The sequence below is a fragment of the Arachis ipaensis genome, chromosome B3 (genome assembly GCF_059453495.1).
Source record: "Arachis ipaensis isolate K30076 ecotype BB chromosome B3, ASM5945349v1, whole genome shotgun sequence".
NCBI lineage: Eukaryota > Viridiplantae > Streptophyta > Magnoliopsida > Fabales > Fabaceae > Arachis > Arachis ipaensis.
In genome coordinates this window covers 56,470,034-56,542,122 of record NC_142438.1, presented here as the reverse complement: position 1 = coordinate 56,542,122, position 72,089 = coordinate 56,470,034, and the positions used below count along the sequence as shown (strand labels likewise).

Genomic DNA, 72,089 nt, shown 5'->3' with positions numbered 1-72,089 from the left:
AACTGTTCATTTCTAATTTCCTTTTTTTTAAAAAAAAATCAAAATCCAATTATGTTTTTAGATAATTGTAATTATAATATCCACGTGTGAAACCCCCCAAGCCATGTCACGCCGTGAAGTGCCACGTAGAGTCTTTACTAATGGAGTCAACGCTGGAATATGGATTGGTTAGTTTCGTTCCACGGATCTCAGGATTGATGGTTACATTTGGTAGTTTCCTTCTCTTGTGGATAGATTTGTCAGCATTTTCAACTTCCATGGGTAGAAATGGTAGTTTACTCAATTTAGATTTAGTGAACTAGTTGCATCAAACTTTAAAACTTGTCAAACTTGTTTCTGACAGAGATGATAGAGTTGTGTGAAAGTTTGATAAACAAGGTGTATTTTTTACTAACTCCTTTGTGCAGGTGATGCAGGCGGAAATGATTTCGGAGGATATAGCGAGCTACAACTTTACTAGGGGGATCTGGAAAGGTCTAGTTCTACCAAGAATAGAACTATTTGTCTGGTTTTTGTTGACTGAAAGCGTCAATACTCAATATGAAGGAGAGGCTGAGTCGGTTTGGGGTGGTCAACCAGGAAGACATTGTTTGTGTGTTATGCAACAAAAATGTTGAATTTGGTCACCATTTGTTTCTTGGCAGGTTTGGCGTGCATGGTTGTCATTTGTTAAAAGGCTATGGTCATGTTCGAGGACGCTAAACGAACATTTTCAAAGCCAGACTGAGCTACTAACTAGTAAGGTGGAGCGCAAGAGGTAGATGGTATGTTTCTGTACAATTATTTAAAATATTTGGCTAGAAAGAAATAGAAGAATCTTCCAGAATAAAGGAAAAGGGGTTGACGAGATCATCCATCTGTCCTTATTGAACTATAAGGAATGGGTAAGTGCGGATCCCTTTGATCGTTGATGGCAATGCCGAAGATGGTAAGGGAATGTCTATAAGTGTTCTTAGCGTTGGTTGCTTTGTTTTAACTATTTCAGTTTGTTTGTTTGTCTTCTTTTTATGCCCCACTTGTTGTGTTGAGCTCCTGCCTTTCAAAAAAAAAGATCATATAATAATTAATTTAATTAATTATTAACAATTACCATTTTTCAATTAAAAAAAACTAGAATTTGGAATTATGGTCAGTTACGGAGAGAGTAAACCCGCCTCCCTCTCCGCATGTGAGTTCTCTTCGTCTCTCCCATTCTCTTCCATTCTCACTGGCGCTGCTTCACTTTCTCGTTCTCCAGTCCGACGCTGCCAAGACTCCAGCACAAGCGCCGTCGCTGTCTAACCACTGCTCCGATGACTGGCCATGATGCCTTGTCCATGTATGCTGGTCTCAAAGAGGATATTTCCATCAAGATTCTTCATGAATTGAGCAGCAAGGACAGACCCTTTGAATTCGTGGTTGAGATGAGGAAGCTCGCATTCAAGGTTTTTACCACCAACTTTTTTGGCTTTCATGATCATGATCACGTTAACCTTGGCATGGTGGACAACTTGTACACAATCTTGAATCTAGGAATAAAGTCCATCGACATCAATCTTCCTGGCTTTGCATTCCATAGGGCACTCAAGGTCTCTCTCTCTATCCCCTTTGTCGCTGCAACCCCCCTCCGCCAGCTGTGCCGACGCCATTCGCAGCCACAACCCTTCCCCTCATGTGCCCATTGATGGATGTTCAGTTCAATAGGTTGATAGATGGTTATTGTGTAATTCTTACGAGGATGGTTAGTTTAAGTATATATAATTAACAAATGTTGGATGTTCATTTTACTAGGTGGCTGGATGGTTATTGCCTGGATGGTTGTTTGTTGGATTTAGATCTATCTCAAATTTTCCAAATGCCACAGAGGTAGGATGGTTAGTGAAGAATGTGCCAGGGGGTTGTCGTTGGGAGAGGGAGAAGAAATTGGGAGAAAACTGTTTTCAATTAGGATTTGGATGGTTGTTTTGATAAAAAAAATCTGAAGTTTTTGAAATTAAGGTAATTTGTGGGGTTGGTTTCATTTTTTATCTCTATTGGGCTAAATAATTAGCCCATTGTACACATTGTAGAGATTTTTCATTGTCTTCCTAGCAGAGTTCCTTCCAATTTTTTGCTCTTATTGTGAAATTAAACATAAAAAATCCTTAATTTAATTGTAATAGATTAATTATTATTTCTTTGATTCTTCATCCAAGCATTTGGTGCGCACGAATCCCCACACCTTCGTACAGCAGTACCAGCAAGTACATTGAGTCATCCAAGTAATACTTGAGTGAGTCAGGGTCGATCCCACGAGGATTGTGGTTTGAAGCAAGCTATGGTTATCTTGCAGGTCTTAGTCAGGCAGAATCAAAAGGTTTATATGTTTTGATGATAAGGGGAAACTATTCAGAAAAGAAATAAAGAAAAAGGTCTAATATAAAAACAGAGATAGGAATAAAGTTAAGGATTGGAGTTGCTTTGTCTTTCTAAATTAACTCCAGTATTACTGCTCTCTTTGCTTGTGAGTGATTTCTTCAATGGCAGGCTATATGTGATTGATACTGGTTTGAGCAGCTGCCAATACTCCTCCAGATTTGAACCCCAGGTTTAGTGCAGATCTATTCTGATTGAGATTGCAGCTCGTACAGTTCATTCTCTTTAATGATCCTACTCAAAACGCTACAGACAAGGTCGGATCTTTCGGATCAGAGAATGCTGCACCTTGGGCTCTAGCCTCTACCATAGAGACCCTAATCTCCCCGTAAATCGGCTGAACTGATGTCTCAAGAAGTCCCCAACGAAGTCGTGGATTAGCCGTCTGAGAGACGTATATTCAAGCTGGAGGTTCATCATTGTCCGATGAAAGACGCACTCTGAACCCATGTAGAATGTGATAACCTTATGCCATTTCAACGCATTCATATTGATGAAGAATGAATATATATCTTAGAATTAATCAAACACATATCGAAGAGAAATAATAATATTTTTATTAATTCATAGGACTCAGCAGGGTTCCTCTCCTCAACCTGGGAGGTTTAGAAACTCATACTGAAGGTAAAATACAAAGTAAAAACTCGAAATAATGGCTGTCCTCTAGTATGTTGTTTGAATGATTATGTAAAATACACTATAAATACTAAACAGATGACTAGTAAGGGTAAAACACCCTATTTAGTGCTAAAATCCACTTTTGGGGCCCACTTAGTGAGTGTTTGGGCTGAACTTTGATGAGATCCATGTGCTATGAGGTCTCTTGGGTGTGGAATGTGATGTGTGAAAAATAATCCAACACAAAACTCACCGGCAAGTGTACCGGGTCGCATCAAGTAATAATAATTCATGTGAGTGAGGTCGATCCCACAGGGATTGAAGGATTAAGCAATTTTAGTTAGGTGGGTGATTTAGTCAAGCGAACAAGAGTTGATTTGAGTGATTTGTATCCAATAGAAGCTAAATTGCATAAAATTTAAAGGGAGAGGGGTAATTGACTGTAAATTAAAAGGCAAAGAAAGTAAAGAAGTTGAATCTTACAGTGCAAGTAATGTAAATTGCAGAAACCTTAATTGCAAGAAATGTAAATAGATGAAGCTTAAAGTGCAAGAAATGTAAATAGCTTGAATAATAAAAGGATTTGGGAGTTGGGATTGCAGAAATTAAACAAGAGAAAGTAAAATGGCATTAAACAGAGAAGTAAAGGATGAATTAAATTGCAACAGATCTAAACAAGAGAAGAATAATTGCTTGAGAAGACAAACAGAAAGTGAAATGTAGCTTAATTGAAATAACTAAAAGAAAGTTGAAGATCTCAGGGGTGGAGGAGACTAGAAAATAAGTCTAGATCTCAATTCCTTCCTTGATCCAACCAAGAACAATTGCAAAAAGAAGTAGAAGAGTAAATTGCAAGAGACGTAGAAGATGAAAGCAGTAAATGGAATTTGGATTCAAATCTCAGTTTCTAGAATTATGCAGAAAAAAATATAAACAAAAAGATCTCAAGGTGAGATTGAAACAGAATTTCTTCAATTCTCCACTCAAGATCCAAGACAAGAAGTAAAGTATGTAGAAGCAAGAAGACAAGAAATCCCAGAGAATTCAATTCTCCACTCAAGAACAACAATAAAATTGAGCTCTCCACTGAAGTCTAGTAAAAAAAAATCTCTCAAAAGAAAAAGCTCCCTTAAAACTTAAATCCTAAGCTATTTATACACTTTCTTCTAATGATCATTAAGCCTTCAATTTGGGCCCTTGGCCTTGATGAAATTGGGTTGAAGATGGCCTCTGTTGATTGCTCTTGGTCTTGAGAAGAAATCCGTTTGCACTATGGACTTTGGATCATTCACGTTTGAGTCAACGTTTGAGGCAAACGTTAACTCAAACGTCTTCGTGTAATGGCATTATGCAGAACGGCCGGTTGCTGTCACTCACGTTTGAGTTCACGTTTGAGGTCAAACGTGATCCTCTCCCAAGGCAATTTTTAGCCAACGTTTGACCTCGCGTTTGAGGCAAACATTGGCGCAAACGTTAGCTCCTCCAGGGTATTTCTTAAGCCAACGTTTGACCTCACATTTGAGGCAAACGTTGGCACAAACGTTACTTCTTCCCAGGGTGCTTCTTAAGCCAATGTTTGACCTCACGTTTGAGGCAAACGTTGGCGTAAACGTGAGCTCTTCCCAAGTGGCTTTGCTGTTATCCACGTTTGAGTTCACGTTTGAGGCAAACGTGAACTCAAACGTAATCTTCTCAATGCAGCCTTCATTTCCATTCCTGCCATCCCCTTTCTTCAACCTTCCTCCAAGCCTTTTGGTCACCTATCCTCAATCAACAAATGCATCAAAGCTACGCTAAAATCATGAGACTTCTTCTTATCCTTGGCATAAGAAATTTTAGCACAAAACCTCATGAAAATGCATTAATTTACTCATGATTGATTGAATCTAAGTACACATGAAATTCTACCCAAATGGCTTACTTGTAACTCAAGAAAGTGTATAAAACCTGTTAAAAACAAAGGAAAAAGACTAGTAAAACTAGGCTAAGTTGCCCTGGCATCACAACACCAAACTTAAATCTTGCTTGTCCCCAAGCAAGCATCAAACATAAGAGAGAATGACATGAAACAGAGAAGTGTGCATATCCTTATTGAGCATATAGTTGAATTTAGTTCATGGGATTTTTATACAGACAATGGTGGTTCATTTATTGCTTGCTGTTACATAAGAGATGTTTCCTCAAAAGTTTACTAAGTTTGCTGCTATAAGGCTTTACTTTTGCTTGTTCCCTTGCTAACTTTTTCTTCTTTGTTTTGCTCAGAGAGCTTATTATTCTTTGAAGGCTTAGTGGCAAATGTTGCAGCAGCCTTTGGCTTAATTTTGCTCAACATTTCTTTACCACAGACACATGGCTCACCCTTTTCTTTCTAGGATCATCGATGCCCAGCATCTCTTTGGATAACTAAATGTTTTGTGGCTAGGTTGCTCTTTATTGTGGACTTTCAGTTAGCAATCCCAAATCAGTTGATCTAAGTGGCCAAGTTTTGAAATACTCCTTAGAACTTACTTGTCCAAGCATATCCTAGCACAAAAACACCACAGGCATGTGTCCTAGGGTCCAAGCTATTAGTGCCTAGCCTTATTATTTATTTTCTTTGCCACTCTAGGCTTCTTCTCTTTCTTTTTCTTTCTGTTATATTTCATTCTCAAGGGATATTTTAATGATACAAGCATTTATAACAGCAAACTAGTTCACACTTCTAGGAAAATGTCATTATACAGCTTTTATTTTATGAGTCATGCATTAAATCAACAAATACCACCACTAACTTTCATTCATACTTTTGCAACATTGGATATTCACTTTCTAATTCAAATATTTCTCTTTTATTCAGGCACATGGGGAACAAAACAAAATTCAAGGTAATGAAGGATGACAATTATTATGCAGATCAGCATTCTTGATAGACAATTTCACTTGCAACCAGAGGAACACTTTAGCAGGTCATATAAGAATTCCCAAAATTAAAATATTTCTCAACAACAGGGATCAAGTGTAAATACAACCTGTTGGGTTGCAGCTTTTTATTCTTCCTTATGTTGTGTCTCTTTTGGATCCTACTGCAGATTGTTTCCAAATGTTGGCCATTTTCCTGTATGAGTCTCAAAAGTTGCTTGCTTCTCAAGCCCTTAAGGCATCTGGTTAGTATGCAAAGCTTATTTATGGGCTTTTGAACTTACTTTGGTGTGTGAACACCAAACTTAGTCCCTTGCCACTGCTTTTCTGATATAACAAGTTAACTAATTATGAACTCTCTTGGCCTTGCTAAAGGTTATGGAACTAAAAACTAGAAAACAGCAGATTGGTTAACTAGTTTATCTGATTGCTTGAAGCTAGCATTATGCATAAGGTGAAAATGTGTTGTATGATGAGGTTTTTGGTGGAACACCAAACTTAGAATCCTTCATTCTCTCTTAGATTGTTTTGGTGTGCAACACCAAACTTAGCTTCTTGCAATATAGATAAAACTAATTAACCTTTTTATTAAAATAGCTATGAAAAGAAAACTACCTCAGGTTAGGTTACCTCCCAACAAGCGCTCTTTTATTGTCATTAGCTTGACATTGGCCCCCATTAGGGTGGTTGATGACTGTAATATCTCAGCTTGTCCCCCCTCACTGTGAGCTTCCTTTTTGTTCCTTGATGCTCAATTTCAGCATGCTCAAGTGAGAGTATTTTGCAAATAGTGTAGTAGTCATTGGCTTGTTGGCTTGTTCCCAACTGTTGATAGATCAACTGTACTTCATCACCCTTGGAGAACCCCTCAGTTGGGATCTTCTTGTTCTTCCACCCCTTTTGAGTCTTTTTCTTGCTTTTCTTTCTTCTTTTTGTTAATCCTTCTTCCTTGACAGTAGGCTTCACCTTGGGGCTTTTCTTCTCAGTGGTTAACACTTTAATTTCTTCTTGGTTTCCCTCTTCGCCTTGCACAGTCTCATTCTCCTTTTGCCTTACAGTGTTGTTTGTTTCTTACGTTGGAAAATAATCAGTGATTTTCTTGCTAGTTCCTTCCTTCCACTGCAAGTCCTCTTTGTCAATTTCTATGCAGTTTTTCTTTTCATCTCTGAGCTGTGTCTTTGGAAAGACATTCAAGGTGATGCTTTCATCATGCATTCTGAGGGTCAGCTCTCCCTGCTCTACGTCTATAATGGCCCTAGCAGTGGCCAAGAATGGCCTTCCCAAGATGATTGAATTGTTTCCTTCCTCTTCTGTATCCAAAATCACAAAATCCGCAGGGAAGATAAACTCTCCCACCTTTACTAAGAGATTTTCCACAATTCCATTGGGTGTCTTGATTGATCTATCAGCCATTACCAAAGACATCCTGGTAGGTTTGAGTTCTTCTATGGCAAGCTTTCTCATCATTGATAACGGCATCAGATTAATACTAGCGCCAAGGTCACAGAGTGCTTTGTCTAAGGTCATCTTGCCTATGGTACATAAAACTAAAAAAATTCCTGGATCTTTGAGCTTTGGTGGGATACTCCCTTGAATCACGGTACTACATTCTTCAGTGAGAAGCACTGTTTCCTTCTCTTGCCAACTCTTCTTTTTGTTGATAAGCTCTTTCAAGAATTTTGCATATAGAGGCATCTGCTCCAATGCCTCAGCCAAGGGAATGTTTATCTCCAACTTCTTGAAAGTCTCAAGGAACTTATGAAAATGTTGATCTTTTGCTTCTTTGTTGAATCTTTTGAGATATGGCAATGGAGGTGTAAAGTTCACTCCCTGCCTGTGATCCTTGGTTGGTTCTTTTTTTTCTTGAGTCTGCTTGCCTGTTGTCACATCCTTGTTGTTGGCTTCCTCTTTCTCTATTGGTTCTTTGTCGCTTTCCTTAGGCTTCTTGGTTGCTTCTTTGTTGTCCACCAATGTCTTCCCACTCCTTAGCTGTATAGCTTTGCACTCCTCTTTTGGATTAGGAATGTTGTCGCTTGGTAATGAGCTTGATGGTCTCTCAATAGCAATTTGCTTGGAAAGCTGTCCAATCTGCCTCTACATATTCTTCATGGAAGCTTCCTGGTTCTTTGTTGTCATCTCTTGGTGCTTCATCATTTTCTCCATTAACATCTCTAAATTGGTGATCCTCTGAGAGTCTTGTGAGATTGGTTGGTTGTGAGATATTGAGGGTTGATGGTAAGTATTTTGATTGGTGGCTTGGTTATTGGATGGATGATGGTTAGAGTTGGAGTAGGTGTTTTGTGATTTTCTATATGTATTTTGGTTATTATTCTGCTGGTTGTTGTGGTTTGTGTTTTTTCAACTGTTTTGGGTTGAATTCCTTTGCCATGGCTGTTGAGTCTGAGTGTGATTGTCTCCCCATTTGAGGTTGGGGTGGTTCTTCCAGGAGGGGTTGTAAGTGTCACTATAAATTTCATTGTGTCCAGAGCCTTGATTGTGCATGTAATTCACTTGTTCTTGTTGTTGATCTTCACAAGCTTCTTCACCTTGCCCCCATGTGGTTGATGGATGGCTTATGTTTACTGCTGCAACTTGGAGGCTATCAATCCTCTTGGCCATTTGCTCAAATTGTTGCTGAATTTGCTGCTGCATCATTTTGTTTTGAGCTAGGATTGAGTCCACTCCTTCCAACTCCATCACTCCTTTCCTTTGTGATGTTGGCATTGCCTTTGATGAGCAAAGAAATATTGGTTGTTAGCCACCATATCAATGAGATTTTGGGCCTCCTCTGTAGTTTTTATGAGTTGTAAAGAGCCTCCGGCTGAGTGATCCAGAGCCTCTTGAGATTTCAATGTCAAGCCTTTATAAAAATTCTGCAATATGTCCTATTTATTGAACATTTCAGGAGGGCACTTCCTAATTAGAGCCTTGTATCTCTCCCATGCCTCATAGAGAGGTTCAGTATCCATCTGTATGAATGTTTGTACTTCAGTTTTCAACCTAATAATCCTCTGAGGCGGGTAAAATTTGGCAAGGAACTTGCTCACTAGATCTTCCCAATTGTTGATGCTATCTCTTGGAAAGGATTCCAACCATTGAGTAGCTTTGTCTTTAAGGGAAAATGGAAATAACAGTAGCTTGTAAATGTTAGGATGTACACCATTGGTTTTGACAGTATCACAAATCCTCAAAAAAGTGGATAAGTGTTGGTTTGGGTCTTCAAATGGTCCTCCTCCATAGGAGCAGTTGTTTTGAACCAAAGTGATGAGCTGTGGCTTCAGTTCAAAGTTGTTTGCATTAACATTTGGGGTAAGAATGCTACTCCCACAATGTCTAGGATTTGCAAATGTGTAGGAAGCCAATACTCTCTTCTGTGGTGGATTGTTATTGACCCCTCCTTCTGGATGATTGGAATTAGAAGGATCCCCTTCCATCTCGTGATATTCCTCCTCAAAATCTTCCTCTCCAACAACAGCCTTCCCTCTAGCTTCTCTTCTTATCCTTCTGAGAGTTCTTTCGCCTTGTTCACAAAAGGTAGGTATAGCTCTCCTTGTACCTGACATACAAACAAAACACAAGAAACACACAAAACTAGAAAACCAATAACACTTCAATCTATTGCTAGAGTGAAGTTTTGGTTAGCTTAGGCGAAAATTCAAACAGTTAATGTGTTAGCTGAAAACAAAGAAAAAGAAAAAAAATGCTTAATCTAGATCACCACCTCACTTAATCATTGTCAACCTAATCAATCCCCGGCAATGGCGCCAAAAAATTGATGTGTGGAAAACGATCCAACACAAAATTCACCGGCAAGTGTAACGGGTTCCATCAAGTAATAATAACTCACGTGAGTGAGGTCGATCCCACAGGGATTGAAGGATTGAGCAATTTTAGTTAGGTGGGTGATTTAGTCAAGCGAACAAGAGTTGATTTGAGTGATTTGTATCCAATAGAAGCTAAATTGTATGAAATTTAAAGGGAGAGGGGTAATTGAATGTAAATTAAAAGGCAAAGAAAGTAAAGAAGCTGAATCTTACAGTGCAAGTAATATAAATTGCAGAAACTTAAATTGCAAGAAATGTAAATAGCTGAAGCTTAAAGTGCAAGAAATATAAATAGCTTGAATAATAAAAGGATTTGGGAGTTGGGATTGCAGAAATTAAACAAGAGAAAGTAAAATGGCATTAAACAGAGAAGTAAAGGATGAATTAAATTGCAACAGATCTAAACAAGAGAAGAATAATTGCTTGAGAAGACAAACAGAAAGTGAAATATAGCTTAATTGCAATAACTAAAAGAAAGTTGAAGATCTCAGGGGTGGAGGAGACTAGAAAATAAGTCTAGATCTCAATTCCTTCCTTGATCCAACTAAGAACAATTGCAAAAAAAAGTAGAAGAGTAAATTGCAAGAGACGTAGAAGATGAAAGCAGTAAATGGAATTTGGATTCAAATCTCAGTTTCTAGAATTATGCAGAAAAAATATAAACAAAAAGATCTCAAGGTGAGATTGAAACAGAATTTTTTCAATTCTCCACTCAAGATCCAAGACAAGAAGTAAAGTATGTAAAAGCAAGAAGACAAGAAAACCCAGAGAATTCAATTCTCCACTCAAGAACAACAATAAAATTAAGCTTTCCACTGAAGTCTAGTAAAAAACATCTCTCAAAAGAAAAAGCTCCCTTAAAACTTAAATCCTAAGCTATTTATACACTTTCTTCTAATGATCATTAAGCCTTCAATTTAGGCCCTTGGCCTTGATGAAATTGGGTTGAAGATGGCCTCTGTTGATTGCTCTTGGTCTTGAGAAGAAATCCGTTTGCACTATGGACTTTGGATCATTCACGTTTGAGTCAACGTTTGAGCAAACGTTAGCTCAAACGTCTTCGTGTAATGGCATTACGCAGAACGGCCGGTTGCTATCACTCACGTTTGAGTTCACGTTTGAGCTCAAACGTGAGCTCAAACGTGATCCTCTCCCAAGGCAATTTTCAGCCAACGTTTGACCTCACGTTTGAGGCAAACGTTGGCGCAAACGTTAGCTCCTCTAGGGTATTTCTTAATCCAACGTTTGACCATACGTTTGAGGCAAATGTTGGCGCAAACGTTACTTCTTCCCAGGGTGTTTCTTAAGCCAACGTTTGACCTCACGTTTGAGGCAAACATTGGCGCAAACGTTACTTCTTCCCAGGGTGCTTCTTAAGCCAACGTGAGCTCTTCCCAGGTGGCTTTGCTGTTATCCACGTTTGAATTCACGTTTGAGGCAAACGTGAACTCAAACGTAATCTTCTCAATGTAGCCTTCATTTTCATTCCTGCCATCCCCTTTCTTCAACCTTCCTCCAAGCCTTTTGGTCACCTATCATCAATCAACAAATGCATCAAGGCTACGCTAAAATCATGAGACTTCTTCTTATCCTTGACATAAGCAATTTTAGTACAAAACCTCATGAAAATGCATCAATATACTCATGATTGATTGAATCTAAGTACACATGAAATTCTACCCAAATGGCTTACTTGCTCAAGAAAGTGTATAAAACCTGTTAAAAATAAAGAAAAAAGATTAGTAAAACTAGGCTAAGATGCCCTGGCATCAGAACGCCAGTTAGGGGGTCCTCTTTGGGCATTTGGACGCTGGGCTCTACTCTTTGGGCGCTGGATGCCTGGAAAGGGGCAGAAAGCTGGCGTTGGACGCCAGTTTTGGGCCTTCTAATCTGAAGCAAAGTATAGACTATTATATATTTATGGAAAGCTATGGAAGTCAGCTTTCCATATCCGTTAAGAGAGCTCCATTTGAACTTCTGTAGCTCTATAAAAGCTCTTCCGAGTGCAAGGAGGTCAGATCCGGACAACATCTGAAGTGCTTTCTCTGTCTCTGAATCAGACTTCTGCTCCAACTCCTTAATTTTAGCCAGAAAATATCTGAAGTTGTTTAAAAACACAAAAACTGATAGTAGAATCCAAAATGTAAATTTAATACTAAAACCTATAAAAACTTAATAAAAACTAAATGAAACATACTAAAAACTATATGAAAATGATGACAAAAAGCGTATAAAATATCCGCTCATCAAAACACCAAACTTAAATTGTTGCTTGTCTCCAAGAAACTTAAAAATACAATAGGATAAAAAAAGAAAATTAAGATACTATAAATTTGTAAGTTTCAAATGAGCTTAGTTATAATTAGATGAGCGGGACTTAGTAGCTTTTTGCTTCTGAATAGTTTTGGCATCTCACTATCCATTGAAACTCAGAATGGTTGGCATCTTTAGGAACTTAGAATTCAGATGATATTATTGAGTCTCCAAGTTAAGCTTATTTTTATTCTTGAACACAGCTTTCAGAGTTTTGGCCGTGACCCTAAGCACCTTGTCTTCCAATATTACCACCGGATACAATAATGCCACAGACACTTTAACTGGGTGAACCTTTTCAGATTGTCACTCAGCTTTGCTAGAGTCTCCAGATAGAGGTGTCCATAGTTCTTAAGCACACTCTTTTTGCTTTGGACCACGACTTTAACCGCTCAGTCTCAAACTTTTCACTTGACACATTCACGTCACAAGCACATGGTTAGGGACAGCTTAGTTTGAGCCGCTTAGGCCAGGATTTTATTTCCTTTGGGCCCTCCGATCCACTGATGCTCAAAGCCTTGGGTCCTTTTACCCTTGCCTTTTGGTTTAAAGGGTTACTGACTTTTTCAATCTGCCCTCCTTTTCCTGCATTTTTGGGCAGTAATGAATTTTTCTGCTTTTTATTTTTTTTTCTTTTTCGCATGCATATGTAATTTTTTTTCTTTTGCAACATGCTTTTTCTTTTTATTTTTGCTATTTTTTCTTGCTTCAAGAATCAATTTTTAGATTTTTTAGATTATCAATAATACTTTTCCTTTTTCCTTATTCTTTCAAGAGCCAACATTCATAAATTTCAACTTCAAATATGCACTGTTCAATCATACATTCAGAAAATAAAAGTAAATGACACCACATCAAAATAATTGAACTATTCTTATTTTAAACATTCATGCATCTCTCAATTCTTTTCAATAAAAATTTTCTTTTAAATAAGGTGAGAGATATATTGAAACATTTTACATCTTTAAGGCATAAATACAAATGATCATGCAACTAGAACAAGAGAACAAATAAATAAACAGACAGAAAATAGAAAAATAACAGGAAAGGGGTGTAAAGAGAACGAATCCACCTTTAATGGTGGCGTCTAGTACTCCTCTTTGAGGATCCAATGTGATGCTTGATCTCTTCTATGTCATCCCTTTACCTTTGTTGCTCTTCCCCCATAGTCCTTTAGTCTTCCCTTATGGCTCTTTGGTCTTCTCTTATTTCATTGAGGGTGGTAGCATGCTCTTGATGCTCCACCTCAATTACTCCATGTTAATGCTCAATTCTCCAAGAGAAGTTTGTCATTGATCCTAATAGCTTTGGGGAGGAAAATACATCCCTTGAGGCATCTCAGGGATCTCATGATGAGGCGGATGCACAGGCTCTTGTGCATGCTCTCTGGTTTGCTCCATCCGCTTCTTAATGATGGATTTATCCTCCCCAATGGATACATCTCCATTTATGACAATTCCAACAGAATGCATAGGTGACAGATGAGGTGTGGGAATGCCAACCTGGCATTGGTGTGAAACTTCTCAGCTACCTTGTACATTTCTTGAGGAATCACCTCATGTACTTCCACCTGAGTTCCAATCATGATGCAATGGATCATGATGGCTCTGTCAACAGTCACTTCTGTCCGATTGCTAGTAGGAATGATGGAACGTTGGATGAATTCCAACCATCCTCTAGCTATGGGCTTAAGGTCAGCCCTTCTTAGTTGAATGGGCTTGCCTTGGAAATTTCTTTTCCACTATGTTCCTTCCACACAGATATCTGAGAGCACTTGATCCAATCTCTAATCAAAGTTAACTCTCCTAGTGTAAGGATGAGAATATCCTTGCATTAGAGGCAAGTTGAATGCCAACCTCACACTTTTCGAGCTGAAATCTAAGATTTTTCCTCGGACCATGGTGATCCAATTCCTTGGATTTGGGTTCACACTAGTGTCATGGTTTTTGGTAACCCATACATTAGCATAGAACTCTTGCACCATGAGAATCCTAACATCCTGAATGGGATTGGTTAGGACTTTCCAACCTCTTCTCCAGATCTCTCTTCGGACTTCCGGATACTCATTCTTCTTGAGCTTGAAAGGGACCTCAGGGATCACTTTCTTCTCTGCCACTACTTCATAGAAGTGGTCTTGGTGGGCTTTGGTGATAAATCTCTCCATCTTTCAAAATTCAGAGAGATTGGTTACTGCCTTTCCTTTCCTCTTTCTAGAGGAGTCTCCAACCTTGGGTGCCATGAATGGTAATGGAAAGAAAAAATTTATGCTTTTCCCACACCAAACTTAAAACTTTGCTCGTCCTCGAGCAAAATTAAAGAGAATAGAAGAATGGAGTAGAAGGAGAAGAAAATATAGGGATAGAGAGGGAGAGAGAGGGCTCGGCCTTGTGAGGTGTATGAGGGTATGAGAGGTGTGTGTATGAAGGGTTATGAAGAGGGGTATTTATAGGAGTGGATAGGTAAGGTTTCGGCCATAGGGTGGGTTTTGAGTGAAAAATTTGATTTTGAAGTGGGTGGGGGTAGATGGGAGTTATGATGGTTTGAAAAATGGTATGGATGTGATTGGGCTAGGGTTTATAGGGAAGTGTGTATGAAAAGTGTGAAAGTAGGTGGGATTAAGTGGGGTAGGTGAAAGATGTTGTGGGACCCACAGGTCCTGAGAGGCTAGGGAATCCAGATTCCCTGCTTCTCTGCATTGGCATTTGAACGCCCAGGGAAAGCTCCCTGGCTGGCGTTCAACTTTAACACTCCATCCAGAGTATTCTGTTTTCACTATTGTGAAATTCTGTTTCTATTCTGACTGATGCATATGATCATTACCCTAAAAGAAAAAAATAAAATGAAGGAAAATAAACATAGTTGAGTAAGGTTGGGTTGCCTCCCAACAAGCGCTTCTTTAACGTCATTAGCTTAACGGTTAGCTCCTTATGGAGGTGAGTAGGGGCTCAGATTTTCGCCCCTTACAGTAAATTTTCTTTCTGTCTTCTCATGAATGAGCTCCACATGCTCTAGAGATAAGACACGACTCACTGTATGTGGTAAGACTGGTGTCTTAGTGAAGACAACTCTCATGCTAGGTGAGAGGCCTTCAGTTGGGACTTTTTTATCTCTCCAGCCTTTAGGTACTTTCTTCTTAGTACCTTTGTGCTTAGAGCTTGTTGATGGCTGCCCAACACCAAACTTAGAATTGATGTTGAATTTGGTCACCCAACTCTCATATTTTTTGTATTTACATGTTTTATATTTAATTATTTAAGAATAAAAAATTCTGTTGCCATTTAAAGAATTGTATATTAAAGTGTTGTCATTTAAAATATTTATTTATGTATTAGAATATTCTGTATTTATTAGAGTCTATCAAATGCTCTCCTTTTATATTAGCATTTGATTTTTATCTAACAAAATCTAATGATCTATATAAATATAGCACATCCAATAAATACATAATTATTGTGTTCATTTTAGGCATATCCCAAATAAAAAGACTATGAGCTTGCATTAGATTATGTTGCAAGAGAAAAAAAAGTTATTTTCATTTAATGAAAACTTATATGTATCGCAATTATTCTTTTAAGTAATATTCATGAATTTAACCTTTGATATCTACTTTCTTCATAATAGATATTTTCTAAATTCCCAAGAATACTGTTATCGGGGTATAAATAAAATTAAATTTTTGCATGTTTCATAATTTACCTCAGGTTTTTCCCACAAAACTGATTTTTGTAAAGTCATTATTATAGCACGGATTTTCTGATTAATAGAGTTGATCCTAATCATATGAAAAATATAAGCAAACTTAATATATTATAATTCCATTTTCATTGTCTAATTTCATAATCCATTTTCATTGGCTACTACAAATACTGCAATCAATTTGATTTAAGTGTTTTAAAATACTACAATCTTACTAAATTTTATAGTTTAATTTTATTGCGTACTATAAATACTACTAATTCACATCGCTAAACACCTAATAATAACTCACTATTTCATGTTTTTTTAAATATGTGAAATTAATATAATTTTAAGAAGTCACTTTTTTTTACTTCGACTATAAACTGCACTTTTTTTTTTTAATTTGCACTTCTAGTACTTGTAGTTATGGAAAAATTGATTATGAACCCAGAATCAATCCTGTCCTAAATTAATAATTCATCACTCAACAACTCTTTTAACTGGAGTTTTACTCTTATTGGTATTAGTTACAGATTTAATGAAATACAACAATCAAACAAACAAAATAAACATGAAGACATGTTACCACTTACCACCATAAGAAGCTAAAGAATTATGTTAGCAGAAAAAAGTTGATTTTGTTAATAACAGGACAAAAAAAAATTAGAATACCAATAATATTACACTATCACAAAAAATATAATCTAATAATATATGCATTTAGATAAGAAATTTAATCTTAAAATGAGACAAAACGCCTAAAACACAAATTAAGAAGACATATCTTTAAAAAAATGGTGAAAAAAAAGATCTTGCCAAATTATGTTATATTCTCTCATTAATAACAACGGAAAAGCTCTGCATAAGGGCTTGTATGCTTTACAAGTTCATTAAACAATAAAACTAAAATACGCGCTGCTCCACATACGTTGATTACACGCGCTATATAAGATCTCGCGTATATCTAACTACCAAATTTAAAATATTTGTTTCCTTCTTCGTTTTCGTTATTTTGAGATTTGGTTGTTCTTCTTCTCGCGCGTCTTCCCTCGTTCTTCTCCATCGTTCTTTTCCTCTCCTTTTCTCACTGGTATGTTCTTCGTTTACGTTACTTTTTTCTCTCTCTGCAACTCGAGCTTCGTTTTCTATTTTGATTTGTTGTTTCCTGAAATCAAAGTTTGAACTCGTTTTGAAGATAATGGATCATTCCACCTCAGATTGTCAGCTGAATCCAGGCGAAGTGGATTATGAATTTGAATCTAACGAAGTTCTTGAGGTTTGATTTACATAATGAATTTTCTTTCAGTAATTTGTATAGCATTGTGTAGTTGAAAAATTGCTGAACATTGACTGTGAAACTAACACGTTAACATGAATCTGTTGATTCAATGTATTAGTTGTGATTAATTACCTGGAATTTATAGCAGACGCTCGGGTGTAGATCAGGTCTTTTTTTGGGTGTATTTTTGCTAGAAGTGTGGGTGTATCTACACTACTGGTTTTGTTATTTTAATTGAGTTGTTGTTGTTCAGGTGTATTATATCAGACATGATTAGGTGTGTTTTTAGTTTTTGACATGGTGTATTCTGCAGCCTGTGTATTTACAGTTTATGGCTTTAAAGGTCATTGTGTAGTTGAGTTGTTGCGGTTTGGCTGTATCATATTAGGCATGATTGGGTGTATTCACAGTTTCTGACACGGTGTATTGTGCAACCTCTCTCGGTTGTTGATGACGAGCTTGTTCCGAAGGTTGGAATGACCTTTACCACCCTTGAAGATGCTGGAAAATTTTACAGGAACTACGCCAAGGCTACAGGTTTCTCTACAAGAGTTCGGTGCACAAATAGGAAGGGAAACGAGATTAAGAATCAACTGATTACATGTAGCAGAGAGGGAAAATGGAAATCTAAAATATCTCCGACCGAGAAGACCAATCCGACAGCCGGTTTAAACTGTCCTGCAAGAATTTATATACACAAATTGAAGGATGTCGGTGCTTGGATCATTTCAAAGGTTGTGCTCGATCATTCACACCCCTGCTGTCCAAGCAAAGCAGAGATGCTCAAACAGCACAACATACCAAGCAAAACATACCAATCATTTGTTGCGGCTGTCGGGGGTCACCGCGAGTTAAATTTTATCGAAAAGGACGTGAGGAATTACATTACCAGGGAAGTGCGGAATGTTTCCAAACAAGAAGATGCAAAGGAATTCGGGAAATATTTGTTAAGAATGAAAGAGAAGAATCAGAATTTCTTTTTTGAGCTCCAACTCGAAGAGGATCAATCGATTAAGCTAGCTTTTTGGGCCGATGCAAGAAGCAGAGCCGCCTTTGAGTATTTCGGAGACGTCATTTCATTCGACACCACCTAAAATACAAACAGATAACAAACTGCCCCTGTTTATGATGCTAAATTAATTTATTTTTACGAATCCGCAGCAGAGGTGTATATTGGCTGTTTCATTGGGTGTATGCGAAGCATTTGTTGGGGTGTAACTAATGATTTTGCATTCTAGACCATGGTAATTTGTTTCAGGTATAATTTGGTCTGTGGTTCTTTTGTCGGGGTGAATCACCACGGTCAGTCAACACTTCTCGGATGCTCTTTGATGAAGAACGAAGAAATTGAATCATTCAAATGGTTATTTCAATGCTGGCTTCGTTGCATGGGAGGAAACGCTCCGAAAGGGTTTCTCACCGATCAGTGCACATCAATGAAAAGGGCTTTAGAGGCCTGTATACCAACGACAATTCACCGTTGGTGTATTTGGCACATCATGAAGAAGATTCCAAGCAAATTAAACGGGTACAAGGGACATGCCGATATTGAACAAGAAATGAGCCAAGTTGTTTGGAACTCTCATAGCAAAGACTCATTCGATAGGAATTGGAAAGATTTTCTGCTGAATTTTGGTCTTGCGGACAACAAGTGGCTTTCAGGTAATGTCTTTTTAAAATCTGCAGCAGAGGTGTATATTGCATGTTCTCTCGGGTGTATTTACAGTCTGTGTTTGGGTGTACTATGCAGATCTGTACGAAGACCGTCACATATGGGTTCCTATCTATCTGGATCACCACTTCTGGGCAGGGATGAGAAGCACCCAAAGGAGCGAGAGCATGCATTCGTTTTTTAACAAGTATATCACCCGGAACAGCTCGCTTATTCAGTTCGTCAAACAATACGATAATTGTCTCGGAAGCAAGGAGCAAGCAGAGAGAGAATCAGATGCTGCAGATTTTCATACGGTCATACCGTGTGCAACCAAATCCTCCATTGAAGCTCAGTTTCAAGAGGCGTACACTCATGCAAAGCTTAGGAAAGTCCAAGCGCAATTCAGAGGAAAGGCGAATTGCATCACCAGATTAAAGAATTCCGCTCTAGGCTATTCAGTATACGAAGTCGGAGAACGAGTTTTCAGCTCAATATTCAACAAGTTTGTGGTTACTTACGACTCAGTTGCAGCCGAGGTAAAATGCCAATGCTTATTATTCAAGTCGAGAAGGATACTGTGCCGTCACGCACTAAGCGTGTTAAGCTTCGAACAAGTAAGCCAAGTGTCACCTAGATATATATTGGAACGATGGAGCAAGAAGGTAAAGAGGCGATACACACACATCAAGAGCAGCCACGACGAGCCACTAATGGAGCCAAGAAGCAAGAGGTTCGACCAATTGGTTTTTCGTTCGCAAAATATTTGCGAATTTGCCTCCGAATCGGATGAGCTGACTGCAATTCTGCACCGTGCGTACGATAACGTCATGGCCGAGATGGAATCATTAAAAGCCAAAAGGAAGGGGACATCTTCTTTATCCCACGAAGATGCCAACTTGGAATCCGTTAACGAGCTTCAAAGCCCGCCAAGGATTCGAACAAGAGGACGTCCAAAAAATAGGCTAGGTTCAAAGCTGGAGAAACAGATCGCAAATGCCACAAAGAAGAAGAAGACGAAAGTTTTAAGCGAGGTAAAAGTAATGTTCTTTAAATTTGTGGCGATTGAGTTTATTTTTCTCGTTAATAGTTTAGCTAATGTGTGAGTGTTATATTCAGATAAACCTGTTTGATGCTGCATCAGCGGTGCATTCAAATTCCAGCCAATATCAAGGACACGTTATGAATTATCAGTTCAGGGTACCAGCAGCAGGGGATAACTCTTTGGGTGTATAGTTTTAGAGAATATGGGTGTAAAAGCACTGTTCTTTTGGGTGTATTTTTGTTCATTGACAATTTACATATAGATACATATATAGATACATATAGAACAAAAGCTATAAAAATTCGCAGGTTATGGGTGTATATTTGATTTGATGTTTTTCTTCATATTTTAGTACTTGTAATTCATACATTTTGAATACAGCACAGACAGTTTGGGTGTATATTTTATGCAATCTTGGGTGTATTATTAGACCTGCGTTGGGTGTAACAGTTTATAATTTGCGTTTATATATGCCTTGATTTTTTCCTTCATATTTTACCACCTGTAATACAGCTTTTGAATACAGCACAGACAGTTTAACAGTACAGATAGTTTAACTATGCAAAAAAATATACATGGAATAGAAGTTGTTGATAAATGGCAAATATTTACATCATTTGTTCAATTTACAAACTACCCAGCAGTTGGATTACGTAGTTTCTATATCAGCAGAATTTATCTGACAAAACGGACTCAATAATACAGAGGATGGCTTCGACAGCCTTATAGCACTACTCTCTCTAATTGCCCGATCTCTCTATTTATTCATCTCACTGAATAGTATCCGGGAAGCATACTCCACTCTATAGTGGTCCACCTCCTCCTACAATTAAAAAGTATATTCTGTTTAAACAGCAATATTAATTCAGTAAAGTAATACAGAGTTATATAGTTCTAAAGACAGTTACCTGTGGCCAATTATCCCATTCATACTTCCCCTTTTTAATGTTTTCCGGCTCAATTAACTCAAGCCACTTCATAACGTAGATAGCGCAGTCATAGCTGAAAACAAAGAAAATAAATTACAAATCTCATTTACGAAAGTTTAATGTTCAGAGTCACAAATTTATACCTTGTTTTTTGGCCTGATATTTTAACATATGATGCTTTAATTTCCTTCTCCTTCTCGTCTTTCTGAAGAGGTTCCCCACCGGCATATGCTCTCAATCTTGAAAATACATATCCCTTAAATACCAAAACAAATCATTAATACACCTGATTGAATGCACAAGATACACTCAACTGAATGGACAACATACACCCAACACAACTAACGAAATAGACCTATCTATTAAAGTAAAGAAGACAGAGGCAACTTACAGTGAATTTATTAATCTTCTTTCTCTCATCGCTTGGAGCTTTTTTGTGTAGCGGGTCAAGTATATGACATTTCCGCTTCGTTGTATTTATCAGCCATAACCACCAATGTCCCGAGTGGCAAACAGGTGCAAAAATCTGAAGGATTGCCACATTTCAACAGTGCGTTATTTTATTTGGCATATAAGTAAATAAGCGTACTAACAAATTTAGCAAACGAAAACTTACATATGGATGAGAAGTTAATTTTTTTCTATCTATGAAGGGAATAAAACTCGGGTAGTCTTCCACCCTGAATTCCTTATTCATTTTCAGTGATATGAATTCCCCATCTGGGTGATCCGAAAGTGCCATGCTCTGCAAGAATTGCGAAACAAGAAATGAAATACTGAAAATACACAACTTACACCCAATCGAACGTAAAAAATACACCCAATTCAATACAGAAAATACACCCAAACATCGAAGAAGTAACACTTACCACAATATCAGGGGGAAACAGTATATTTGTTCTTGAAACCTCTTTTCATTTTTCTGGTTGAGGATGAGGCAGATGGCAGATACAATCTAGAAATATATGCCGAAATCAATTTTACATTAATAAACATTGCAGTTGACTTTGGTGTAAAAACATTAATGTTATTCTAATATTACCTGAGATTCTATATCACTTTTTGCCTGGAGGGATGCAAGGTGCATTCTCATCAAAATATATTCATCTTGGGCAACGAGAGTGCACATCTCCTCATACTCGTTAGTATTGTCATCTGCGTCTTCCTTCAGTCTCGTCCCCCAGATGTAGCACTTTTGTTTCATATCATCCGTAATCTGCTTTGTTGCCCCAAGAGTTTCAAACTTCCCAGAACTTTCTCCCCCCGTCTCCCTCTGAATTTGTGGACTTTTGTTTTTTCCCTTCGCCGCACTGCTTGCTATTTTCTGGTTCCTGCAATACGTGTAGGTCGTGTAATTAATCTACTTTGTTATATTTATATATAATTTACTTACAAAAAGATCAATATATATCTATTGAAATAATTAATTTAATTAGTATATACATAAATTGAGTAGTTAATTCTTTTTTATGTTGATGTTTAATCTAGTTATAAAAAATCAATATATAAAATTTAAAATGATTAATATCTTTTAATAATAGTTAATATTTTATTTGTAATTTTTAATAATTTTTTAGTTAGTAACTTGTAGAGTAATTATAATTAAATTTATGAAAATAAATAATTATATAGATTCGGTGTTATATATATAAAGCTGGAATTAACTATTTCATTTGTGTTCTAATTATAAAGAGTAGTGCTACATGCATCACCAATAAAATTTTTTTTTTAATATTTGTCTAACACTCTAATCATTAAGTAATAATTTTATTATAAAATCTTAATAGTATAAAAATATGGTCTCAGTCCAAAAGCATTGGCCCTTAAACCCTATTATTTCTCTAAAGTTTAGCACAAATGTGTGTTATTTTATATATAATCGTGATATATTAAGTCTACTTTTTCATTGTAATTTTCTTATAAAAGATCACATATCGTAAGATTTTATAATTATTATTTAAATATTAACTTTAAGATTATACTTATGATATATTTAATTTGTTACACAATTTTATTTTGTTCATAAATTACTATTACTTAGTGAGTATTTTATGAATAATATGTTTTTAGCAAATCTAAATGGTATTTTTTATTCACAACGACATAGAACAAATTTTTTATGAATAATATAGCATGTCATTTTATGAAATTAACACATTTTTACCTCTTTATATTCAATTTTTTAAACCAAACTTTTTATTATAGTAATGATGAAAATCAGAAAAAAAACAAAAAAACAAGAACGAAAACCACTAATATGAAATTAATTGGACTATATATTGTCATTAGAATATCGAAGTTTAATGGTTGAGCTAAACACTAAATTAAAAAAATAGATTCTCTTATTTTTTATAATTGTTTTGTAAAATGTGATTTTTTATTGTTTTTTTTATATCGTTTAAAAAATATATGGTAAAATATCATACTTTATAAAATAACTAAAAAAAAATTAAAAAGATCTATTTTTCTGCTTTGAGGTCCTTCATTTTCTGTTTAATGTGCAGCTGTTGCGCACCATGCTTGCCCTGCCTTATTTCCATTATTAGCTCCAAAATCCAAATAACAGAAATGACCCGACAGGCAATCAATGTCTTCTTGTCTAAAGTTAATTTCTTTCAGAGACATATATGCTATTTTACAAAATCTTCCAAGAATTTTTAGTTCCTCATAATTTGCCTCTATTTTAGTTGAAAAATGTTTTTTCTTACATAAGAGTGCAAACCAAATAGCGTTGATGGAGATAGTTAATTTTTATTTTTTCTTTTGCAATTCCACATTATTGAATTGATTCACTTGTTAAATCTCCAGCTTCCTTCAACAATTAACGATATGTTTGAAATTGAGCCAATTAATACTATAAAGGATTTCACGGAAATAGGGGAAGGAAATATATTTTCCCATTTCATTTCATATTTTAGCTCCCAATTAAACAATGCAGCATCTTTTGCTTACCTACTTTTCTTCCATTAGTACGAGTCATTTTTTTTAGATATAACGATAGAAAAGAAAAAGACAATACTTAAATGAAACAAACAAATTCTAAATGACTATCTACATCACGTATTACTTTTTTTCTTTTCGGTTCTTCGAATTTGAGCAAATTGTGTAAATTTTATACTATCTACGTTACGAATTATTTTTTTTTAAGAAAAAGTATAGGTAAACCATTATTATTACTTATATTATGATTGTTGAAGCTTAATATAATACCTTAACTCTCACTCTTATATTATATATAGTGTTGGGACTTGGGAAACACCTAAACGAACCTTTTAACAACAAATATCTTCACTCCACCAAATATATATATATATAAAGAAAAAAGAGGTGTAGAAAAACACTCCACTTCCAATAAAATAAAAAAACACTTTATTCCTAAATTATTCTCTAAATCTTACTATTAGGATAATTATCTGCACACCTAATAAATTAAATATGCACCCATTGTTAATTGTGCGTGAGTAAATCGAATCAAAAAAAATAATCATCTAATTAAAAATAATAAACATAATCATCTAAATACCTATTAAATTAAACATTTAACATATCCATTATTCATATTATTTAATATTCTCATTGTCTACCTCTACTTTTTCAAACTACAAAAGTCCATGACATTATTGTCCGTGTGTTTAGCTATTTGATTTAATGCCATTGTCGTATATGTATAATCAAACACATGAAGTTCAAAGCCCGTGTTGCTTTAGATTCTGTTCAGTATTCACTATCACCAATTATTTAAAGGGATTCAGATACTCTGCTTCCTTCTCATCATTCACGAGTTCGTTCCGTGAACATCATTATTCCATGGCTTCCACCTCTCATAAACTCACCTTCCTCTTTTCTCTCACACTCTTTTTATTCTTCTCCTCATCACATGCTTATGCTGCTGTTAACTCTTCAAATTCCTCAACACTATTTCACACCAACCTTTCTTCCTTAAGATCTTTCTGCAAAACCACCCCTTACCCAGAAACATGCTTCGAATCACTGAAGCTTTCAATCTCAATAAACATAAGTCCAAACATCATTACCTACCTCCTTCACTCCCTACAAGTCGCAATTTCGGAAGCCACAAAGCTATCAACACTTTTCCAAAGCGTTGGTGCCTCAAACTCAAACATCAGAGAGAAACAAAAGGGTTCAATCCAAGACTGCAAGGAGCTTCACCAATCAACTTTAACATCTCTAAAGAGATCACTCTCCGGGGTTCGTAACTCCCAGAACTCAAGAAAATTGCGTGATGCTAGAACCTTCCTCAGTGCAGCACTCACAAACAAGAACACTTGTCTAGAAGGCCTAGACTCTGCTTCCGGAACCATGAAACAAAAACTGGTAAACTCCGTTATTAACACTTACAAGCACGTGAGTAATTCCCTCTCAATGCTTTCTAATCCAGGAAATGACGACAACGATGGCGGATTCATGAAGAAAAGCTTGGAAGATGGGGAGCAGTATGATCCAAACGAGGTGATTGTTGTGGCGAAAGATGGAACAGGGAACTTCAGCACTGTTTCTGATGCAATAAACTTTGCTCCCAATAACAGCTATGTGAGGACGGTAATCTATGTGAAAGAAGGGGTTTATGAGGAAAATGTTGAGATCCCAAGTTGTAAGCCTAACATTGTTCTTGTTGGAGATGGAAGTGACGTCACTCTCATTACTGGTAGCAGAAGTGGTGGTGATGGATGGACCACTTTCAGATCTGCAACTCTAGGTGAAGTCTTTGTATCCCTTTTTCTTGCTTTCTCCTCTCTATCATTCACATTTTGTAAAACAAATTTGGATTTAATTCTTAATTTTTTTCAATATTACAATTTTAAATTATATCAAGATCATATAATTATAGTACATAATAAGTAAATAGATTCTAGTAATTTCTTTATATCATTACCATTTATTTGTGAATAAATATATATTGTTTAACTTATTTTTAATATATATATTTTATATTTCGATATATATTCTTTACGAATAATTGATGTGGTGGCTGACTTTTAATGTGCACTTATAATTTTTTTGTAATTTATGTTTCTAGTTTACTTCAATTTTAAATACAATATTATCTATTAGAAAGCTAAGAGGTGTAGCAGCGTTGTCATTCAACTGTGTCTCTTAAACATTAAACAAGGAATTCGAATCCTAGAAATGTATATTGGGATGGTTTCTTGACCAACAATTCTGTTCTTGTGGAACCTTTTAGGTGATTTTCTCATCGGCAATGAATGTCGAAGAAAAAAATCTTGAGTAAAGTATCGTTTTTGTCCTAACGTTTGAGGTAAGTCTTATTTGTGTCCCTAACGTTTAAATCGTCTTATTTATATCCCTAACGTTTGTAAAAGTGATTCAATGTTATCCTACTATCAATTATACTAACAAATCAGATTATATTTTTCAATTATTCTCACTTAGATGTGTTCATTCTCAATTAAGTCTCACTTGGATGTGTTCGATTTTAATATTATACCCACTATTTGTGTTTAGATTCAATTATGTTCCTAGAAAAATGAATTATGTAAATGTTGTAGGAATTAGTTTCAACATTTGATGAGCTATTTTTCGGAGTAGATCATTGATTTTATCCCAGACATTTGTATTCTAACTTTAAGAAGAGATTTTTAAAACTCAAATTAAAGCACTCATGATGTGTACTTGACGGCAGGATAACATTGAATCACTTTTACAAACGTTAGGGATATAAATATGACGATTTAAACGGTAGGTACACAAATAGAATTTGCCCCAAACATTGGAAACAAAAACGATACTTTACTCAAAAAAATCTATTAGAAACTAAAGTAATGCTAGGAAATTAATATAAGCTAACATTATAGTAGGTTAACAAATAAGACCAGGCTAAGAAAACTTATAAAAAATGAGCTTTTACTAAGTTAGATTTTGAAATTTTTTTTAATTACATTTTTGATATTTTTATTTTTAAGAATTTTAAATATTTTTTTCTTATGTTATGTTGAATATTAATTATAATGTTGACTGTGTTATGTTGGCTTCTGCGACCTTCTCAAAAAAAAAAAAAAAAAACGTGATAGAGTGCTTATGCCCTATAATTTTTTTTAATATCTTAAGACTAAATTATCTAAATCGATATATTTTGTATGAATAATTAATGGGTCATCTTCACTGGTGATTGTGATTGTAGACTGTAGCTGTTATTTGTTAGTGTTATGTATTCACTATTCAGGCCTCATTTGTGTGTTCCTTTATTATGAAAACTTATGTGAATGTATATTATGTGGTACTTTTCGTCAATAATTTTAATCTTGCTCGGCAAGAAAATATGAGAAATGATGTTGGTATAAATTTGTTTTCTTATTATATAAAAGATAAATCTTTTTTATCTTCTCTATTTGTATTTATATGTTTTATATAAATAGTATATTAAAAAATATATAAAAAATGTATATAATTTTCATCATAAAATATTCTGCTAGTGCCGGATGCTTTAAGAAGAGTCACAGGCTTTTCTAGTTTTCTTTATCTTTGGTTACTGGCATTAGTTCCGTATTCCGTGCAATTGATTTGTTCTTGATAGCAGAGACACATGGTAGAACAATAAGAGAAAAAAGTTACTGGATTGGACATGTTTTTGAATTTAATGAATCATCTTATGAAAATTAATGGCTCCAATTGGTAACTTCAAAGGTTCTGACTTACAGGCATTATCTAAGTGCAATTTATTTGTTACTCCTTTAGTTTTAAAACTATCTATAATGTTATATCTAATTATGTTACATGTAAACAGATAACAAATTATTTATTTATATAAAAAATATATACTAAAACTGAATTAAATAACGTATATATTTCTATATAAATAAATAGTAACTATTTGATAACTGATTTTTATATCCATCTAAAATTTTTATTTTACATCAAGATGCATTTAACTATGGCTATGCATATACTGAATTTGCAAAGTGAACAATGTATTTTATCACTGGAAGCACAATGGATAGTGGAAGCATAGCAGAAGATAAGACAAAACATTGTATTTTGTGCTTCTTGTTAGGCAATTTCTCTCTTATTTTTGTCATAGAATTAAGCAACAAAATAAAATGACAAATTGACTGATTATACATTTGCTCTTGTTTCTCCTTTTCCAGCTGTATCTGGTGATGGCTTTCTAGCACGTGACATAGCTTTTGAGAACAGTGCAGGTCCTGAGAAGCGTCAAGCAGTTGCACTAAGAGTAAACGCAGATTTAACCGCTTTCTACCGGTGTTCCATTTATGGTTACCAAGACACGCTCTATGTTCACTCCTTCAGACAATTCTACAGAGAATGCGACATTTACGGAACCATAGATTTCATATTCGGTAACGCCGCCGTAGTCCTACAAGAATGTAACATTGTTTCAAGAAAGCCATTGCCTGGCCAATTCACTGTGATAACGGCACAATCAAGAGATACGCCAGACGAGGACACCGGAATCTCGATCCAAAACTGCTCAATTATAGCCACAACTGATTTGTATGCAGCTTCAAACTCTAGCACTACCATTAAGAGCTACCTTGGTAGGCCATGGAGGGTTTATTCAAGAGTTGTTTATCTCGAGTCATACATTGATGACTTCATTGACCCAAAGGGTTGGTCAAAATGGTCTAATAGTGATGATGATCAAGGCTTGGATACTTTGTATTATGGAGAGTTTGAGAATTATGGACCTGGTTCAAGAACAAATGGACGTGTAAATTGGGTTGGCTACCATGTGATGAATTACAATGATGCCTATAACTTCACGGTTTCAGAGTTCATCACTGGTGATGCTTGGCTTGGGTCTACTTCTTTTCCTTATGATGATGGTATTTAAGCAAATAATGTAGCTTTATTTTGTTTCACTTTTTACTAATGTCACTACTGTGTCCGATCCTTGGTGGTCTACCTGCATAGGGCATTAAAGAAGTTGCTAGAAGAGTAATCAATGTACAATAATAAAATACATTATGTAGAGTCCTTTCTTGGTTGCAAATTCTAATGTGAATGCAGGGCCTTATGATCAAGAAGATAAAGGTTTTACATGGCAGTTTTTTCAACAACACCAAGCCCCCGCCTCTTCAACCACTGTATATATGTTTGAGTATAAATATCAAAAATAGGAAATATATAATTTTTTTTATGGTGTCCAATATTTTGTGGTATACACAAAATATTTAGGAAGTATTTAAATGGCGACATGGCAAATGTGATTATTTTAAATATACTGGTGTTTATAACAAAACATAACAATTAATACAATGGGAAAAATTAGAAAATTTTATGACAACCAGTTTACATATAGTTAACTATTAAAATAATGATGATTGAATAATATTTGTGTTAAAAATTACTAAGCACACTTAATTTAACAAAATTCTATACATAATTTAACAAGAAACAGTTTCACCCTTAGAAAAATGGAGGGAAGCGTTTTCTAAGTTGGTCATAAGGGGGAAAGAAAATAGGGCTGCAAATGAAGAGCCCTAAACCAACACTTGAAAATAGCAATGCCTGAAATGTCTCTCATCCAGACCTTCCTACTCTCCCTTCAAACAAATGCTAGTGAGGTTCCAAAATGGCTCAAACAATGAAACATGAACAAGGAAGGCCTAAAATTAAACCCTGCTTGCTTCTCTTCCACTCACTATCCCTCTCTCACCTTCCCTTTCTTGGCTTGAACCTAAGGCAGAGCCTCCCTCTGCCTTAGACCTGGACTACCAACAATTCCGACAATGGCATTCCAAGATTTCGATATCATAAACGAACGGAGACGACAGGAGAGGAGAAAAAAGATCCAGAAGAGAATCCTCATCGGTCTAGTATCCACCATTCTTCTTGTATGCATCATAGGCGCTGCGGCCTACGTTGGACTCAATTCCAAGTCCTCCGGTGGAGGTGGGAGTGACCACGGCAAGTCACCGTCCAAGCCGAGTCATCAGCCTACCACCACCTCTGCTTCCGCCTCGGCCTCCACCAATACCAAAGCATTGGAAGCTTCATCAAAGATTGTGAAAGTAATATGCGAAGCTGCAGAATATAAGGACAAATGCGAAAGCTCCCTTGGCGATGCTGTTAAGAATGACCCCAATGCACAACCAAAAGATCTGCTTAAATACTCCATCAAACTAGCTCAGGACGAGGTTGGAAAGGCCTTCGACAAAACCACCTCCATGAAATTTGAATCCGAAATGGACAAAGGAGCGTATGAAGATTGCAAGCAGCTTTTTGACGACGCCAAGGAAGAACTCGGCTTCTCCATCTCCGAAATCACCGCTGATGATCTCAAGAAGCTTTCTACAAAAGCCCCTGATCTCAACAACTGGCTGAGTGCAGCTATCTCTTACCACCAAACCTGCATTGATGGCTTCCCCGAAGGGGAATTGAAGACACAACTTAAGGATGTCTTTAAGGATTCTCAAGAATTTGTTAGCAATTCGCTTTCTATTGTAACTGCAGTGTCCACAGTTCTTTCTGCCGTGCAATCAGTTTTGACTCGCCACTTGCTTTCGGAGAAAAACGGCAGCGCTACTCCTTCTTGGGTCAACAGCGAGGATCGGAGGATTCTGAAGGCGGCCGATGACAAACCCACCCCGAACGTAACTGTGGCAAAAGATGGCAGCGGCAACTTCAAAACCGTCTCTGAAGCCTTGGCAGCCATTCCAGAAAAATATGATGGACGGTATGTTGATTTTTCACTTAGTCTGTTTTTTTTTTTTTTTGCGTGAAGACTTATGTACAGATGCTTTGACGTCAAATTGAAAGTTGAAAATGGTAGATAAAAATTTAGTTAAACATATTATGTCGTTTATAATTTTCAATTATCAATTTTAATGGAGAAAACTGTGGGTAAGTTTTCTTATTATTTTTCTTTTTTTGAATTGTTATTTTTAATTGTTGTTCATACGAGCATATATTTTCAATTCTGAAAATGCAGCTACGTAGTTTATGTTAAAGAAGGAATATACGAGGAGACAGTGACTGTTACAAAGAAAATGGAAAACATGACCATGTATGGTGATGGATCACAAAAGAGTATCATCACTGGCAGCAAAAATTTTGTAGATGGAGTTAGGACTTTCCAAACTGCAACCTTTGGTATGTATAAGCTATATGCTCTTATGCTAAATGTGCCTGTTACTACAAGTGCCTCTTAAGTTAATAATAATAATAATAATAATAATAAATAAGGTGCTTGTTATAATACGTATAGTTACTGTGATTATAATGGTTTTTTAACTTTAAAAACACTTAATTTTTTTAATTTAAAAAATAATAATAAAAACTTCCTAAATATAAAAAATGTGACTTTAAATTTAACAATACAAAATATTGCTAAAATTGTTTAATCATCGTAGTCGCCAACTCGCCATACTTATAAACACCATATACCCTATCTATGTATATAGTCTCAACAAGCACATTAAAACGCCAGTAACAAGAGCAAGAGAAATAAAGGAGAAAAATCAAAATGAGAGAAAATAAGTCCAAATTGAAGAATCTACTAAAAGTAGTAAAATGCAAATAGCATTTTATTAAATTTAAAATAGGAAAAGTTTAGGGTCCGGCAACTCTATTAAATTCTGGCCAGCATGTAACCAGCAAAAAAAAGTGAGTCATTGGATGTAATTTCACACCAATCTCACACCATTAAAATCATCATTGATGGCTACAAATCACAAAAATTGCTGCCCCTAACACTCCTCTTTTGGACATTTAATCTATAACCATTCATTGGAGTGCCGTCCTATTCATTTTTATTCATTGCATATTTTGAAGTCTTAAATTTAATAAGAATCTCAAATAAGCATCAAAGTAAATGTACAAGTATCACTATCTACATTATTATTAGAAAGAGAATCTTGCTAGAGAACTAATGAAATATTTTAAAGAGGAGTTAAAATATGAGTTAAAATATGTTATTAGATTAAGACTAAAGTAATTGAGTTAATGGTTAAAAATAATGATAAAAAATAATAAATTTTGATAATTTTTTAGTATTTTTTATAATTAATAAATATTTTTAAAAAAGAAAATAATATTACAAAAAATAATAAAATATCATAAAATTATTTCCAAAATATATTCGTGTATAAATAATTATTTCCTAATAACATGAAATATTTTGTGACATCTTGTATATATAGCTAATTTAAAATTAATTCGGTTTTTGATACTGCAGTGGTGCTTGGAAATGGGTTCTTGGGCAAAGCAATGGGATTTAGAAACACTGCTGGGCCGGAGAAGCATCAAGCGGTGGCAGCCAGAGTTCAAGCAGACCGTGCAATGTTCGTTAACTGTCGCTTCGAGGGCTACCAAGACACACTATACGCCCAAACCCACCGCCAATTCTACCGGAGCTGTGTCATTTCCGGCACGGTCGATTTCATCTTTGGCGACGCAGCCGCCATCTTCCAGAACTGCATCATGACACTTAGAAAACCAATGGACAATCAACAAAACATCGTAACTGCTCAAGGCAGGTACGACCAAAAGGAGACAACTGGCTTCGTTCTGCAAAAGTGTGATATCAAAGCGGACGACAAGCTAGCTCCGGATAAGGACAAGATCAGGAGCTACCTTGGGAGGCCATGGAAGGAGTACTCGAGAACCATTGTAATGGAATCCGATATTGGCGATGTAATTCACCCTGATGGGTGGCTACCTTGGGAAGGCGACTTTGCACTCAAGACACTATTCTATGGTGAGTTCAACAACACAGGACCTGGTGCCAGCACCAATGCCAGGGTCAACTGGGTTGGCCGCAAAGTCCTTAGCAGGGATGAGGCTAGCAAGTTCACTGTAGGAACTTTCTTGGATGGAGCATGGTTTAGTGGTAGAGGCGTACCAACTCAATATGGCTTGTACAATTGAGGGTTTAGTCATATAATTCTATGCTTGTGGTTCTTTGTTGAAGAGCCAGTAGAGTTTGGTGCTCTCATGTTGTGCCACGTTTTGTTCCGCAGTGTGGGGAAATCTAAGGCTCCATGCAACTGAAGTTGCTCAATTTGATTGTTTTTTGGTATTGAACCAACTTTAATTTGGTTGGGTAGGAAAAGTTTGCACAACACTATTACCAAGTGCTTGTGACTATAGGAATTATATACATACTAGTTTATTTATTCTCGCTGATAGAAGCGAAAAATAAGTTGATCATCAAATGTTTTATAGAATCAAATTGTCATTCGTAGTTCTCTACCAAAAATAAATTGTCATTTGTATAGTTCTTAGTTGTTTGTATATATAAGAGGGAATTAAAATAAAAATATATATAAGTCTCCAGTTTTGTTGCAACGAATGTGTGTGATTTTGAAATTTGAATACAATTGCGCTACATGCACATCACTTTTAGCCACCATATTTGTATACTATACTAATACAAAATTCAAAAATTAAAAATCAAAGCCGGGACATTCTTTACACGCGCGGAAATTCTTTCCTCATTCTCACTCTCAGACGCGATTCTCCTTCTTCATTCTTACTCTCAAGCGCAATTCTCCTTCCCTCTCTTTCCGGCGGTACAATTTTCCTTTGCTCTCTTTCCGGTGCGGCACGATTCTCCTTCGCTCTCTCTCAAGTGCGGTGCTCTCTGTCTCAAGCGCAAACTTCTTTGACGGCATTTTCTTTATTTGATTTTGCAAGGTAAGCTTCTACTCCTTGTGCTTTTGATTCTTCATTTTGAGCTTTTTCAACTTGATTACACAATAATGAGCAGAAACAAATTATTATTTTATACCCGTAGAAATATTTGATTATAATTTGGTTATGAATTTGATTTGTGTTTTAGTTTAATTTGTTGTGAAAATAGCCATTATTAGTGTCTTATTGCACTTGAGCACCACGTGCTTATGAAAATGCTTGAATGAAAATATGCTTTACTTCAAGTTTCAGGATTGTGGGAAAGAGCAGCCTGAAATTTTAATCACTTATCACAAATAATTTTAAAACCAAATAAAAAAGTTTGCATTTAATACCACTTAGTTTAGAATTTTCTTTCTAGTTTATTTGGAGCTAGTTTCTTTTAATGGATTATAATCTCCAATTTTCAATGTGTTTAATTAACATGAATTTAAACTTTGATTTAGGTTTTGGTATTTAATCATGGTTGGATTTTTCTCCTTTTCTTTGTGTTTCTCTCTCTTCAGTCACTCTTCCAACGTTGGAGGTGCGACAACTTTCCTTTCGTCCAGACACCCTACCCTCTTTCTTCCTTTACTGTGTTCCCTTCTCTATTCTCCCCCCTGCTCTCTCTCTCTCCTTCCCACCTTCTCCCTCTCTCTCCCCCTCCCTCCCTTTTTTCTCCCTCTCTCTTTCCCTCCCTCCCTCCCTCTCCCTCTCTCTCTCCCTCCCTCCCTCTTTTTCTCTCGTGTATGTTAGTGAATTTAGCTTGCCTCTATCTCTATTTGTTGCCATATTGTATTTGATATGATGATGGTGTTGGCAGTTATTATAATGCTTAAGGCAGTAATGTAAAAATTTGAAAAAAAAGTTCAAAAAGTTGAAGATAATAGAATAAATAAGGGTAGTATGAATATTTTAATTAATTTTTTACTAGAGTCAACAAAAAATTTATAGATTAGTTATTTTTGTCAAACAAAACTTATTTTTTAGAGGTGCAACTTCAATTTCATTTTTCTATGGCCAATTTTTTTAGCGTCCAATTTTTTTATGATTAAAAATGACTATTTACTCTAATACAATTATAACAACAACTTTGTTAGATAACTAACAAGAGATGCAGCCAACTTTAACCAACTCTTATTTGGACTGCACTCCAAAACCCATGAAAAAAAATCAATATACCAAAAAAATCCAAATTACATGGAAAAAATCTAAATTAGATCGAAAAAATCAAATCACATTAAATTTATTCTCAAAGGGTTGTGGATATTTCTTTTATAAAAACATCTACATCATAAATTCCAATACGTTTTTTACTAAAGGACGAAAAAATATCCATAATATACCAAAAAAATCCAAATTACATGGAAAAACATCCAAATCACGTTGAAAAAAATCAAAGCACATTAAATTCATTTTGAAGAGGGTTGGGGATCTTTTTTCTTTGAAATTGAATGTTTCTTTCTTTGTAAAAGAAATATCTGCATTATAAACCCTAATACATTTCTTACTAAAGAACAAAAAAACATTCACAATATACCAAAAATAATCCAAATTATATCGAAAAAACATCCAAATTACATCGAAAAATCCAAATCACATCGAAAGAAGACCTACGGCGATGGAGGGCGTGACGCAATGGAGGACGGCCACGCGATGGCGGAGGCGCGACGTGATGAAGAACGACGACTGCATGCAGGGTGGCTGGCAACCATATCTTCAATAGTGCTGCGTGGACGGCGAGGTCGACGACGTGCTTGACGGCACTGGTGTGGACAGGAAGGTCATGGACACCGCTGGTTGTTCTCTCGTAGACTAGCGCCGATGAAACGCTAAACAGTGAGCGACGGCGAAAATGGTGGTTGTCTTCCGTTGAGAGCCCTCCTGCGATGGATGACAACACGACGACTGGGGCTTACTGGTGCAAGGACAAGACATGACGCATAATAATTACGATGGAGGACGCGCGGCGAAGAGGTATCGAGTGAGAAAGCTAGCTGCACGCGAGGAATGGTGACTGATGGTGGCACACCAAAGATACAAAAGTCGCACGACGTGCAAAAGGAGATTGATAGGAAGAGGAGCGTGAAAGAGAAGATAGAAGGTGCGTATACAGAGTGGTTTGTGGCTTAGGATCGTATGACGCGCATATGAAAAGGGAACAAAACTAAATTTTTCGAATTTCAAATTTAGGATTAAAAGAGAGTTGGCTAAGTTAGCTTATATCATAGTTAGTGTCCTATACTTTTCCTTATAACAAAGGGTCCAGTTTTGTATTCAAAATCCAAGAACATTTGCTTGATTGGAAATGAAATATCATTTTCTTTTCTGGTGTTAAACACTATCAAGAGCATTCTCAAATGATTGAATAATGAATTAACTCTTCTGCTTTTGCTTGCTGTAGCAATCAATTTCTACTCAAACCAGGACCATAACGTGAAATTTAATAGGCCAAACACTTTACCCATCATATTAAAAAGCCTAAAAGTGTATTCTAAATAGTATGGATGGCATTGTTGCCAATCTTGGCAAAGTGAAAACTTGTCTCCTTGAGCTCCCTCAAAAATGTTCTTATGCTTGCATGAAATAATCAACAATAACCAATTAACTTCTAACCCTTCTATATATACTCCTTTAGATCTCATTACATGCATCAATTACTTCTCAGAACAAAAACTACGAAAGATGAGAAAACTAATAGGGGTTCTACAAGGAAAAGCAAAATAAATAAATAAATAAGATGAAGATTTTTTTGCTCAAAAGCACCCTTTGTTCTCCTAATTTTTCTTGTTATCACAAATTGCTTGTTCTCTGAGGGGCAAAAGTGCCGCCAAGTGGCAGAATCATAGGGAAGAAACCATCTCCAGGATAATGTGTAACACGGAGAATGATTCAAATTGTAGCATAGAAGGTAAAGCATACACAACCTACAAATGTTCACAAATCACAAGTGACCTCACACACAAGAGCCACTCACACTGAACAGCTTCCAAAAAGGTGGAGACGATGACAGCCCATCAGAGTGTGAGAACAAGTACCATTTGGATGACACTCCGGTTGTCCCACTCTCTACAGGATGGTTCAACAAGAGCAGGTGCCTGAACATCACAATTCGCGAGAATGGGAGGAGTGTGGTGGCAATGGTGGTTGATGAGTGCGACTCAAGAATGAGGTGTGATGAGGACCATGATTACCAGCCTACCTGTAAGAATAACATTGTTGATGTCTCCAAGGCTGTCTGGGAAGCCTTGGGAGTTCCTCATGAGCAATGGAGGGGGAGAAACGGACCTTACTTGGTCAGATGCTTGATGTTTTTCAATGGGGTGGCATGTACATTACTTGGTTTCTATGTTGTAGTTAAGTGATTATGTTATGTGATACTTTGCTTAAGAATGTTGTTTTGATTATGTTGTAAATATGAACTTTCTTACACATTATATGTATGCGTATTCTTTGTTGGTCTAACTTAGCAGGTATCTCATATATAAACAAAAATCATGAGAGGCACATATTTACAGTAGCATGCCAGAGAGAACTCGGTAAGCCTCTAGAAGGAAACTAAGATGCAAATGAAGAACAATAAATATAGGCAAAATAAAAAAGCAGAAGAGCAGAAAGCTGCTTTTGCTACAAAAATCTTATAAAGATTCTACAATGAAATGAATAAAGCTTCTGTGAAATTAAGCCTTTCTCAAGTACAAAAAAATTAATCCTTAGAAGAATCCACTCACGGAAATAAATTAAGGATAACAGATATAGAACTAAACCAGAGTATACGAAACACCAGGAGCAATCTTATAACCGAAGAATAAAATCTTTACCACTATAAAAGCAACTTCAAGGACAATGTTACAGGAGACTGCAGAAAACCTAGAAGACTCATGAGTGAGTACATTTTTGCAGAGCTAGCAACCGCAGGACAAATACATAATAGTAGTACCTGCATAGATATCCCATGCTCTCCTGCCCTTGTGTAGAAAAGTTAGTTACTAGTAAACTACGTCCAAAGTGGTTTCCTATCAGCCAGCTTTAGATGACTCGCTTGAAGATTTTGGCTCTATGTTCTTTCTCAAAAACTCAGACAACCTTGCACTAACAGCACGCCCTCGTTCTAGGCAGTGAAGATAATCATCCACTTGAAAAATACACCAGGAAATAATTAGATCACAGATGATATAATTCACAGTTGCAATCACATGCTAGGAACAATTGAAAGGTATAAACAATGGTTCGAACATCTGTAACCATGTAGAAAATATTAAATGAAGACTAAATACCTGACATAGCACCATGGGTAACAGATGTGATGATACCATGTGCCGTGGGCTCACCACCCTTCTGCGATGATCTTTCTGGTAGAGCGGAAACATTCAAATTTGGAAAAACTAAATAGGAAAATGCTTTCATTTTCTGCCATATGATAAAATTGCAATGAATTAGAGTTGTGTACAAGCAAGGGAAATAGGAATTTAAAATTTTTAGAAAAATAGAAACAATTATCATAATTATAGTATAAACATGTCAGCTGTTAAGTTCCATTAAATCTAACCAGCAAGTAATCAGACATTTACCGGCAAATACAATAAATGGTATATAAAAGATATTGTTAACACTAGTACATGAAAGTGTTTTAGTGATGAAAACAAAGAAAATTAAGAAAAGATTTAAGCATTTCAGCTACAATCCACTAGGTATTGAGACTTTATCAGCTCATCATAAGTCAAATGCTACATAAATGATGTAAATGCGTAAAAGTTTTTTAACCTAACTAAATTCACTAGACATCAGCTGAGTGTGTGTGTGTGTGTGTGTATATATGCAAACCTCTTCTTCCTGTTTATTTGGGTCCAAAAAGATATAGCCATTATCTGCTACAGAACAACATATTGCAACTGCAGAGAGAGAAGGATTAGAAATCAGTATTAAGCAAAATGAAATCAGTACACCATAAGATAATAACAAGTGTTGATTACCAGCAAGATGTCTCAGGGGTATTCCAGCATCCACGAGTGCAGCACATGCTGCATTTATTGCACATGGAAGTAGCTACTATGTCAAGAAAAAGAAGCAAAAGATCCAAAAGCATGTTCATGAAATACTTGTCTTTATAGGACTGCCTGACTATACACCATGACACACTTAAAGAACAAATACCACAAATCATAAAAGAAATTTCAAGGATACAGCACCATCATCATGAACAACCTGCAGTAAAACCATGAATGTTGAATCCTAAAATACAAGCTCGTATAAAATTTACATGTATATATCACCTTAATACCTAGGAAGAACCAAGGATGTGCCACTAGCTAAAGCTAGTATATAAGCAAAATTAATGCAAACTACAAGAACAATACATATGTAAAAAGGAAAGTTAAAAAGATGCTCAGATTGCAGCATGTTCTTTTACCCTAACTAATTGTGTAAAAATTAACAAACCAACAAAAATGAGAAGGGTGGGAATGAAGGATTCAATGAGAAACATGCCTGTACTATGACTGAAGTGGTGGTATTCGGGTATATTGACCGAATGCAAATGCTCTCTAATGTTCTCTTCAAAATCATCTCATATTCCCTCTCCGCTTTTCCTACAAGGTTTAAATAAAATAAATTAACTGAAACAGTTGCACCAAAATAGTGACAGTTCTGAGTAACCTAGAATCATGACCAGTAGATAGCCATTTACTTAGCATAGATAGAGAACCAAATTTTATAAATTCAGGCATTGGAAGAAAAGAGTGACACTTGATTGAAAATAACAACGAAAGAGAGAGTTATGCTGTAGTGTAATCACCAATTTGTCCAGTCTTCGGTTTCCAAACAACTTCAAAGGAAGCTTTCTCAGGATTTTCATTCTTCCTGGTACCGGCTTTTGGTCCGTAAACTGCAGCAACCACCTTGGTATCTCCTTCAAACAAGAAAAGCAAACAACCATTTCCCAAAATCAGTTTTATTTTTTCACTAAAATTGGAAACAACGCGAAATGATAAAACTTCACACAAAACTAAAGGGGAAGGATGGCAGTGAGAGTGAGACCTTGAGACCAGGTAGCGGAGCCATGAGCACGGTGGAGAATGGAGCGAGAACAAGCCAGTGGCCTTAGCTGATTTGGGCTCCGCCCATCTGGCCTCTCAATCTCCATTCAAGAACAATCAGTAACGGCAACAAGGCTGTCAAACTCGCGAGTCTAAGTAAACTCGTGGAGCTCACCTAGACTCGATTTGTGTGAGATTACTTGTTATGATTTAATAGAAAAAAGCATACATCGTATATAAGATATATATTTACTCAAATCTAGCCATTCAAAATCAACAAGTACAACCAGTCTACCACAAAAGCACAATATTAAACAAAAATAAAGTTATAATAAACCCTAAACCAACATTCTCAGATATCCAGTCTCTAAACAAATAATTCAACAGCCATAACTAAAACTCCTAGCTCTAACCATAGTTATCAGAACCAAACCGGTAATTGACCAGGCCATACGACCAGGTCACTGGTTCAACCGGTGAGTGGGCCACTGATTCACCCGTTTGACCCGGTCATAATTAAATAAAAATGAAAAATTACAAAATAAAATTAAAACCAAAAGTTAAAACTTAAAATGCATGTCTTCACAAACATATTAATAACAATAAAGTATCAATTCTTAGACATAACTAATGATGCAAAAAGAGATAATAAACTAGTCACTAGTACAAAATATTTTCACAGTTTAAATGAACAAAAGAGAGCAAAAGATAACACAATCAATAAATCATATCCAAGGGGTGATCTCAGAGTCGGCATCTATATCTTCATAGGACAAATTTGAAGCTTGACCAACATTTCGTTCATTTTGATTTGCTTCTATTTCTACATTTGTGTATTTTTCACAAATCAATACCAAGAATAATTCATAATAGCAACTGAGTTGTGATGAACACATTTTTTAAATTCTAGCAAAAAAACCAAACAGGGAGCACGGGAACAACAATTTAACTGAACAATTTTACTCTGAGTTGCAGAGAGCATGAACCTCATTTTCAACAACAAATTCAACGCAACAAATGATTTAGCTCAAAAGATGATTTAAAGATTTACAGCAACAAAAAGTTTAGCTAAGTGATTATTTCAGCAACACAACAACAGATTCAAGCTTCAGCGATGATAATCAGTAAACAACGTCAATTGAGCAAGAAAGAACAGGGGAATTTGTTGGAACTCACCAAGTCGGGGACCAGCTGCTGACGGCAAGGTTCGAAGCAAGAAGACGACAACGACGACCAGCCCCGGGATGTGCGACGAACGCAGGGAAGGCGTGCGACTGAGTGCGAGACGGTGACGAGTCAAAGAGCGACGACGACGACCAGCCCCGGGACCTGATGCTTCTGCCGCCGGCGACGACGAGCGCAGGGAAGGCGCGCGCTGACTGCGAGACGGTGACTTGACAGAGAGCGATGACGAGCTTCGGTGCGAGACCGGAGGCAGTGAGAAAGACCGGAGACGAGAGAGCTTGAGTGCCAGAGTGACAGTGAGAGAGATGAGAGAGGTTGAGCTTGAGCTTGAGCTTGAGCTTGAGTGACTGACGAGACTGAGACAGTGTGGTGGCCTCGTGAGTGGGAGAGGAAAAGGAAGGGGAGACGTTCACCGAGAAGATTAGGGTTTTGGCTTACCTTTACTAGAAAACGACGTCGTTTTCAAATTTTTTAGAAAAAAAAAATTAAACATGGACTGACCGGGTCACCAGTTTTGCTTAAATCCAAACTAGTAGAATACCCGGGCGTAGACCAAATATTGATCTATTACAAAAATTTATTATTACTTATATGTTGGTACTAAAAATTATTCTTTTTAATTTTTAAAAATTTTAAATATAATAATTATTTGTACAATTTATAAGACTGTTTTATTTTCGCTTATATAGACTATAATAAATATTTATATAGGTATTTGTCTAAAGTTTATGTAAAAACTGAAATTAAAAGGTATTCGTTTATAGTATATAAGATTTATTTGTACCATATATAAGATTGTTTTATTTCCGCTTGTATAGACTAAATAATTAAAAACTGAAATAAAAAAATTTACATTTTAGTCACACAGACAAAATTAATGCAATGGTACTTTTTTATATTATTAGACCCTATTTTATAGTTACTCGCGGTTGATGTGTTTAATATTTTTAAAGGTATTTATCTAAAGTTTTTTTTAAAAAGAGATTCATGTATTTTAATTGAAACGAATTGCACGATCATAATATCAAAAAAAATTAAGTGATTAAACTTTTTTGATATATTGATAATAATTATTATCAATAATTATTCATATATTATTTTATTATACTTTTGTTGTTTAACTTTAAACTAATAATACATGTCAGTAGCTTCAAATAATTAATTCCACTATTCTATAGATTATTGATCCGTAAGTTGTAACGAAACTTAAAAAAATTAGATCTTCCGTTCGCTAAATACTATTAATTTATTTATAGTCATTTCCTCGGAAATATTTACTTGTTTCATACGTTTACTTTTATTCTTTTGTTTTTTAATGTATGTGCAAAGGAGCTTATACATGTATAGCAGAGTTTTTTGCATTTTACACACATTGAATGGTTAATTTTCTTTTATTATATTACCATTTATTCAATTGCACAAAAATAGTAAATGAAATTAACATTGGTTACAATTAACTTATATGTTTGAATGATAATTTTCTTAAAATGGTAATTTTTAGAGTACACTTTAACAAATTAAAATAATAAATAACTAAACGTGTATACAAATATTGTATTATAATTTTTAAGTATAATTTGAATAACAGATGTTATCATTTTGAGTCATAAATAAATATTTTTAAGTATATATTTATTTTTCAAAAAATTAATACTATCACGTACTTTAACAAATTGTGTATTATTTTAAAGGAGGTTAAATTTCTTATATAATATAATTTCATTAGCACTATTTAATAAGCGCATTAGAAATACTTTTACAATTTATTCCTTATTAAAAGAAATATCTAGATAAAAAAGCATTTGATTAAGTGTTGTTTAGACAGAAAAACCATATAAAAAATCATGTGAATACTAAATTAGATTAATTGGGCTTTAAAATTTTTTATAAATGAATTAGACACCATCACGATTTTATTAAAAATAAATATAAAAAATCAAAATCTTATAGTATTTATTTAAACACGTAAAATAGTAAAAAAAAAAAAATTTACCTAATCAGATGGTTCCCACATTAAGAATAGTTTTATTCCCCAATTCGATGAGGTTATATATATGTTTTTATCAAATCATTATAATTTAGATGTATAGATTATTATTTCTATTTAACAAAATGATAATCAAATATTCGGGAAGAATGGATTAAGTGTGTATTTGGATTACAGTTTGCAAACCAGAGTTTGCATAAAATTGATTTTGTAAAATTGATTTTGATGATAAGTTAGTTTGGGTTAACGTGATTTATGTTTGGTAATCTTTGTATTAAAATTGATTATAATAAAATAAATGTTGTTTGGATTATACTACTCAAAATCACTTTTAGATGAAAAATTACTAAAATAGACATCAATTTTATATACCTGCAAAATCAGAATACTATAAAAAATATTTATCATATAAATAAAATAAATATAATAAAAAATAAAAATATAAAAGAGAGTACTATAAATTTTATAATGTTACACAAAAAGAAAATATTCTATAATTTGTTTTAGTATCGTCAGTACTCTTTAATTTAGTATTATTTTAGACTATAAATTTTTATTATTTATGACTCTATTGTTACTTATAATTAATTTTTTATTTATTTTGTCATTTTTTTATAGGATCATAATTTATATTATTCAAAATTTTGATAATAAACGTAATATATAATAATTACAATTACAAATTTTACAAATTCAGAATAAAAAATAAAAAAATTAATACAAAAAAAAAATAGAGTACATCAAAGAATAGAAAAAAATTATACAGATAAGAAATAATAAAAATTCCATAAAACCAACAACATATATTATATGAATAAAAAAATACCATAAAACGTAAATAAAATTCATATGAATAAAATCAAATAAAAATAAAAAAATTTCAATTTGTTAGTGATTGAAATAAATCTGAACGATTTTGATGAAAAAAAATGGAACTAAAAAATTATGAAGAAGTAGGAAGAACTACAAAGAATGACTGTGAAGATAATAGTTACTAGTATCATTTTTATAGAAGAAAATGAAGGGTAGGGTTGGTAAAAAAGAAATATTTGAGCTTCTCCTAAACGTGAACGTAAAATGTGAAACACAGAAGCTACAAATTTGAGCTTCTCCTAAACGTGGGTTCAGAGGCAGAATCAATTCTGCGTTCACAAAGATAAAAATGGCCAAACATAAGAGTGAAACTTTCAAGAAGCTCAAACGTGTTTCTCTCCGCCCCAACGTGTTTGCCAAACACACCCTAAACCATTCGAAATATAACGTGGGATAATTTAAACTTGATTAAGTATTACATTAGATAGAAATAGGAAGCCATTAAAGATGATTTATATAAAAAATAATATAACCGTTATCTATCCTATAATTATATAGTCTCATTAAATAGTTGCCCACTCCCCATAAAGTAAGTTGTTTGAATTCTTATCTGTTCATTAAATTTGAATTTATTGCAACCCGCCCACTCCCACCAACTACAACAGTCTTCTTCTCTAAATATTTCACACAGATGGATCAATCTAATAATCTGGAAAAAACCATGGGCATCACAGAAACAAAATCAATGGAAAAAGGGGTATCGGCACCACCTGCTTCTGGCTTCCTGATTCAATTTGTCTGGCGTGGTATCTTAACTCACTTTTGCTTCACACAGTCCATGATTTTTGGCACAGAGTTTTTTGGATCTAGTTAATCTATAGATGATGATTTCCATGGCTGTTGGAATATAATTGAATCCTTCTGTCAAATTCACTACTGATCCAGTCTTCATGAAACATCTAGATCGAAATCAAGTACTATGTCTTCAATTATAAGCATGTTAAATATTAGAGATATAATTTTCGATTAGTTAACTACTGATTTGAAATCCACTACAACTGAATACATTTAAATAATTTCGTTTATGAAATACATAATGGGGTTGTATTTGGCGTTGAGAGCTGACAACTTTCTTGGTGCGGTGACAGTGTTTAAGAAAATCAGGAGCTTTGTTACTTTTTTATGCATCAAGGATTGCAATCTCCTGCGTTAGCTTGTCCATGTGGGATGACCGCGCTTTGAGAACATGGTGGGAGCTAGCTGAATGGGTAGGGACTTAAATTTCTAAGAGAAGCTCGCTCCATTTACTCTTCGGGGTAAAGGTCGCCCAGATGGGTAGAATCCGATCCAAAAGGATTTGGTTCGAGATGTATGTAAGTATACCGCGACCATCTGTTACATATAGTACATGTTATTTTGCTAGTATATTCTTGACTGAACCTATCCCACTCATACTTTTGAACATTCTTTTAAATTTGAACTTAAACCCTCTTACTATGATTCCCAAAATATGCCTAATCCACTGATACTACTTATTTTTTACTTATATCTCTCCTTTGTAACCAACTCCTAAAGTCAAAGTACTCTCATCACTTATTTAGTTATTTTGATTCCCTCTCCTCTTATTTGTGTATTTAAAAAGGGTATTTTCTCAGTGTCCTAAATTTTTCGGCTGATGGGGTGTTAGTTTGAAGATCGTAGCATTATCTTAGAAGATAAAAGTGAAAGTGAAGATATAATACCAGAAACATACAAACATCACAATTAACAACATTGTTAGTGTAAGCAAAGAGATGCAATAAAAACTCCACAGATTTTGAACAATCCAGGAATCCCCAAACTAAAGTACATATTTTACATGGCTTTGCCAAATTTAATTAAAAAAAAAAACACAGTTTAAGCGCTCCTTGATTTCCACTGCACAAATACATCCCACACTGTTAAATAAAAAAGATATATTAATCGTCACATATATATAGATGTTTTGCTAGTTCAACTCGCCTTTTTCTGGTTGATCATAATAGGTACTATTTTACTGGTCAAAATTATAGGCAGAAACATACATATAAACAGCTTAAAATGGTTGATCATAATAGGTACTATTTTACTGGTCAAAATAAAAATTCTAATGCAACTAAAAGAGTTATAATATCTTAAAAAATAGTGAGAAATTTAAAAACTTGGGTATGTCATATCATGACATAACTGTGGTTGTCTCTGTATCAATTGTTTAACATGATATTACTTATCTCAATGGTATTACTTAAGAAAGAATGAGACAATAAGCTTGTGCAGTCAAGTTAAGCCATACCTTATTGATGTCTGAGGTTGTAAAATTCATTCATTATAATCTCTAAACCCTTCAAAGCAGTTTTGCTCTCTTATAATCAAATATATGCTTCAAGTGGATCCTTTGTTAAGCTACTGTATCATCTGAAACTATTGTATTACAAATGTCAAATATCAAAATTTTGGTGTTTACTTAATGAAAAAAATGGTCTTCAAATTGAATTTTAGTACTATGCAGTATAACATAAAAAGAAATAGAAAGCAGACTACAAATATAAATGCCTCAACATGATCAATATGTAGTATCTACATATTTACGAATGCTAATGGAAGTGGTGGATCCAACACCAAAGCCAATCAGTAGACAGTACCACAATGTGATACTTTACATGGTCATGAGAAGCGGAACCAAAAGGGCCATTTATAAATAATTTTGGACAATGAACTGATCTCTTTAAGGTATAATGGAGATAATATCACATTCTTGAGGTCCATCCTCAGTTTGAAAATAATCTTAACTCTATTTTTTTACAATTGAATTAGAAAAATTAAGGACACATCAGAATATAAAAAAAGTACAAAAACAAAAAGAACAATGCTCATCAACCCTAAAGAAATTAGCCTTTTCATAATTGGAAAAGTCCCTAATTTTTTTTCCAGGGAAAGCACAATGTTTTCTTTAAACCATTGGAGCATGTGGCATATTTAGTCGGGAAGTTGCACCAGATTTTCCTCAAAATCCTAATAATAGCTATTGTTCAAATACAGATTTTCTTGTTTTAGGAGGAAAAACAAATTTTCATCGAAAATTACTTAGTAGATACTTCGTAGGAACACCAAAATATAGTTCTAGTGAAGGAAATGGATTTTATACATTTAAATTTTACCTAGCTGTTATCTAGTCTTGTTTAATATTATCTAGTATGAAAACTATCACTTTGAACAAAATCTTTCAACGATGCTGGCATTTGACTTGAATGTTTGTGTGGGTTCCATAAGATTTTTTTTTGAATTTAAGCTAGACTGATTTATAACTTTAACTTAGTATTTTTTGAATAATCATGTGTCTTATATTTTACTCAATATCACATGTATTTTGGGTGCTCCCTAATTATTATGTTTTGATCCAGTTGGGTACACTGCCACAAATCTTATAATACACTACAAATGATAACTATGGGAAGGTGGATCAAGCTATTTAATTGGAAGCCATTTCCTAAATATTCAAGGATTTCCGTGGTATGTATTTGGACATCAATTCTAATTATTTTCCTAATCGAAGGCCTGGCACAATGAAATTAAATTTGTTCTACAGAGGTATATAAATTATTAAGCCCAGATCCAACTGTCATTAGTTTGTGTTACTCAAATTGTGTCGGTAGGCAACTGAGAGGTATACAGGATCTTGGTGGGTATTATTTGTAACACTACTCATTTGTTTAACTTCAGGGTGGGGCTATAATGAAGACATCAGATTGCATATCACCCCAATAAACCTTCTAGCTGGACAATAAAGGTAATATAGTTCCTATAATGCAAAACATTATTGTTCAGAATAGTTTTACTTTGGTAAAATCCTGCTAAAGGCACTGATTGTATACTCATTTAGTTCCCTACACCTAAAATCGCTTTTTAAGAAAATTGTAACATGAAACAACGACGTATTTGGTAGGAGTAAGTAGTTCCTATAATGCAAAACATTATTGTTCAGAATAGTTTTACTTTGGTTAAATCCTGCCGAAGACACTGATTCTATACTCATTTAGTTCCCTACACCTAAAATCGCTTTTTAAGAAAATTGTAACATGAAACAACGACTTAGTTGGTAGGAGCAAGTACCTCGTTTGTGTAACCAATGAATGCTGAATCTTTTCTTGCAATACTTGTAATGTTCAACATATGTTTTTGAATACTTCTTTGAAAACGACATTCTCTATTTCTTTCTTTTGATCATCATCATGACATAACAAAATCTTCAGTCTTGCCTTATTTGTCACCCTGGAGATAGCAACATATAGCTGGCCATGTGTGAATACGGGTTTCTTTAATATTAACCCAACCTTTGATAATGACTGACCCTGGCTCTTGTTTATAGTCATCGCGTAAGAAACCATAATAGGAAATTGTCTCCGTTGGAATTTGAATGGTATTCGATGGTCAGAAGGACTTAGGGTCATCCTTGGTATAAACACTTTCTGCCCCTTATTCTTGCCCGCACACGTTCGTGCTTCAATTATGTGTTTTCCAAGCTTAGTAACAACCAATCGTGTTCCATTGCACAATCCTGCGGAGTGGTCAATGTTTCTTAACAGCATAATCGGTGTTCCAATTTTTAGTGTTAACTCATGATTAGGGACACCTGAGCACTTGATTGTGTTTAGGAGTTCAGGAGTGTGTATTGAAGCCAATAAATTGTTATTAGGCTCTGTGGGGCATGCCTTATCAGAGCTAAAATATGTTTGCGCTTCAGCCGGATTTAAACTCATCATGTAGTTGTTGATCTCATCGACTAACTGCAGTGTTGGTGCAAGGATAGCTCGATCTTCAATCTGTTGGTCAATATTTCTTCCTGAAAAGATTTCAGGATAAGTTACTCTACATATTGCTTCAATTGGGTCTACCCAATCGGAAACCAATATGTCATCGGGAATGACAACCTTTTTCGCCTGAATTCGATCGTGACCCTTGGCTACCGTCACCTATACTCAGTATCCAATCAGCAAATTCTTTCAACTCAGATGACCTTGAATTTGAATCACTTGATTTTAAGCGCATGTTCTTTGAAAGTGTCAAAAGCTTGCAGTCATCCCACAAGTATGATGAGTTGATAGTGGCATTGACTATCTCTTGCCTAGACCCTTTCGGGATGACTGGAAGTATTTGGCGAAAATCCCCCCCAAAAACAATTGTCTTTCCTCCAAATGGCTGCTCCAAGCTATCTGTGTTATTGAACCTTAATATGTCACGCATGGTTCTGTCAAGAGCTTCAATACAAAATCTATTTACCATAGGTGCCTCATCCCAAATTATCAACTTTGTCTTAATCAAAAGCTCAGCTAATGCACTCCCTTGCTTAATATTGCATGTTGAGAATTCATCTATGTTAAGTGGTATTGCGAAACGTGAGTGAGCTGTCCTGCCTCCAGGCAACAAAAGTGATGCTATCCCGCTAGATGCAACTGTTAGAACAATATGTGATCTAGACCTCAATGCAGAAGCTAGTGTCTTCCAAACAAATGTTTTTCCTGTCCCACCGTACCCATAAAGGAAAAATACTCCACCTTTTCCGGTTTGAACTGCGGCAATGACTTCGTTATATACTTCTCTTTGTTCATCAGTTAATAGTCCTAAGTAGGTTACATGCTCTGCAGCTAGTTTCTGCCGATCGTATCTGAGTTCATCGCAAATTAACCTATTCATGCCATTGGGATACAGTAAATTGTTACATTGGTTTGTATCTGGCATAGGCATTGGTGGAAAATCTTTCAGACTCTTGTTGTATTTGTTAAGTATATTCTCAATCTCCATTAGGGTCAAATCTTTGATCTCATCCTCTGTGAGGACTAACACTGTGTACATAATAGCAACATATATGTCAAATCATGTATTTGATTAAGAAAAAATTGTTAACTCAAATCGTAAACACTTGCAAAATATTGCTTCTAACAATTGGTCAAACTTTTCAAATTTTTATTTTTTTAATAAAGTGAATCTAATAAAATGAGTCCAAATCACTATTATATCTAATACCATGTCCACTAAATCTTATTTTCATATCCTCTTGATTCATACTATTTATTATTATGCATGAAGTTATATGTTTAGGCAAGCCATAGCAAGCTGTACATAAATTGATATAGACTTGTATTCTAAAAATTCTACCAATAAATATGTAGATGTTAATTATTATGTCATAAATAATCACACTATCCTTATAATGTCACAAAGTTCATAAATACCTTGATTATCGAGTAGTCTCCTGTGTCTATGAAGTATGTCATCACATAATAAAGTCCATGTTTCTTCCCATACATGTTCTGGTCTGTCCATTGAATTGGAAAATAACAATGTAGCAAAAAGATTCCTTAAGTATGTACCTGACCCCCAATAACTTGCTTCCACTATTGCTTCAACATATTCCTTATCATCATCTAAAAGACCACGTGCATAACATGCATCTTTGAATGATGAGTATACAACACCATCTATAGTTCGAATGTCTTCATAGCAAGTTGATCCCCTAACGTAATTGAGTAGTAGCCTTAGGTAATATCTCTCACCAGATCCAGGAGGCACAAAGAAGATTCTTCCAATTACAGCATGGCTCTTCCGAGGCAACCACACCCTTTCCTTTGCCTTCCACACAAAATGTGTAGGGAATTCTGCATAAGTTAGCGACCTTGTTTCTGAGTAGATCTTGTTGGCTTGAAACCAACCGAGAAACATAGACTCTTTGACAGATGCTTCTTGGATCACATCATCGAGCTTTTCATTATCTTTAAAGATCAAGTTTTGTTCATCGGGTAAGTGAAATCCTAGACGAACAACCGAGGGATCCCTGTAGTGTATGTTGTAACCAAAGATCCTCCAAGCAGCTTCACACGGAGAAATGTACCTACAATCATAGTACATACTGACTTCATCATAGTCATCCATGTTCTCTTTGTCTGCAGCACTTTTATAAAATGAAGCCGTTACACGGTCATGACCTTTGTTCACATATTTGAACAAATACTTAATAGATCTTGACTGGTTACACCACTCAACATTAATATGGGCACCATATCTCATGAGTAGAAACCTATTGTGTGGTACCACGTAACGGTTGTCAAGATCGACTCCTGATTTGTTGATAGTCTTTCCATCTTCTCTTCGTCGATATACTGGGTAACCATCATCATCAATAGTAGTACTCTCAACAAACCTCTTAGGGAAGTGTCGAATGCATTTAGCATTTTCCATACATGGTGAATCTTTCTTTGCCACTCCACACGGACCGTGCATCATGTGCTTTTCGACTGCATCAAAGTATTCAGGGTCTGTCTCTTTATCGTGTATCTCAGCTGATATAATCTTATCAATATCTTCGACAGTGGGAAATTTGTCATCCTTGTGTAAGAATAGTAGAATGTGTGCATGTGGTAACCCACGTTTCTGGAATTCGATTGTATATACCACTGCAAGATTCATAATGAAAAGTTCAAATCCATGACAAATAGACTCTCATACATAAAACATTATATCTATTGCTAATGGAAACTTGAGACATGACATAATTGGTTTTGACTGGACATACCTGCACTAACTCTACCAAAAACTTTGTTTGCTCGGACATCTTTAATTAGTGTATCTAATTTTGCCTTGAAAACCCTACAAACAATATCGGGTCGATCTTGTGGATTCAACTCTCTATTGTTCAAAAAGTCTTCAACCTCAAGCCACTTCGGATTGCACGTGAAGGTTATGAAGAGGTCTGGATAACCAACAACCTTACATATTGCCATTGCATCCTGATAGTTTTGTATCATATATCTTGGTCCACCTGTGAATGATGAAGGCAATATTATACGCTTGCCACATGATGACGGCGTTGTTTCTCCATTCAGTACTGCTTCCTTTACTCCTTTATACATCTCACACCTTAATTTCTCTTGGTCCCTGCGTATGTAGTTTAGCCTTGATGATTCAATCATGGAGTACCCATCAACTAAAAACTGTTGAAAGAGTCTTCTTGAGTATAATAGTGGAGATCCGTCGGCTAGTCTTTCTTGTATATGAAAAGCAAAAAATTCTCTCATCGACACCTCCTGTCGTCCTTTACCACAGTTATGATGTCTTTTATTTAGCGGTATATCTTCCTTGTATCCATCCTCGCCATAAGGAAATAGCAGGGGATATTGTAATCCTAGATATGCTGGATTGAGTTGATTAATCCTTTGTAATCTTCCGCTCTGTGTCTCCACAACAATGTCTCTGTCTGTCTTGTCAATGTCAAAATCACCGACAATCAATGCAGCAACCTCATCTGTCGATGGTAAGTTATATCTTCTACCATCCTTTCCCCTTTTTCCCAATAGTCTAAGTTTAATTGTGGAATTTGATTCTTTGCCCATTGAATACCTAACCATGCGGAATGCCTTCACCAACACATTCTTTTCATCTAGCATCTTCTTAAGATCTCTTACAATATCTTCGTCTATGTTTTTGTTATCTTCACCCCTGTATGTTTTAAATAATGTCATCTTTTTTAAACAACGCTTAATCATATAAGGTTAATTAGTTTGATCTAAACCCTTGAAAATATTTTAACTAAAATATAAAAGGTTATAGATACATGCCTGATAGCTGACATCCGGTTGCGCACCTCATTTTGTGAATCAACTATGTATAACTGGGCGAATTTCGCAATATTTCCTTCTGGTGGAATTAGGCTACCTATTAGATGGTAGTTTTCGCCACAAAGAATAAATGTAGGTGGACCTCTAGAAGCATTTATACCGCGGTCTATTTTGGCACCCATTGAAGTGAATTGAAACATGCTATTATATGACCTGATGTTATCACGAAAATGCTTGCTCTTGGGGTTATTATTGAACAACAACTCATACAGAACTTTTGGTGCTTCTGGTAGGTGTGGTAGTTGGACTTGACCTCCTTTACAGCACATCGTGAATTTGGGTTGGTCTGTGTTATAACTTTTGTTTATCCTTTCATCGTACCAAAAAAGGGCACTGCAGTGTTCGCATATATACATTGCATCTCCCAAGTGCAAATACTCTGAATTTTCAATATTAACATGAACGGAAAAATCCATTAATTACATGCATGAATATAATTTGCAGAGTTTTAATAATAAATTGATCCTTTGAATATCTCTCAACATACCCTTGCTTGCCTGCTCCTTACGACTGGCAACTCTAGCATCCCTTGCTGAAGCCCTTCCACCTGTGTCATGCATTGGAAGATCATTTCATTATTAGAACGGGTTTGACAAAAATAAATATATATTATTAAATATCTTTCCCTAATTCATTTTAATATTACTAAGAATGCTTTAAATTTTGTAGTTAAGTGAACTTGTAAACTATTCAGTTTTTAGGAATTGAAGAGCGAAATTCATAGCCATTTAATATCATACCATTGTTATTTTCTTGTCGATGTATGACAGTGATTCCTGCTTTGCGAGCCTTCGACTGCTCTGCATCTATTTTACAATGGGTCAAAAATCAGTTCTTCATTATTTATAAATGGATATGACAAAAATATCTAACACATATAATAAACTAATCTCGGTTTGTATTGAGTTTAGGACCATATATCAATGCTTAAGTGTCATGTATTCTATATCTATTTAGTATTTAGGGGGTTTAAATTCTCTGGTTGTAACCTTTAAACCTCATATATGAATTTAGTGGTTTTGATGATTTTGAAATTTTATTCTGCAAACAAAGATTAAGGCGCGGGCCTCATAGTTTCGCATATCAATGTAGACAAATGCAGATCGGGCATATTGAGCGGAGTCGTTGAAGGTGGCAACTTGGGTAGAGTTAAAGGGCACAGAGTTAATATCTCCAAGGGCTTCGAGATTTACATATAGACATATGCTAATGCGGTAAGATTGAATAGAGTGGTAAAAAGTGGCAAAGTGGGAAGAGTTGGAAGGCACAAAGTCAGTGTCTCTATGGGAGGCATAGGTGAAAGGGAAGATTGAGAGAAAGAATGCTCGGCCAAGGATGGAGACCAAGGTTAGTGTCTTCGTTTACATACAAATTTGATAAGTTATCTAACTTTGATTTGCACTTATCTTACAGTACTCATTAGTTGGTATGATTCATTAGTTAATTCGATTACCATTTGTGTTTCAAGCCTATATATATATATATATATATATATATATATATATATATATATATATATATATATACCATAATTAAATAGAACTGGCCTTTAAATGGGCCATTTCGGGGACCACAATTCACTTGATTTGCATTTGAACATATGTAGTTTTCCTTATTCACAATCAACCCTTGCTTGTGAATGTTAACCAACTCAACTACAATTTTTATCATGTCAGAAAATATATAAATTAATACAAAAAAAAGATAACTCAGACTAAGTTAGGACACATGGATTCATATATAGTGACTATAAACTGTACCTATTATAACTCAAGTGCAATAAGCAAGTTCTTCTACAACATACTTTGTATAGTTCCTACCTTGTGGGGAAGACGTTCCCATATGTTGTCTTTTCTTGGATAGTTTGTTCGCTCGTTCCATCCTAGCATGCCTAGCATTGTCTGCCAATGAAAGATGTTTGCTAAATCACTATATTTAGAACGCATAAATTAGTCCGATGTGTAGTTTGTTACCATTAGTCCATTACCTCTACTTCTTAAATTATCCAGTGTTGTTAGATTTGATGGTAGCAATATCCATTTTTGGCTGTTTTCTAAGTTACTGTATTCATCCCTCTTCATGGTTTGCATAATAATACTTGGATAGAGTGTGCAATCTGCTAGAGTATATGTTACATTTCCTGTGATGACACAATCTATATCAGAATTTGCCACTAAGCAATAGTAAAATACACTTACCTTATAGTGATTTAAGAACAAAATCAATTAATTATTACTGCACTTTGTATATAGTTATGTAACTCAAGTTGGGTCTATACATATAATTTTTTCACAAACTGTTATTCTACAATGAAACCTCTGCACACTATTCACACTAATATGCAATTAGAGAACGATTTGCACATTAATAATTGGTTAGCAGCAAGTGCTGAAATAAAGCATTATTTATTACAGCTTTACCTTGAGGGAAAGATTCTACTGGACGTTGTTTTTTCTTGGCTAGCTTGTTAGCACGTTCCATCCTAGCATGTCTTGCAGTATTGTCATAAAGATCTTTCATAGTTTACCTATTCATAATCTAAGTAAGATTTTGATTTCTATGTTGTTAATATATAAGATTACCTGTGTTAGTTACATCTGCTAGAACATATGGTTTTGTTCCCAAGCTTTCCCGGATCTTATCGTTTTGTAGGTTGCTATTCGCGGTAAAATACCTTGAGTTGCCAATAGTACTGCTAAAGCTAATCTGAACCCCTATGTTGCGTTGCATATCATCAACTGGCTGGCTCCAGTCAGCCGATAATGTTGATGACAAAGTCCCTGCCATGATACCTTTGTTATCTTTCTCACTTATAACACCATGTTATACAACTATTTAGAGATATTCAAGGTACTCTTGTAGTGGTATACACACTATAACTGAAATTGACTTTATTGTGGATAAGTTATTTTTCAATTGTAATGAAAATAACTTCGTTTATATTATGTTGAATGAAAGCATGTTGTCCATATTTCGTACCTTGAGTCTCTCTATTGTTTGACCATTCATTCGTACAAAATTGATCAATCTTTCTCTTATTTTTAAGCGTGTTTCTTTCCTCCATCTCTGCACATTTCAGATTAAACATGATTGTTAATATTCCAAACATAGATATTATAAGAAAAAGAAACATGAGTGCCAGAAATCATTATACTTAGATCTGTATACACCCAACTTTGTTCCATTCGTACTAACCTAAATGGAACCAAGATATTTTGACTTTGTATTCTAAATCTCATTATGAAAAATAAATCTATAATTACTTATACCTTTTGCCCTTGAGTTCAGTGGGAGATCTTTTAGTAGCCTTCCTCTTATAAATATATCTGTGTTTAGTCCTTGTGATGATTGCATTGCCTTAACTTTTCTTCCCCAGCTTTAACTGTTGAGGACTTTTGCCTTGGGAGGCTCCACTTGTGTCTAGTTTTTTTTTTATCTTTCTCTTTCTCTTCACATGTTATGCTTTGGTACATGTAACAATTAACTGGTAACAACGGTTGTGTGGGTATAGCAGGTTATTTTAATACGGTTAAGTTGGCCTTAGAAACCTATGTGAAAAGTTAAAATACTATATTGTTCATTGATTGGCCTCATTGTTACTACTTTATTCCACATCTATCATGATATTAAACCTTTATTGATATAGACCTCGTAATACCATGCTGTAATACTAAATTCATATGATATATAATTATAAATCATTTTTATATTAACTTATTATTAGCTATCATTGGTATATATTTTGAATTATGTAGCATCTTTTTTGTAGTCATTTAATCAGACTAATTTTAGCAACCTATTACTAAACACACCTCAACAAGGCATCCTAACTTTCTTTTTAAAGATAATCCATAATACATTATATGTTTTTTAAATGATTCATAGGCAATAATTTTTTTTCTATAAAACCCAGGTATGGCAATTTATAAGGCCTAGTTGTTGTACATGTCTACAAACTGTAGTTTAAAGTCCTTCTTAACCTTGGTTGTGAATATGTCATATACAAAATTTATAAAGTCCGGTATATGATAACTTGTTTCTGAGCCAGATATACTTTTCATATCAAGATGATGTTAGTGTAATCAATCAATTCTGTTTAGTTAAATCTAGGTAATGTATTTATTATTGATAATAGATAACCATTGTTAAATTAGTATTAGGGATATTAAATTACGGTGACATGTCTTAATGAATTTACAGAAAAATATGTATTCATTAATATATTGAGTTGAATATGTAAATCTGATTTCAACATTAAATTAAGTGTATATAAATGGGTACATATAGAAAGTTAACCATATGTACTACCTGCTACAACCATTACTACTACTTTAATATCAAAGATAAAAGGATAAAGAAACCTGTAAACCCTAAACCTTTTAAGTTGTTACAAAATTTAGAAGAGTGTATAACATTGATTAACAAACTAACATTGATAACTCCTTCAAAATCAAAACGAACCCAATAGACGGTTATATTGAAACACAAGGGATCTAACTACATATATTCTACCCTATTGTCTAAATAACCAAACTAAACAAAATAAACTGCATTTAAAACTCAGCAAAATCATCTAAATTGATCATAGAACTCTAAACCATGTATAGCCCATCTGAATGCATTGTAATTGTCTTCACGTTAACATGTTTCTGCCATGTGCGGTGAACCAAATGCTCCCTTCTTGATTCCATATATTTTAGCCTCGAAATCAGGAAGTCTGTTCCCACGGCATCATTTGCACTTCCTGACCCACCTCTGCACTCCATGACTGTTATTATGTCATTACCTACGAACAATGAAGGAGTGTATGGGATTCCAAGACCAGAAACTCTAATCATCCTCTCCCAGTGGATGTTGTGATCACCATTCCTTTTCATTTGCCAGACCAGGACTTGCCTGCTGAATGCAAGATTGCGGTATGAAATATACCCGACACCATCGTTGAAGTAAGTTAGTGAGTTGTAATCAGATGGCACATCTGGGGGGATCTTTGCCTCATGGAACATCTGGATGCGGAGGTTGAACGTGACTATGTATGCTGGCTCAAAGAAATCAGCTCCCTGCCACCCAATCCAATAGACTATCCCGTTGTTCACTATATATTTGGGCCCAAGTTTCTGGACATCACTCTCAAACATACCGGAATGAGTCCATTCTCGTTCAAATGAAGTGTAAAGAGACCATGACATATTTCTTTGTCTAAATGCACGCTTGTAGACATGCACAATACGATACTCAATTTCGTCCTCCAAAAAATCAAATGCATATAGAGAAACGGCATGAGCGGAATGCTTGCTTGCTTCATCGGTTACGTACCGCCTCTTATCCGAGACTGGATTCCATATAAGAAGCCGAGAATTAAGGCCACCCAATGAGATCTTTATGCATATGATTCCGTTCTCAGACCCAATGACTGAATAGAAGCCATATTGGTTAGCATCCATTGGGACATTGAACTGAACCTGGCGACCCGAATGAATATAAGCTCGGACGAACCAAACAGAGTTGTAATCACCTAGGGGATAGCCAATGCCTACGATCACACTCTTGCTTCGATCTTTATTTTCTTTATAATTTGTCTTCACGAACAAATTAGTACACAGCCTGAAATTCCAACCCTTGCTTAGGGTTCTACACTGTCCAACTGTCTTAGGATCTGCCTTCACCATGATCTTCCAGATAAGATCCTCACTAAGGTGTGGAAGTTTTTTCATATTGGGTGGAGTGTCACTCATTCTAACTATACAGTTTATTACAGAACCGCTAATGGCTCTTAGTGTTTTTGAGTATAAATTATGGTTCTTGTAACCTTTCTCACAACTCATGACTTATATATGTTTTGAATGAGAATATCAATAGCCTATATTGATATTTAGAACGTGTCATGTAATGGCTAAGACAACAAACTGCAAAATAAGATATTTATATAAATATTTAAATAAAATTGTATTGACTCTATGCATACATTAGATGCATTGCTTTGTCATTACCTTAATAATGAGTACACCCAATATTGGTGATAAATAAATTAATTAGATGACGATCTTAGTTTGTTTGTTAATAAATATAGGCCAATTGCTTTATCATTCATGCAAATCTAATGACCATTGGATATTAGTGACATTAATGGGTAAAAGTATTTACCTACACGTTTTGTCATTTGTGCACTCTTTGGGACACCTCATATACTTCTTTTAGAAACTGCTAAGGATGTATTGGAAGCAACACAGTAGTAACTAATTTTGTGTATGACTTGTGCCATGAGTCTTACATTTAATTAATCCATCAAGAAAACTTTAAAAAAAGTTCTTTATATTAATGCCATTTTTATCATTCTCTATATGTGTCGTTACCTTATGCATGTGTGATAATCATTTTGCATTATATGTTACTGCATCATAATTTAATGACCGTTGGATATTAGGCACATTAGCTAGTTAAGGTATTTAACTCTATGTTTTCTCTCTTGGGCACTATTTGGGCACGTAAACTCCTTCTATTAGAAACTGCTAAGGGTGTATTGGAAGTAGCACCTTAGAACCTACGTTTGTGAATAAGTTCTCCAATGAGTCTTGTATTTGGTTAATCAATCACGGAAACTCTAATCAAGTTCTTTCAATAGATTGGTGACCTGTTTTTCATTCTATGTGTCATTAGCCTATGTATGTGTCATACCCATTGTGTATTATATGTTATTGCATCATAATTGAATGACCATTGGATATTATTGGCATTTGCTAGTTAACATATTTAACTATAGATTTTGTCTTGTGCACACTCTTTGGGTCAGCTAAACTCTTTCTAGTAGAAACTTTAAAGGGTGTATTGAAAGCAACACGTAGAACCTATTTTTGTATATAGCTACTCCAATGAGTCTTGTATTTAGTTAATCCATTAAGAAAACTTTAATCAAGTTATTTCAATAGATTGGTGACATTTTATATAGCTGTCATAACCATTTTGCATTACATCTTACTACCTCGTAATATATTATTTCTGACAAGGTTCACCATTACTGGTTTTATCACTTGGTATGAGAAATAATTTTTTAGTTTAATATGTTTTATAATGTTAAGTCTTCTCATGTAACTGAAAGCCCGTATGTATTGTATGCCTTGTTAATCATGATCCAGAAATTATATTTATCTCTTAAAAGTATCTAAATGCAAAAATAGAGATCACACACCTCTTTATTCTTTTACAGTTGCACAAATAGAAATGATCACTATTTTGACTACATACCTCAAGGTATGATTTAAAAGGTACTACATTATCTTATGTTGCAATGTCCTATTTTATATTGAGTTTTTATTTGATTTAAATGCAATTTCGCCTTCTCTTTGTTAGTGAATTAATGCAAATCCTGAGAACATATCGACATTGCCTTTTTTTTCGATGGTGCTTATAGTTTTACTAGGTCAATGCACTAATTATGTTTCACACCATTAGTTTGCATAATTTTGTCTTGGACAAAGCCTATTTTCAAAAAAGGCAATGGTAGTCTTGTTTGAACAGAGCCCCATGTAAACAAAGATTGGGATAAAGACTATGCCAACACACTGCATTCAACTCGTCTATTTAATTGAAATCTCTTTCAGAAAAAACAATGCTTCATTTCAACCCTACTTCACTATTTTGAGCTTTAGTCACTTCGAAAAATCTTATGATGTGTCAACTTGATACCCGAGATTTAAGTGCAACGTATCTGATCACCGTTGATTTAAAATGGTGAGGCTCTTGATGTGTGTCAAAATGAGCCACCCTATCTACTATTACCTTAACCATCATTTAAACTCACAGGATAGTCCAGGCTTTCTTTAATCGTTTCCCAAAGAAACCCACTATGAACAAAGTCCTGCATTTCATTAAAACATCAAGGGAACTTTAATCATGTTCTTTCATAGTTGTAGACGGGTGACATTTTTATCATTGTATGCATATTTCCTTCTATATGTGTGATAGATATTTTGCTTTACCTGCAACCACGTATAAATATAATTGAATCCAACTGTTGTCCACTTTTGAATTTACAGATAAGTGGTCTAAATCGGTAAACCATTCATGGTATTATCACTTGGTATAAGAAACAACCTTTACTTGGGATACAATTTAAAGATATATTAAAATTACTTATGGATCCATGTGAATTTTTGTGGGAGCAAGTGCACATACTATCATTCTTAAAAAATGTTAGACAGTAAATGTGTGCATATATATGCCCCCATAAAAAAATTAGATTTGACCCCATGTTAAAATAATGAAACGATTTAATTAACTCGTGTGAAAGAAAATGATAAAATTTGGTATCACGCAATAATAAAACTTTAGATAGATAATTAAATAAGTTGTGTTAAAAGTTATATAATATCACTATATTTATTATTATTATAATTACTAATATTTAAAATCATATTATTTATTTCTTTACAAAATAAAACGATAATTACGTGAATGCCTATTAATATATCAGTATGGATATAGAATAAAAAAAAAATCAACCATTATTTTTATATGATTTAAATGTATATGCTCTGATATGTTCACACTATGACTTTGCATGAATTTGGCTGACATTATCCCCTTCCTCAAGAAAGGCAATAAAGGTTTACTTGTTTTAATTTTATGGTGTGGATAAAGATTTTGTTTCTTCCTTCACTATGAATAAACTTCACCGAATAGTTCACATATTTCATTCATCGTTTCCCAAATAAAGTCACATTTAAAAACTTTTGAAAGCTTGTTCCACACAACTCAATGTAGATATGTATTTGATTTTGTGATGCAATTTATCTGCTTTATATAGTTCTGATAAGGTTTTAACAGCTCGCTGCTTACACTTGTATGGAATAAGTGACTTTTTTATCCAGCTCATCAATTATAATTTCTCACACTCTATGTTAGCTGACCTTCCCACGTTATTTAATACAGTTAGATGTGTAAATGACGCATATGACACATTGTTTCTTTGGTCTTTGTGAGCATTAGTAGTCTAAACCTATAACTGGCAAACTACATTAAGGATCGAGATACTGGTTTGTAAACTTAGCTACAATTGTTAGCAGTGCATCTGTTTAAATCCAGCATACTTGCTGATTTTGCATTCATTTGAATATAACGTAGTCTCATGTCTATTTGATTACAATACTTCAATCACATGGACTAATTGGCTTTATCACATATTTACACTAATGACATCAAGCATAAGATATTAAAATGATAAGTTGATAAACAAATTCTCACCTTTGCATAAAAGTGTCACACTCTCTTATAAGTATACACTTATAAAAAATGCAACAGAGTGTTTGTAATGCCACTTTGTTAGTTACATATATCATGATTATAGTTTATAAAATTTGAAAGATAGGCCAATGCTAAATTGATTAGTTTAGCACTAATACCTTTGTATAGATGTACACACTTTCTTATAATTAGATACCTATCAAATACTCCCTAGTTCTTTGCTTAATGGTTCTTTGGCAGCTACGAAACTACGATCACATGAATTATGTGTAATGTATAATACCTATATGTGGAGAGTTATTGTTATCTAGCTTGTTGGCTTGTCAAATTTAGAATGATTGGCATTGACTATTAATGAAAGTTGTTTGATAATGTACTTAAGGAGGTTTATGATTCAATTAATACCTCAGCTTTAATCAAGTATTGACTCTTTCCCTATATAAAATAGTGTCTGATTCTAGCATGACTTAGCGATAACCATTGCTATTGTATAAAGTATCCATAATATTTCATATAATAAGACTTTTTTTATATTATTTAGCTAGTCTTTTTATTATGTAACTTAACACAACATAAATATATGAAATCACTATTAATGCCACGTGAAGAAAAATCCAGTGCCTGAGTTGTCATTACATACCATTAAAACATATAGTTCCTCTCTTAATCAATATCTCTATTGTTAAGACTCTAACTCCTCATTACTAATTTTAGTTACATATAAATAACCCTAATAAGACCATTATCAAAACATGGAGACAATAATAGCTAAGCAAAACACTGTTTATAGATATCTCTGAAATAAGTATTTCATAAAGCTCATTCATTATTATCATGAACTTGCATCTTCTGTCTCTTTCCACGATTGCGGGTAAGTTTGTTGGTTGAAAACCCCAGTTCTTCTTCATTCTCAATGTTGATGGGAATTTGTTGGTTTAAAACTATGGTAGCTATTTTTGCTGGGGTTTTGCACTTGAGGCTTGTAACACTATCCTCCACAACATCCTGTCCCATGAAAAAAAAAAAAACTGTCAATTTTCTGCAGATTTAACACAAAATAACTGGTTCTATAAAGTATATAGCACAAAAGTTACCACAGAATATTGAGAATCACTAAGATTGTTGATATTAACCATAGCTGCTGACAAATCCACCGAGTTACTGCACCCAGTATCCTACAACCATATTGGAGATATTCCTACTTAGATATTATAGCCATATAAACTGCTCAAAGTCTCAATATAATCAAGGAACCTACAAACTTTTAGCACATACAGTTACAGTGGAGAACGTTTTATTTGGGAGATGCATTTCAAAAATTGTATCATCCTCGCAGACCTTCATCACTGTATACACCTGGTCATAGAGCTTGATGTTGGAGGATTTGACATTCACCTTAAAAAGCAGTTTTCTTTCTAAAAGGCTCTCAAGAGCTGCAGGGTATCCTTCAGCATAAAGTTCCTGAAATTAAATCACAAAAGTCTAAACTTATAGTTGATTTCATTGACATTTATATAGAGTACATGACATAATACTTGTTATAATTTACTATGAACCTCCTCATCCTTGATCTGTTCTGCTTGTCTACCACATAGTTGAACTGTTTCTCGATCCCATAGAAGCAGTGTTATGCTACCAGTGCAATCATAGGCCATCACCTCAACCTTAAACCTATTAGATAAATTGCACAACTTAGTAACTTGTAATAACATAGTCCATCCAAAACATATTGAAAATCTGAACACAAACCTTAGTGATGCACTTCCGTGAGTGTGGCCACACTTTCCACACTCGTATCTATTTCCAATTGGTGTTTCAATCTTCTTCGGACACTTCTTACATGATTTGTAAAACCAATCATCCTTGCCAGAATTGATTGCCACAACTGTTCCAGCAATCCACAAAGGGCCTTCCTTCAAATACATGAGGGTTTATGTAAATGCCATATTATGTAACGTGGATTTAAATAGGTTTGGGGATGACCTGTGTTGAGTTTAGTGCTTCCTCTATTGTGTTCACCGTCACATCTCCCCGCTTAAGTTCATCTGCCCCAGAATGTGAGTTGTTTGTGTTGACTTGACTAATTCTGACCAAATTTGAGGGTATAGCGGCAAGCCTCCTACGCGGTACAACGTAAGTATTTTCTTAATGCTTGGCTACTTCTGACCGTGAAAAGAAAATTAATCTATAGAAATTGAAATGTGGATCAGACCTGTCACGGAAGTCGCGAACCTCATCGAGATCGGGATTGATGCGTAGCTTAGAAACGTCGAAATGACTCTGTACTGAGGTTTTCTCTGTATTTTTATAAAGCTGATAATGAGAAAACTTCATACATACTTAATGTGTACATTGAATTTATATACTATAAGATAAAGGGTTTGGATTCATACCATTCCATCTACTCGGTCGGAAGAACTGCAGGACCACTATCAATGGCTCAACTCTTCCATCATCTAGGTATGGTAGTATTTGATCAACCATGTCCCCAAACAACACACACCCAATACGATAATTACTGCAAATCAGTGTGATTAAACAGGTTTAACCCTTATTATCATTATAACACAAGCTATATTGTGTCACTATAATTCAGGAACACAACTTACTCAAGATCTTCAACCAAAATAGCTAGACACTTCGTTTCCTTCCCTTTGCTTGTGATGAGTTCCCTGGGATCTTCCTTTCCAACCACTTTACCCATAATATCTGCGATATCCAACTTATTGTTAGGTAGTTATGAGTTATACACTAAGCAAGTGAAATGGTATTCGCCTCACCTACTAATTGAGAGTCATCGATCCTGTCAGCATTCAACAACTCTGAAATTTGCGTTAATCGAAACGCTTGAAGTGGGAAAGTTGGATTCTCCACCAAGAGCACCACAGTTCGGTGAGAGAAGTTTAAGGTCCACCGATTCATAGTTGTCTTGGTTTTCTCCCTCTTGTCTACAACAATGAAATTTGACATTTTATACATCTTGAACTCAGCAAGGTTATCATTCCATCTACGTACCAACGCCTTAGGGACCGAAGCTTGGATCCTCCCTCCCTGTAAGATAGTAAAATATAGCTCAGTTTGGAATGCATGTGTGAATGTATAAGATCATGCAGTTTATATTCAATCAATATTACTTGCCTGACTATCTTGAAGAACCATTTCAATGCTATTGATCTCTTTAGGATTGTACCGGCTAGGAGCTTCCCACAAACGAACAACATAGACCAAGAAGTTCCATGCAAGTTTTTTCGGACTGACGTCCATCAACATATCAAACGATTCAGCCATGGTTAGTTTGATAAACGGAAAACCACTACAATCAGCTAGCCTTTGACACTTTTTCAAACTGGAAGAAGTGATGTGTAGAAAGATAGACGTATGAACATTAGATGCATGCTCTTTTATATAGTGAATTTTGAATCTCAAAGACATAAAATGCCTGTTTTTGCCACCCTAATAACTATTATTTTTTATTCATTTCAGGTTCAATACATATGACACTACGTATTTTGGTGTCGTCCACGTGTCAATCACTCGGCGCACCACTTGTCGATTGAACAATCAGCTACTACTCTACTATAATATATAGATAGATGGATCGAATCGATTTTTTGCAAGTCTGATGTTTAAGCAATTCGATGAATGGTTCGACCCGATCAAATAACTGAGTGGCTCAATTTTTGGTCGAACTGGTTAAATTGAGTCGGATTTGACAACTATGACTCTAACAATTAAAAGCATACACAATTGACATCATATCATTCAAGTTTAATTTAACAGGATTTGGATTCTCTAAATTTTGAATTTCATTTTAGAGAATAAAGTGTAATCTCCCACCATTTATTTTATAGGTGAGACCAAAAATAAATATGAGAGAGAAATCATTCAAGAATAGAAAATTACACTTTAATCTTTAAAGTACAAATTTAAAATTTAGAGGATCTAAATTCAATTTAACAATATAAAATAAACGTACATCAATTTTGTGAAGGTTACCTACGCAACTTGCAAAGCACATACAAGATATTATGAGTTTGTGATATTTAACCTAATCTAATTTCGAATTACTCCAATATAATAATGTTTGTGTAATTAAGTATAACTATAGAAGCAACGTAAAACAAATAATTTGAAACACAAGTTTGAAGTTTCAGTTATTGAGTAATGCTAAAAAAAGATAAATTTTAAATACTTGAAATAGAGCAGAATTAATGAGATCGAAAAAGCATTGGCTAGAAGCTAGGAGCAGGGGCAACACCAAATTGGAATTGCAGAACCTAAAAGCTCATCTCTGATCACTAAAGTCTGAACGCATATGTCTGAACCAGAAGCAAATGCAGTTACAATGACGTACACGTAGCCAGCAGCGACAGACTAGGAGTAGCAACGACAGAAACCAACTGGGCGAGCGAGATGAAGCCACGAAGCAAAGCAAAGCAAAGGTAGGACGAAGGCACTAAGCAGACTACAACGACAAACGACCGTATCCAGCGACTAGAGCGAGGGCAGCAAGAGAGTGGAAGTATGGGTGAGAATAGTGCAGAGGAAGTGAGTGAGTTACTGAGTGCCGTTAGTGGTAGTGTAATAATGTAACCCAAGGCGAAAGGCCTTTTCTCTAGCAAAACGGTGCCGTTTTTAGCCCAAAATTGGATAAAATTTAAACTCTCAAAGTCATCCCTATACCAGTCGAATTTACAAAAAATGAGTTTGAAACCAAGTCAATGCGATTTTACTATTTAGAAAAGAAAACTCGAATTTACTATTGGTACAAGAGAAATGCTGCATACTGTCAGATTTAGCGTTGTAAATTAGTGAGAGATTTACATGCAAATTTGAAAATAAATTTGTCGGGCAAACAATTTATCGGTGGATTCGATTTTTCACAGTAAATTCGTCGATAATAGTTGGAGGAAAAAAGAAAAATTTTCGTGATAATTATCGTCAAATTTATGATCGAATTTTTCCGATGATAAACCTAAATATGTTTTGGTCACTCACTGATTCGTTACCCGCGGATAAATTCGACGGTAATTTTGTCTTAAATTCAAATTGGGAACCTTCTCCCCTTTCATTTTGAATTACAGTCTTCTTCTTCTTCAATAATTGCTGCTTTATCCAGTTGTTTTAGTATAAAATCGTATTCATCCTTGATGATTTCCTTTCCATGACAGCTCCTTTCAACTATTCCTTCATCTGCAAGGGTCTCTTCCATCTTCACCTTTTGGGCCTCCTCTTGCTCTAAGACAAGATCAGACTCCTCCTTGATGTCTTCCTTCACTAATTCTTCAACCACTCCTTCGACTTCAAGGGTTTATACTACCTTCATCTGTAGGGCCTCCTCTAGCTTCTTATGAAGTATGGATTCGCGAAGATGATTCCTTCTTTCTTGTTCCATATCAATAGCATAATTGGGATCATCTTGCTCTTGGATTGATGGATGTGGGTGCTCTTCCATGGAGGGTGGTGACGGGATGGGAAGATTATTATGTGGTTGAAAAGGAAGCGCACTGAAACTTGAGGGTTGAATATTGGAGGTAGAGGGTTGGTCCATGCGAGATATAAAATTTTGGAGTGTAGAGGTGAGACCAATGATATTAGAGATGAGTGTGTTGTTATCCAATGGAGATGGTGAATATTGAGGTGGTGGTTTTGGGTGTGGTTCATATGGTGGTTGGTGTGGTTAGGGTCATATGGAGGTGAATGGTGTAAAGGAGCTTGTGAGTTTGGTGGTTCAAAGGTATGTTGGAGAGGTGGTTTATAAGCATATGGCGGGGCTTGTTGGTAACTACAAGGGGGTCCACAATATTCATCATCTTGGTACGCTCCCTGGAATGGCTCTTGACTATAGTAGTTTGGTGGAGGTTGATTGTCACGAAGAGGTCCACCATAACCATTGCCTTGGTGCGCATCATAGAATGGTTGTTGATAGTGCCTTGGAGGTGGTTGTCGCCAAGAGGGTTGATTAAATCCTTGTGACTCCTCCCATCTTTGATTGTCCCATCCATGACCCAAGCTTTCATTGTAATCTCCTCTTCCTGTAACATGATTGTAACCAAACTCATAGCCAAAGGGGTGAGAATTCATAGTAGCTAAATAGAAATTAAAAACAAAAATAAATAAACAAGCAAAATAAAATAAATAAGAGAAAATGTTTGAAAAAGATTTGATTTTAAGATTAGAAAAGATAAGATAAGTTAGGTAAGAAAAGATAAGTTTTTAAATTAAAAGGTTTTGAAATTTAAATTTTGAATTTTGAATTTTGAATTTTGAAATTTGAATTTTAAATTTTGAATTTTAAATTTTGAAATTTTAAATTTGAATTTTAAATTTTGAAATTTGAATTTTGAAAAGTCAACAATATAAGATAAAGATTTGAACAAGATTTAAATTTTGAAAAGGTTTGATTTTTGAAATTTTAAATTTAAATTTTGAATTTTGACTTTTGAATTTCGGAATTTAATTGAAATTTGAAATTTGAATTTGAAATAAGATAAGATAAGATTTTGAAAAAGATATGATTTTTGAAAAAGATTTGAATTTTGAAATTTAAAACTAAAATAAGATAAAAAAAAATTTTAAAATAAAATCTGATTTTTTTTCGAAATAAATCAATTTAAAAGTAAATATTTACAATAACCAATAATAAGGCACACGTTTGCAATTCTCCGGCAATGGCGCCATTTTGAAGAACGAAATTCTCGTGCGATCTAGAATTTTCACAAATAAATTCCCGTTGTAAGTATAGCTTCTAGACCGACAAGAATTCATTTCTTACAAAAGTTTGGTTGTCACAAGTAACAAAACCCAATAAAATTTATAACCGAAGTATTTAAACCTCGGGTCGTCTCTCAAGGAATTGCAGGGAGGTGTATTTATTATTGGTTATGTAAAAAGATATGTTTTTGGGTTTTTTTTAAATAAGGAACAAGTAATTTAAATGACAAGAAAAATAAATTAATAATAATAAAATCTCTTGGCAAGGTATAAGAATTAGACGTCCAATCCTAGTTATCCTTATCAGGTGTGATGAGAATTGGATTCTGCTCCCACTTAGTTAAGTCAAGTGGACTAATTAATTTGATTCCTCAAGTCCTAGTCAACTCCTATGGAAAGACTAAAGTTATTGGAATACAAATTAACCAGCAGAGAATTCCAATTTCAACCAACAGCTGAGTTTGATAATTCCAATATTGCTAATTACTTAACCAAAGCCAAAAGGGGAAAATAAATCTAAATTGAATTAAAAGCATTCATAAATAGAATAAAACAATCATAAATCTAAAATACCTCAATTAATATTAAATAGAATATTCAAATCTTAACATGGAAAAGTTCATAAGCCAATTTAGGAACATTAACAAGTTAAAATATTGGAACAAATAAAAGTAGAAAATAAATTAAAGGAACATTGAAACCTGTGATTGAAGAGATCATAGCTTAAACATAATAGAAATCCTAAATCCTAATCCTACGAGAGAGGAGAGAGCCTCTCTCTCTAAAACTACTTCTAATCCTAAAATTATCTATTATTAAAGCTTTCTTGATAAATGAATGGATTTTCCCACTTTATAGCCTCTAACCTGTGTTTTCTGGGCCGAAAACTGGGCCAGAAACAGCCCAGAATTTGCTGGTTGCGAATTCAAACACGCTGATTTTTGTCATTGCGACGCGTCCGCGTGGAGCACGTGTTCACGTCGCCTAACTGTATAGACACTATGGTAATTATATATCAAATCGAAGCCCCGGACATTAGCTTTCCAATGCAACTAGAACCGCATCATTTGGACTTTTGTAGCTCAAGTTATGATCGTTTGAGTGCGAAGAGGTCAGGGCTAACAGCTTTGCAGTTCCTTCGATTTCTTTTATTCCTTCCACTTTTGCATGCTTCCTTTCCATCCTCTGAGTCATTCCTGCCCTGTAATCTCTGAAATCACTTAACGCACATATCAAGGAATCGAATGGTGATAAGAAAGGATTAAAGTTAGTAAATTTAAGGCCAAAGAAACATGTTTTCAATCATAGCACAAAATCAGGAAGGAAAAAGTAAAACCATGCAAATAATATGAATAAGTGGGTAAAGAGTTGATAAAAACCACTCGATTGAACACAAGATAAACCATAAAATAGGAGTTTATCAGTGGCATGCCACTTGAAAAGGTGTTTCAACTTGGCATGGTATGGCGTGGGAGTGGCGTGACACACCTTCAAGTTGGCCTCTTGGAAGGCCTTCTAATCTTTAGTCTGGAGTGCCACTTGGGATGCTTGGTATGGCACGCCCTTAGTTAAGGGCTAGTTGAAGGTCGAAGGCATGTGGAAGGGGGAGGACGGCGTGGCACGCCCTTGGCTGGGTGCTTGGTGGGTACGAATGCATACCACTTTGAGTGTGGGGCATGGCACGCCCTTGCTTCCTGAGGTGAGGCATGAAGACGTGTCAGTTGAGTTGGTTGGGAGTGGCACGTCCGTGGTTGGGCATGGAAATTGGCTCCTAAAACTTGCCCGACGTGTCACATGAGAAATTTGGCCTGGTATGCCCTTGTCCCTGGAGGTTGATCTCTTGTTTGGCGTGCCACATGAGAATGGCATGGCATGTTATGCATGGATCGAGTGTTTTCGTGGCCTCATCTGCTTCTTGTCCTTCCACTCTATTTTTGCTAGTTTTTTTTAATAATTTTTTACAAAACATAAAACACAAAGTACTTAAAGTATATTGACTAAAACGTAAAGAATTTAGTAAAAAATCATTAACTTAATTAAGATAATTAACTAAAAAAACTACTAAAGATGCTCATACACCACTAACCCAATAATTTAACCCATTTTCCCAGCCCATTCTTGCAAGATTCATGTTCTAATCTTCAATGTCTACAAGATTTGTTTTGGTTTACATTTTCTTTCATATTCTATTTACGCTATACATTGGATGCTTGGTATTTAAAATTTAATTTGAAGTTGAATGAATGAATCTCTTTTGTGTACTTTGAATTTATATTTTGTTGAGCAATTCTTACTTTCTTTGCAATTTTAGTGAATTTAAAATTGTGTTTTTTTTCAATGTTAAATTTCATTTATGACTATTAAGTGTTTAATGAAATATCTTTAGTCATTATAGATTATATTTCTTGCTTAACTTGAGGGTAAAACCTAAGAGAGTCGTGAGTTAATGGAAATGAATCCTCTCCAATTTTTTTAACACTTGAGAGAATAAAGTGTGATCTCTCACCTTTAATTTTATAAGTGCGACCACAAATAAATAGGAGAGAGAGAGCAATAAACACCTAGGGGTGTGCATGGACCGGGTGAAACCGGGTTTGATGTGACCCAGACCCGGCCCGAAATATATATCGGGCCTATTTATTAGACCCGAACCCGACCCTAGACCCGATGAAACCTATACACTTTCGGGTCACGATTATACCGGGTAAAAACTGTGGAAAATCGGGCCATTAACATTACATTACCTTGATACCTTCTTATAAGCTAGCATGTGAAAATATCCAAATTTTCAAGACTCCAACCATTATTTGACATGATAAAATTTACTTAGAAAAATATAACAAAAACTAATTCTTCTCTAAAATTAAAGCATAACCATAATCAATACTAATATTATCTAATAACACCAAATATTTAAATCAATACAAATAACACAATATTATGCATTAATTAGTCTAAAATTTTATGTATTTTAAACATAAAACATTAACTTATAGTCTTATAATAACTAATTGCACAAAATATTAAGGTTTACAATACTTAAATTCCATATAAGAATAGCCATCATTCATCACTAATACACAAAATATCAATTGTGTATGATGACCGGGCCACCGGGCCAATTTCGGGTGACCCGAGCCATGGCTCGGACCCGACCCGAAATAATGACCGGGTCTATTTTTGAGACCCTTACTCGACCCTAGACCCGATAAAATCATCCCAAATTAGTCCTTAAAGTGTTCGGGGCTGGGTCGAGCCATGCACACCCCTATAAACACGATCCAATTTTTTTCTATTGGAGAGGATCCATCCCCTTAGTTAATGACAATTAAGGTGATTGAATTGATCTAATCAGGTCCCGTTTGGGTAAATAACTTAAATAAGTTCTTTTGGAAGAAGAGCTTAACGTACAAAGACTTTTATTAATAGCAGCTTATAAATGAGTTATTTTGTGTTTGGATTTTTAGTTATAAAAGTACTTATTTTAAAGTTGTAGTGTTTAAATAAATAACTGAACTTGTTATAACTAACTATAAAAATAATAGCAAGCTATATAAAAATAATATCACATGTAAAAAAAATAAAATTAAAACTGAGATTTTGTAACACCCTACCACACTAAGCTCTACGCTTAAGTCGTAAAACAGAGGTGGTGTGGTATTACGACCTCTAAAATAAAATGAATACATATAATAGCAGAAGAATTATAATATGCTACGAGCCTTGAAGAAAAGAGGAAACAAAAAATCGCAAGATAAAAGCGCAACGCTCAAGGAACGAGTTAACCTGCGTGCTAAGAAAATCATAACTATTAAATATATGATAACAGAAGTAGGAATAGAGTGCCAAAGATACAAAATAACAAGCTGCTGACTCAGCCTGCGAAGTCAAGACTGGCCGGAGAATATTTACATATATATACATATATATCCAAAACCCAAAAGTATATATACACAATCCTACCTCTCCATAAACCTCTAAGAGGATCAAAATAATAAGTTATGCGGAGAGAAAACCAAGTACATATATATATACATCATAGCATAACAAAATAACCCTGTAACCACTCCGCTTCAAGAGTCCAGACGCCTAACGAGATGCCTCTCGACCTGCATCTGAAAAATAACAACATAGTATGGAATGAGAACCGGAGGTTCTCAGTATGGTAAAGGTGCCACACACAT

The 72,089-nt window shown here is 35.0% G+C and overlaps 6 protein-coding genes and 1 pseudogene across 6 annotated transcripts; 3 read left to right on the top strand and 4 right to left on the bottom strand.

The window, feature by feature from the left end:
- The first annotated feature begins 24,292 nt into the window (after window positions 1-24,292).
- LOC107630581 (putative pectinesterase/pectinesterase inhibitor 12) lies at window positions 24,293-28,650 on the top strand. The gene is made up of 2 exons (XM_016333770.3): window positions 24,293-25,346; window positions 27,754-28,650. The coding sequence occupies exons 1-2, from the start codon at window positions 24,293-24,295 to the stop codon at window positions 28,458-28,460; spliced, it is 1,761 nt and encodes a 586-aa protein (XP_016189256.3). The 3' UTR covers window positions 28,461-28,650.
- A 580-nt stretch (window positions 28,651-29,230) lies between these two features.
- Window positions 29,231-32,592, top strand: LOC107633264 (putative pectinesterase/pectinesterase inhibitor 45). Its single transcript, XM_016336902.3, has 3 exons — window positions 29,231-30,305; window positions 30,561-30,721; window positions 31,806-32,592. The coding sequence occupies exons 1-3, from the start codon at window positions 29,359-29,361 to the stop codon at window positions 32,495-32,497; spliced, it is 1,800 nt and encodes a 599-aa protein (XP_016192388.1). The 5' UTR covers window positions 29,231-29,358; the 3' UTR covers window positions 32,498-32,592.
- A 2,662-nt stretch (window positions 32,593-35,254) lies between these two features.
- LOC110269471 (putative ripening-related protein 1) lies at window positions 35,255-36,685 on the top strand (annotated as a pseudogene).
- Window positions 36,686-36,950: 265 nt separating this feature from the next.
- Window positions 36,951-40,878, bottom strand: LOC107630582 (Ribosomal protein S5 domain 2-like superfamily protein). Its single transcript, XM_016333772.3, has 9 exons — window positions 40,456-40,878; window positions 39,281-39,454; window positions 39,039-39,152; window positions 38,732-38,832; window positions 38,429-38,449; window positions 38,218-38,290; window positions 38,069-38,136; window positions 37,522-37,654; window positions 36,951-37,379 (listed from the first exon to the last, which is right to left on the bottom strand). The coding sequence occupies exons 2-9, from the start codon at window positions 39,384-39,386 to the stop codon at window positions 37,264-37,266; spliced, it is 732 nt and encodes a 243-aa protein (XP_016189258.1). The 5' UTR covers window positions 39,387-39,454; window positions 40,456-40,878; the 3' UTR covers window positions 36,951-37,263.
- Window positions 40,879-47,445: 6,567 nt separating this feature from the next.
- On the bottom strand, window positions 47,446-54,738 carry LOC148570721 (uncharacterized). Its single transcript, XM_088507152.1, has 10 exons — window positions 54,534-54,738; window positions 53,939-54,106; window positions 53,772-53,852; window positions 52,692-52,757; window positions 52,439-52,498; window positions 51,892-52,330; window positions 50,850-51,772; window positions 49,651-50,730; window positions 48,211-49,122; window positions 47,446-48,122 (listed from the first exon to the last, which is right to left on the bottom strand). The coding sequence occupies exons 1-10, from the start codon at window positions 54,736-54,738 to the stop codon at window positions 47,446-47,448; spliced, it is 4,611 nt and encodes a 1,536-aa protein (XP_088363278.1).
- A 1,805-nt stretch (window positions 54,739-56,543) lies between these two features.
- On the bottom strand, window positions 56,544-57,620 carry LOC148570720 (uncharacterized). The gene has a single exon (XM_088507151.1). It carries the CDS (start codon window positions 57,618-57,620, stop codon window positions 56,544-56,546), a length of 1,077 nt encoding a protein of 358 aa, XP_088363277.1.
- A 4,390-nt stretch (window positions 57,621-62,010) lies between these two features.
- LOC107630584 (uncharacterized) lies at window positions 62,011-64,479 on the bottom strand. The gene is made up of 11 exons (XM_016333774.3): window positions 64,330-64,479; window positions 63,972-64,242; window positions 63,801-63,900; window positions 63,585-63,709; window positions 63,404-63,488; window positions 63,175-63,310; window positions 62,941-63,104; window positions 62,748-62,862; window positions 62,467-62,652; window positions 62,286-62,366; window positions 62,011-62,196 (listed from the first exon to the last, which is right to left on the bottom strand). Exons 1-11 carry the CDS (start codon window positions 64,477-64,479, stop codon window positions 62,011-62,013), a joined length of 1,599 nt encoding a protein of 532 aa, XP_016189260.2.
- Window positions 64,480-72,089: the final 7,610 nt, after the last annotated feature.

Bases quoted from the DNA above. Each gene is read 5' to 3' on its own strand.
- LOC107630581 (XM_016333770.3), top strand. From the start codon at position 24,293: ATGTATAATCAAACACATGAAGTTCAAAGCCCGTGTTGCTTTAGATTC. The intron at 25,347-27,753 runs GTGAAGTCTTTG...CTCCTTTTCCAG, and splicing joins TTTCAGATCTGCAACTCTAG to CTGTATCTGGTGATGGCTTT.
- LOC107633264 (XM_016336902.3), top strand. From the start codon at position 29,359: ATGGCATTCCAAGATTTCGATATCATAAACGAACGGAGACGACAGGAG. The intron at 30,306-30,560 runs GTATGTTGATTT...CTGAAAATGCAG, and splicing joins CCAGAAAAATATGATGGACG to CTACGTAGTTTATGTTAAAG. The intron at 30,722-31,805 runs GTATGTATAAGC...TTGATACTGCAG, and splicing joins TTTCCAAACTGCAACCTTTG to TGGTGCTTGGAAATGGGTTC.
- LOC107630582 (XM_016333772.3), bottom strand. From the start codon at position 39,386: ATGGAGATTGAGAGGCCAGATGGGCGGAGCCCAAATCAGCTAAGGCCA. The intron at 39,153-39,280 runs GTCTCACTCTCA...TCTTGTTTGAAG, and splicing joins CTCCGCTACCTGGTCTCAAG to GAGATACCAAGGTGGTTGCT. The intron at 37,380-37,521 runs GTATTTAGTCTT...GTATTTTTCAAG, and splicing joins TACCCATGGTGCTATGTCAG to TGGATGATTATCTTCACTGC.
- LOC148570721 (XM_088507152.1), bottom strand. From the start codon at position 54,738: ATGGCAGGGACTTTGTCATCAACATTATCGGCTGACTGGAGCCAGCCA. The intron at 50,731-50,849 runs GTATGTCCAGTC...TGAATCTTGCAG, and splicing joins TTTTGGTAGAGTTAGTGCAG to TGGTATATACAATCGAATTC. The intron at 48,123-48,210 runs GTTGTCATTCCC...AAATCTTTTCAG, and splicing joins ATCGAATTCAGGCGAAAAAG to GAAGAAATATTGACCAACAG.
- LOC148570720 (XM_088507151.1), bottom strand. From the start codon at position 57,620: ATGGTGAAGGCAGATCCTAAGACAGTTGGACAGTGTAGAACCCTAAGC.
- LOC107630584 (XM_016333774.3), bottom strand. From the start codon at position 64,479: ATGGCTGAATCGTTTGATATGTTGATGGACGTCAGTCCGAAAAAACTT. The intron at 63,901-63,971 runs GTGAGGCGAATA...TGGATATCGCAG, and splicing joins CGATGACTCTCAATTAGTAG to ATATTATGGGTAAAGTGGTT. The intron at 62,863-62,940 runs GTTTGTGTTCAG...TTTATCTAATAG, and splicing joins CACGGAAGTGCATCACTAAG to GTTTAAGGTTGAGGTGATGG.